General features: G+C 32.9%; 2 protein-coding genes across 2 annotated transcripts in view; one reads left to right on the forward strand and one right to left on the reverse strand.

Moving 5' to 3' along the window:
- The first annotated feature begins 5,216 nt into the window (after positions 1 to 5,216).
- Positions 5,217 to 30,149, forward strand: LOC145613896 (uncharacterized). Its single transcript, XM_081668934.1, has 3 exons — positions 5,217 to 5,264; positions 28,494 to 28,995; positions 29,437 to 30,149. Exons 1-3 carry the CDS (start codon positions 5,217 to 5,219, stop codon positions 30,147 to 30,149), a joined length of 1,263 nt encoding a protein of 420 aa, XP_081525060.1.
- A 41,567-nt stretch (positions 30,150 to 71,716) lies between these two features.
- Positions 71,717 to 72,089, reverse strand: part of LOC145613897 (uncharacterized) — a 1,280-nt gene continuing 907 nt past the window's right edge. The window contains exons 2-3 of the mRNA XM_081668935.1: positions 71,913 to 72,089; positions 71,717 to 71,857 (exon numbers count right to left, since the gene is read on the reverse strand). The exon at positions 71,913 to 72,089 is cut by the window's right edge and continues 293 nt beyond it. Coding sequence (XP_081525061.1) covers positions 71,717 to 71,857; positions 71,913 to 72,089 — 318 coding nt within the window. The remainder of the gene's footprint in view (positions 71,858 to 71,912) is intronic.

Here is a 72,089-nt window from a genome sequence, read left to right on the forward strand (position 1 = left end):
AATCTCAGAAGTAGTATTTTTTCAAATTATCTACGTTCCAAGTTCTAGGCAGGCGCCTGCCATCTGGGGTTTCCAGGCGGTAGGTGCCGTCTCTTAATTCTTCATAAATCCGGTAGGGGCCTTCCCAATTAGGAGTTAGCTTTCCAAGCTCATTGGCCCTACCGGTTGCCTCCATTTTCCGTAACACAAGGTCGTCCACTTTCAAAGGGCGCCTGTGTACTCTCTTATTGTAGGCTCTTGTCATTCTCGGACGGTAAATCTCATGACGCAAGGCGGCATTGCCCCTGCGCTCTGGAAGTGAGTCCAATGCCAGGCGCATTGCCTCCCAGTTTGCCCCTTCATCATATAGCATGACTCTGAGAGTCGGCTCATAGTGTTCGATGGGCAAGACGGCTTCAGCACCGTAAACCATGAGAAATGGGGTTTCACCGGTTGCCCCCTTTGCTGTTGTCCAGATGGCCCATAGGACATTAATTAATTCCTCAGCCCATAAGCCACCGGCTCTTTCAATTTTCTTCTTTATACCGTCTGAGATCAGTTTGTTGAAGGCTTCAACTTGGCCGTTTGCTTGGGGACGGCCGACTGATGCAAAATAACTTGAGATCCCCTGATCTCCCAACCAAGTTTTAAGCTGAGGCGTCTCAAACTGAGGACCATTATCAAACACCATAGACATAGGAACCCCATACCGGGTGATAATATTCTTCCAGATGAAGGAGATGACGTCGGATGTCTTGATGTTCTTTACCGCTTCAGCCTCTACCCACTTGGTAAAGTAATCCACAGCCACCAAAATGTAACGCTTACCACCTGGAGCAGGCGTGTAAGGACCCAAAATGTCCATGCCCCATTTTGCAAACGGGATTGGGCTGTGGATGGCCGTCAGATCAGTAGCCGGACGGTGAATAAGTTTGCCAAATTTCTGGCACTAGTCACATTTTCTCACCAATTCCTTGGCGTCTGCCTCTAGAGTGGGTCAAAAATAATGTCGTCTGGCTCTGACGGCTAGAGATCTGCCGCCTATATGAGAGGCGCAGAATCCTGAGTGCAAGTCTTCGAGAACTTCCTTCCCCTTTTCTGGGGTTACACACTTCAAAAGAGGCTTAAGAAACCCCGCCTTGAAGAGCTCTCCATTTTTCAACTCGAAGCTTGCGGCTCGCTTTTTCAGAACGGCTGCCTCCTGTGGCGAATCAGGAAGTGTCCCGTCTGAGAGATATGCCCGGATGCCATCCATCCAGGTAGAGCTTCGGTCTAGGACTCCAATGGGATCTTCATAGATGCTTCTTTTTTCAATTACTTCCCAAAAGACTGACCGAGGCGTATCATGGCAGGCGGAGGATGCTAGCTTTGACAGTGCATCCGCCTGGTTGTTATCAGACCTGGGTACTTGATTCAAATGAAACTCCTCAAGTGACCCAGCCTCCTCTTTGACCGCCTGAAGATATTTGATCATAGCCGGGTGAGTTGCTTCAAATATTCCCTCATATTGGCTAACGACCAACTGTGAATCAGAGTAGGCGTCAATTTTTGTTGCCCCTGCCGCCTTACACATGCGGATTCCGGCTAGCAGGGCTTCATATTCCGCCTCTTTGTTTGAGGCCTGAAACTTGAACCGTAGTGCATACTCATATCTGTCCCCCTCAGGAGACTCATAAATTACGCTTGCACCACAGCCGTTCTTTATAGAACTCCCGTCTACATACACTTTCCAAACCTGATCGAGATTATCCGGAGCCACCGGACGGGTCATTTCCACAATGAAGTCGGCAAACGTCTGACCTTTCACTGCCTTTCTTAGTTCGTAAGTGATTTCAAGACTTTGCATTTCAATAGCCCATTTTAACATTCTGCAGGATGACTCCAAGGTAGACATTGGCCGCTTGAGTGGCTGGTCGGTGTAAATCACCACCGGATGAGCCAGAAAGTAAGGCTTCAACTTTTTGAATGCCACGTACAAAGCAAGACCAAATTTTTCAACCACGGGGTACCGGAGTTCAGCATTTTTAAGGACATGGCTAATGAAGTAAACTGGGAGTTGAACGCCGTCTCGCTCAGCAAGGAGAACGGCACTGAGAGCATGATCTGAGACGGCTAAATACATATACAACGTCTCCCTAGGTAGAGGGCTGACCAGCCTAGGCAGAGAGTGCAAGTGCTCTTTCAGCTTCTGGAATGCCGTCTCAGCATCGTCTCCCCATTCAAACCTGGTCTTCTTCCTGATTTCTTGGAAGAAGTAAAGGCATTTGTCACCTGACAGGCTGAGGAACCTTCCCAAGGCGGCCAGGCAACCTGTTAATCTTTGAAATTCCTTGACAGAACGGGGTGACTTCATGTCAATTACCGCCTGTATCTTTTCGGGGTTAGCCTCTATTCCCCTTTGATCAATCAGGAATCCAAGAAACTTCCCAGACTCAACACCAAAGACGCATTTCTTGGGGTTTAACATGACCTTATGCCGCCTGAGGGTGGTGAATGTTTCTCGGAGATCAGCAAGGTTATCCGTCTGTTGCTTGGATTTGACTATCATGTCATCTATGTACGCCTCCACATTCCTCCCAATTTGATTAATGAAGATCGTATTAATCATCCGTTGGAAGGTGGCAGGCGCATTCTTCAAGCCAAACGACATCACAGTATAACAGAATAACCCCAAATCAGTGACGAAGGCCGTCTTCTCTTGATCTTTTTTCCAGAGGGGTATCTGATGGAAGCCGGAGTAGGCATCCATAAAGCTCATCAAGGCGTGACCGGCTGTATAGTCGACCAGACTGTCGATCTTTGGAAGCGGGTAACTGTCCTTTGGACACGCCTTGTTGAGGTCTGTGTAGTCAACACACATGCGCCAGGTCCCATTCGGTTTCTTAACAAGGACCACATTGGCCACCCAGTCGGAGAAATTACAAGGCCGGATGAACCTGGCGTCTAGCAGCTTTTTGACTTCGGCAGCTGCCGCCTGACTTCTTTCCTCGCCATGGTTTCTTTTCTTTTGCCGGATGGGCTTCTTTTTGGGATCCACGGCGAGTTTGTGGACAGCGAGATCCGGGCTGACGCCTGGCATCTCTTCCACTTCAAAGGCAAATATGTCTGTGAATTCTTTCAGCAGAAGGTGCAAGCTTGCACCCAGAGTAGCATAAGCAACCGTGCCAACCTTCACCGTTCGCTCTGGACGGCTGTCGTCCAAAACGAGGTCAACATTTTCTCCAGCCGGTTGGGGACGGAGCTCGTCTGACCGCTCCCTAGTCAGTGATTGCTATTTTTTCTCTTTCTTTACCTCCACCAGCAGAGGTGCTTTTCTTTTCTTACCCACGGCTGGTGGGGCAGGGTTGGCATCCTTGACATCGTCAAGGTCTATTGGTTCCTTCTCTTGGCCGTCTAGGGCCACAGTATCTTTCACGGCTGAGAGATAGCACTCCCTAGCCGTCTTCTGATCCCCGTTCAGGGAACCAACAGAGCCGTCATCCCGCTCATACTTGATGAGCATGAGAGACGGGATGATCACCGCCTTGGCTTCGTTGAGGGTTGGCCTACCAAGGATGATATTGTAGGCGGTCAACTCCTCCACGACCAAGAACCTAACGACAATATGTCGTCCCTGGCCTTTTTCTCCCAGCCGGATGGGCAAGTCAATTCTGCCGGCTGGGTAGACCATCCCACCCCCAAAACCAACCAAGGGGTGGGTGACCGGATGCATGCTGCTTACATTGTATTTCAGCTTCTGCAGGCACCGGAGGCTGATAATATCCGATGAGCTGCCGGTGTCAATAAGGATCCGTCCAACCAGCTGATTGGCAACCTTACACTCAATGACGACCGGGTCGTCATACGGACGGCGAACGCTGCCCCTGTCCTTCTCAGTTATGAGGACGTCTGGGAAGGTGGAAGAAGCAGACGCCTGCTCATCATCATCCTTGTCCATCTTTTGAAGATGGCTTTTGGTGCCCCGGATGGTAGGGCCACCACATGAAAAATCGCCTGCTATGCTGTAGACCGGATCCTTGTCGGTTTCCGAACTACTAGTAGGCTGGGGGGCAGCCTTGGAGGACTGACCCTTGCTCTTCTTCTTTGCCCCAGCTGGGGACTTAGAAATGTAGGACTTTAGAAGCCCCTTGTCAGCCAGACGGTCCAACGTCCGCTGTAGACTGAAGCAGTCGTTGGTGTCATGGCCAACCTCCTCATGGAACTGGCAAAATTTATCTTTGTTCCGCGTCTGGACGAAACTCTTCATCGGATTCGGCTTCTCAATAGACAGCCGATCCTTTACCTCCATGAGGATGGAGTTGCAATCTTTGTTAAACTCGTACTTGGGGACGTACGGTTTAAACTCTTTCTTTTTCTTCTGGGACGGCTGGTCAGAATCACTAACCGCCCAGACTTCTTTTCTCTTTTTGCTCTCTTCTTTTTTGTTACCCGGCTGAGCTGACCGGCTTTCTTTTTGTTTGTCAGACTTCTTGGAGTCTGACTGGCTACCAGGCGAGCAGAGGTCGATAGCTTGTATGTAGCTCTCCGCCTCCCTCAGGGCCGCCTGTAGTGTAAATGCCCCTTTTCGAACAAGGTCGAACTTAAAAGCCGACCTGTCCTTCAGACCCTTGAAAAAGTCTGTGAAAGCTACCTCGTCAGACAGTCCCTGGATCTGTATTCTGACCAGGTTGAAGCGCCTGACATATGAGCGTAGCCCTTCTCTCTCTCCCTGCTTAACGGTGCTCAAATCAAGGCTCGTTTTCTTAGCAGGGATGTTCATTGAGAAGTTGGTGGCAAACAAGAAGGCTAGCTTCTTGAAGCAATCAATAGAGCTGGCTGGTAAGTTGCCAAACCACTGCTGGGCTATGCCCTTCAGTGTAGCCGGGAAACATCGACACCAGGTGGCATCGTCCCAACCCTGTAAGCACATGAGGTTGGTATATGCCATCAGGTTGTCTTCTAGGTTGGTGGTACCATCATAGGTGCCCACCAACACATTCTTAACCTTGGTCGGCTGAGCCGCCTCGGTTATATTGGCTGCAAAGGCAGACGGCTGTTCGCCTAGCCTTATTAGCCGGAGCTGCCAGTCTAGAGGCTGGGCAGGGGTATATGCCGCCTGACCTCCAAATGGAGGTGGCTGCATGAATTGGAGGCGATATTGCCCATATTGCGCCTGGGGTGCGTATGGCATAGACCCTATCATCAGCTGAGGTTCGGTGTTGACGGATTTACTGCTTGTCCGACTCTCATGCAAAGACATGGAATTCCTTGCAGAAGCTTCCTTGAAGCTGTCTGGAAAGCTGGAGGTAGAAGCTAACTCAGACTGCTGCTGCCTCCTTCGATTGATGACTTCTCTAGCATCGAAGGTAGACGTCTTCTTGGCCTCCGGCTGGGGTCGCCGAGGCATCAGAATCTTAGACCAGTCAAGTTTTGCGGCTGCCTTCTCCTTTGGATGAGGAGTTGGCTGCCTGTCCTTGACCGGCTTCTTCTTCTTCCCATCATTGTGAGTCTTTTTAGCCGGCTGACTCTTGCTAGAGCCTGCCTTGTTTTGGTTGATCATGGCCTTGATTTCACCTTTGAAAAAGGCCATGAATTTCATGAGCTCATCTCGGGTGACTGGGGCTTGACCTTTGGCCTTCTGGGTTTCCCCTTCTGGCCTTCCAGGTGGGCGCCTGCTTGGGCCCGCCTGGTCTACATTTCGCTCTAGTTGATCCCTGGAACGAATGGACTTAGAGATGAGGGAGTCATCTTTAGATATGTAGGTCTCCACATCATTGTCTTCTTCTTCTTCCTCCTCCTCAGTGAATACCTCTGGCTGAGGCTGAGGTGGAGGCTGAGGGATTTCAAACCCTTCCGGCTGAATAACCGGTTGCAAGTCGTCTGGGTTACCCGTCTGAGTACCCGGACGTAGAGAGGTAGAATTGAGAATTGGTACAGAACTTTGAACCATCTTGAGGTACTTTCCCCACAGACGGCGCCAAATGTTTTGGGTGTTTTTGTCCCTCGGGAGAGTTACAGCTCGAAGACTGGTCCGGAGCGGCCTGTACCTGCAAGACAAACGGAGACACCTGTTGGTTGGTGCTCCGCCTCCGACGATCAAGTTAGTAACTTGAAAGGAGAGAAAAAGGTGCGGAAATTTAGGTGGGGATCTGCTAGGATTTCTAGCTCTGTTGTCTCTATCAAAGGGACAGTTTGCAATAAATGGAAAAACGTGCCCTCCAAAAGAGGGGAACCTCCCTATTTATAGGGTCCTTGGGATTTGTGCCCCTGATTAGGTCACAGAACCCTAATCAATGATGAGCTGCGCCGCATTGCGGCATTCTCGGGATTTAGGCCTGAAGGCCGACATTTTTCCCCCAAATATCTGGGATGACACGTGTCAAGCAGGGATAGGTCCATTTTGGACCATCCCCGGGCTGACACGTGTCTCCCTCTAATTGGGCCACATGGCGGGGTAAAATTACCCTAAACAGGTTGTATTATCGTTGAAGCTCACATGTACAAGTAGAGATAGGCGGCTATATGAGCCTTTAAAAAAGCCTCGCCACTTGTATATATCTCTTTGGGAGTATAATGGTCAGGCGGTATTAATGCCGACCGAATGAGTTCATGTGGAAGCTGCTAGACACTAACAACAAGAGTCTCATGAAGGCATGGCCACATGAGTGTTGTTAAAGTCAATATTTATCATTATTATGATTTTAAAAAAAAAAAGAAAAGAAAAAACTGATCGTTTAGGTGGAAAAGCCGCCTGACTACATGATCATTTTGGAGGAAGAAGAAAAGAGTGCAACACTTAGTATATAATATACATGTGTAGCATATTTGAAGATTACAAGCCACATACGGCACTTCGACAACAAATTTGCTGTCATGTATAGAACTTGTTGTTATATAATGAGAATAAATACAACTCACTCGATAGCTTGCTTGGAGTTTTCTTGAGGCGGACAAACGACATCGAAGCCGGTTGTGCCTAAACGGCATTGATGTCGGGCTACTTTGTGCATCCTCAAGCCCGGTTGTAGTGGCAGCTTGGCTCGTCACATAAGTCGGCTGTATGGGCATCCACGCTCATCAATTTATCCCGCTTGTATGAGCATCTTCCCTCGCCAATTTACCCCGACTGTAGTGGCAGCTTTGCTCATCACAAAAGCCGACTGCAGGGGCTGCTTTGTGCCTCAATTTAAGTCCGGCTCTAGAGGTTGCCTTGTCCTTCAAAAAGCCCGGCTATGGGATGTTTTGTTCTTCGTCAAGCCCGGCTGCGGGGCTGCTTTTAAATCTTCAAAGCCGGCTGCGTGGCTGCCTTGTTCACCAATTAAATCCGGGTGCTTTGTGCATCATTATTATGGAAATATGCGTACGGTATAAAGAGCCGTTTGTATAGTCAGTGATCAAAGCTCGTTTTTCAAGATCAGTTGCTTGACATCCCAAAGCCGACCAACCTTTGAGAACTTGTGAGTTAGCACAGGCGGCAATAAATGTCATTTGTTAGTATTGACAGCAAGCCATCTTGCATACAAACACGCAACTGCCAAGTGGTTTGGTATGAGCTAGCTGACATTATAATTTGCATGAGAGCAAAAAGGTGCCGCATGAATTTAAGCCCACTCAAGCACTCTTTTATTTTGATGATAAGAATAAGCTAAAACCCCACCACGGTTGGCTAACAAGAAAGCTGGTTGCAAGTTCTTAGCAAAGTAGCATCAAGTTAGGCGGCATTATGATTGATACTATCATAAACATTAATAATTCAATTATCTTCCAAACATGTACTCATGTAAGAAGTGCGATACAAGCGGCAAGGGGTGTGTGGCAAAATGCCGTCTGTATATATTGCTACCCCTTGTACTATTCTTGATTGAAGCACACAGCCAGCCCAAGTTGCTCCAATCCAAGCGGCAAAAATGCCGACTCGTATTAAAGCAGCCGGTTACCACTATAAAAGGTGACGGCTGGTGATCACAATCAAGGCGGCTGCAGGGCTGTTTTGTTCCCGATTATGCCGAATGTGGGGCTGCATCCTGCTTCAACTAAAGTCCGGTTGTAGGGCCTGCTCTGTTCTTTTATTAAAGCCGGCCGCGTGGCTAGTATGTGCTTCATATAAGTGGTTGCTTTAATCACCCTCAAAGCCGGCTGTAAGGGCTGCTTCGTGCATTCTCAAGCCGGCTGTATGGATGCTTCGTTCATTAATTCAAGCGGCTGTGGGCTGCTTGGTTCATACTCAAGCCCAACCGCAGGGGCTGCTTTGTTCAAAGCTCAAAGCCGGATGTCATGGCTACTTTGTTCCTCAATCAAGGCCGGCTGTATGTGCTGTAGGGGCTGCTTTGCTTATCTAATCTTCCTGGCTGTGGGGTTGCATTATGGCTCAATAAGGACCGGCTGCAGTGAGTGATTTGTTCATCAATTAAATCCGGTTGAATAATGGAGGTAACAATATGATTTGTTTTGATTCCCTCCAATAGTATTAATGCATTAATATAGTAATGACAATCTTCATTATTATTGTTATTATTATAATTGTTATTATTAATTCATTGATTGAATTTCAATATAATCTGACGGACCGTCCAAACACCAATAATAAACTAAGTTTGAAACTTAGTAGCTAAATTAACGTCCAAGTGACGTGAGGCCAATGGCCAGATAATAAACTAAGTTTGAAACTTAGTAGCTAAATTAACGTCCAAGTGACGCGAGGCCAATGGCCGGATAATAAACTAAGTTTGAAACTTAGTAGCTAAATTAACGTCCAAGTGACATGAGGCCAATGGCCGGATAATAAACTAAGTTTGAAACTTAGTAGCAAATTCAACGTCCAAGTGACATGCGCCCAATGGCCAGATAATTAAGCTAAGCACAAAACCGCTTAGTGGCTATACAGCCGGTCTCAACCTAGACCAGAGGCTAATGGCCGGATGGCTGCTTTTTTCACAAATTCGCCTGCTCCAATGTGAAATATCGCGTCCGGCGACACCCCTCCGGATGCAATCGTCGCAGAGAGAAGCCAACCTGCTTACTCTACGTACCAATGCAGGCGGCCACAATTGGACGGCAGAATCGGCCCATCCATAGCCGTCTGACCAGAACAGTCTAAAAGAACGACCAAGTTTTCGGAACACCGGATGTCCTCAGACATCAGTCGGTGACCGACCGAAGTTCTTACTTAGGCTTTTCATTCCAAATTGCACGGACTCTCCCGATTGGGGCAAAAAGAGTTGTACAATTGCTATATAACTGTCTTGAAAAAGACATGAGGCCAATGGCCGGATGGTTATACATTTTTGTAAATTCGCCTGCTCCAATGTGAAATATGGCGTCCGGCGACACCCCTCCGGGTGCAATCGTCGCAGAAAGCACTCTATCGTTTGCTTTACGTACGCATGCAGGCGGAAAAAATTGAAAGACCTCATTGGTTAACTCATAGCCACCTGAACTGGGTAATCTAAAGAACGACCAAGTCTTCGAGACCCGGATGTCCAAAAGACATCAGCCGGTGACCGACCAAAGTTCTAACCTAGATTACCTTCTGAAATTATACAAGTTCTCCCAATGGGGTAAAAGGACATTGAAAGTATAATTGGACTACAAACACCCCAGGCGGCCATTTGCCTCCTGCCCCCAGGCGGCATTCTCTTCCTACCCTATGAAAAGTCAGGCGGCCATTTGCCTCCTGCCCCCAGGCGGCATTCGCTTCCTACCCTATGTAAAGTCAGGCGGCCATTTGCCTCCTGCCCCTAGGCGGCATTCGCTTCCTACCCTATGAAAAGTCAGGCGGCCACTTGCCTCCTGCCCCTAGTCGGCATTCGCTTCCTACCCTATGAAAAGTTAGGCGGCCATTTATCTCCTGCCCCCAGGCGGCCATTTGCCTCCTGCCCCAGGCGGTCGTTCGCCTCCTGCCTTATGGGATGTCAAACGTCTCAAAAATATTCTAAGTCACCCAAAGGTCATATGACCACCATAGTGGGGCTAAAAGAAATAAAAGTCGTCATCTGTCTAGTTCAGGCGGCAATCATTATTATGATTGATTAACTTAGAAAATATCATACCCTTTAAGGTATCAAATTTTCCAAGTTAATCAAATCTCTCTTTTATTGAACTAGACATTTGCCGCCCATAGAGCTTTTGAACAAGCGGAAAATAAAGCCTCGATTTCGAAAGGAGTAATTCCTCTTAAAAGAGACATTACCCCTTTCGAGGGGCTAATGTTTGGGGTAAAAATACCCCCTATATGTGGACCAATGCCACCGCGACATCTGTCCGCAAACTAAGCGCTCAATGAGCCAATTAGAGCATGACACGTGTCACTCAATGATAGAAGGGTGAAAATGGGCTCTAAGCCCACAACCCTAGAAACCGTAAAATGGTGGGAAGCTAATCTACTTAGGTTAAATAACCTAAGAGGCACATATCCCAATGCTCTATAAATACTGATCTTTACATCAGTTTCAAGGGATCCAATTCTCTCTCCCAGGGCAATGACCCCCACAATTACTCTCCCTTCTCTCTACTTTCTCTCTCTAAAATACATTACTTCGATCACTAACTTGATCGTCGGAGGCGGACCTCTGGCCCTCCCGGGGTCCGTAGTTTTGCAGGTGTCCGGGCCGTTCGAGTGTTGCATTGCGGATCTGTCTCCCAAGGGACGTGCACACCCTCCATTCGGGTACGTACAAAAAACCCCAAAACAACACCTATTCAAGATCAAACCTTTAATCGTAAAATTATACATTTTAACTCATCTTGAAAATCGTTAACTTAAATATTCATACATTTATTCAAACAATCGTTAAAACAAACAATACCAAAACACGCATTAAAAAAAAAAATTATGTAAAGGACCTAGCCACCTATACGTACCTTGATCCTTGCTAGAATGACCACACAAAAAGAATCTCAAGAACCTTGATTGAACACACCCTACAAATAAATATAACCTTTTTTTTTTTTTGAAAACATATAACCTTAATCAATATAAGGTTAACAAATAATCAAAAATAATTAAAACCTCCTAACTATATGTACATGAACCTTTCAAAATATAATTAAAACTACTCATGATAATTATTTATAAATCCCCCATAATAATAATAATAATAATAATAATAATAATAATAATAATAATAATAATAATAATAATAATAATAATAATAATAATAATAATAATAATAATAATTGAATAAGTGAAGAGAATAAGAAAAGATAAGAAACCAAGGAAAAGAGAAGAATTGGATTTGCGTTGGAAAGAATAGGCAGAACTTGCAGAGGCTATAACTCCTTTGATTTAACTCTGAATTGGGTGATTTTTGAGCCTAACCTGAAGCATATTTCGAGAGGAACAATCTTCTGTGAAACGTCAGTACCCCAAAAACTAACTAGAAGTGCCCGAAAATTGGCTTCAAAGATAAACGGGATGATTTGTGTAAAAAGAGGAGAAGAAAAATAGAGAATTAGTGTGAATGAATGGGAAGAATTAAGGGTCTATTTATAGTGTTGAGGGTGTTGAAAGGATAGAGATTAAGGTGTGATATGATTACTAGAAAATGCGATAAGTTTTTGGGGTTGTTAAGGTACTTGAATCAAATTAAGTCTAGATTAATAGTTGGGTTAAAAGATAAGAAAATTTAAATGGATATACATATGGTTGGGAGAAGTAAGATAGGAACAAAATGAGATAATGAAGAAGATAATTAGAGGTTAATTTAAAATATAATAATTAACAAACTAAAGAGATAACAATCATTCTTTAAAACATGATCAAATCACGTTTCACAATTATTTTTATTTATTGATCTCTTGAAATAGTTAGTATAATAAAATACGGATTAACCTAAAATAAAATAATTAAACCTGTATAATTAATTTAGAAATCCGAAAATAATTAATTATTCAAATTATTAAATACTTATATCTGGCGCTAAAATTCAAATATTATTTGGCTCCTATTAACGATTTTACTAAAATACCCTTTTTATAAAATAATTCATAATTAATTAATTAGAAAATAAGTATGAAAATACGGGGTATAACAGTGTTTGACTTTCATTTGACTCAATTATCTTTGTTGAATGCATTTGACTTTCATTTGATTCAAAAAGCTTTGTTTGAATGTGTTTGACTTTCATTTGACTCAATTGTCTTCGTTGAATGTATTTGACTTTAATTTGATTCAAAAAGCGTTGTTGAATGTGTTTGACTTTTATTTGACTCAATTAGCTTTGCTGAAAGCATTTGAGTTTTATTTGATTCAAAAAGCTTTGTATGAATGTGTTTGACTTTCATTTGACCTAATTACCTTTGTTGAATGCATTTGACTTTCATTTGTAGAGATTTTGAAACAAATTGAGGCAACAAATTTTTGAATTGTTCTTATTAGAAATTAGCCGTCTTTACATTCATTTGATTCAAAAAGCTTAGTTTGAATATGTTTGACTTTCATTTGAGTCAATTAGCATTGTTGAATGCATTTGACTTTTATTTGATTCAAAAAGCTTTGTTTGAATGTGATTGACTTTCATTTAAGTCAAAAAGCTTTGTTGAATGCATTTAACTTTCATTTGATTCAAAAAGCTTTGTTTGAATGTGTTTGACTTTCATTTTAGTTAAAAAGCTATGTTGAGTGCATTTGACTTTCATTTGATTCAAAAAGCTTTGTTTGAATGTGTTTGACTTTTATTTGACTCAATCATCTTTGTTGAATGCATTTGACTTTCATTTGATTCAAAAAGCTTTGTTTGAATGTGTTTGACTTTCATTTGACTCAACTGTCTTTGTTAAATGTATTTGACTTTCATTTGATTCAAAAAGCGTTGTTGAATGCGTTTGGCTTTCATTTGACTCAATTAGCTTTGTTGAATGCATTTGAGTTTTATTTGATTCAAAAAGCTTTGTATGAATGTGTTTGACTTTCATCTGACCCAATTACCTTTGTTGAATGCATTTGACTTTCATTTGATTCTATATATCTCTTTATTGTTGCTAGTGAAAACAGGTTGTCTTACTAGTTGTTGCTAGATTACATCAAATTTTGTCTTGTTTCCATATATCAACAAATTATGACAACTAATTTTTTATTTGTAGCGATTTTGAAACAAATTGAGGCAACAAATTTTTGAATTGTTCCTATTAGAAATTAGCCATCTTACTAGTTGTTGCATTAACATTCATTTGATTGAAAAAACTTTGTTTGAATGTTTTTGACTTTTATTTGACTTAATTTGCTTTGTTGAATGCATTTGACATTCATTTGATTCAAAAAGCTTTGTTTGAATGTGTTTGACATTCATTTGAGTCAAAAAGGTTTGTTGAATGTATTTGACTTTCTTTTGATTCAAAAAGCTTTGTTTGAATGTGTTTGACTTTCATTTGAGTCAAAAAGCTATGTTGAATGCATTTGAACTTCATTTGATTCAAAAAGCTTTGTTTGAATGTGTTTGACTTTCATTTGACTCAATTTTCTTTGTTGAATGCATTTGACTTTCATTTAGTTCAAAAGCTTTGTTTGAATGTGTTTGACTTTCATTTGACTTAATTGTCTTTGTTGAATGTATTTGACTTTCATTTGATTTAAAAAGCGTTGTTGAATATGTTTGACTTTCATTTGACTCAATTAGCTTTACTGAAAGCATTTGAGTTTTATTTGATTCAAAAAGCTTTGTCTGAATGTGTTTGACTTTCATTTGAGTTAAAAAGCTATGTTTAGTGCATTTGACTTTCATTTGATTCAAAAAGCTTTGTTGGAATGTGTTAGACTTTCATTTGACTCAATTATCTTTGTTGAATGCATTTGACTTTCATTTGATTCAAAAAGCTTTGTTTGAATGTGTTTGACTTTCATTTGACTCAATTGCCTTGGTTGAATGTATTTGACTTTCATTTGATTCAAAAAGCGTTGTTGAATGTGTTTGACTTTCATTTGACTCAATTAGCTTTGTTGAATGCATTTGAGTTTTATTTGATTGAAAAAGCTTTGTTTGAATGTGTTTTATTTTTATTTGACCCAATTACCTTTGTTGAATGCATTTGACTTTCATTTGATTCAATATATCTCTTTTTTTTTGCTATTGAAAACAAGTTGTCTTACTAGTTGTTGCTAGATTTCATCAAATTTTGTCTTGTTTCCATATATCAACAAATTCTGACAACTAATTTTTTTTTGTGGCGATTTTGAAACAAATTGAGGCAACAAATTTTTGAATTGTTCCTATTAGAAATTAGCCGTCTTACTAGTTGTTGCATTTTACATTCATTTGATTGAAAAAGCTTTGTTTGAATGTGTTTGACTTTCATTGGACTCAATTTGCTTTGTTGAATGCATTTGACTTTCAATTGATTCTAAAAGCTTTGTTTGAATGTGTTTGACTTTCATTTGAGTCAAAAAGCTTTGTTGAATGCATTTGACTTTCATTTTATTCAAAAAGCTTTGTTTGAATATATTTGACTTTCATTTGACTCAATTATATTTGTTGAATGCATTTGACTTTCATTTGATTCAAAAAGCTTTGTTTGAATGTGTTTGACTTTCATTTGACTCAACTGTCTTTGTTAAATGTATTTGACTTTCATTTGATTCAAAAAGCGTTGTTGAATGCGTTTGGCTTTCATTTGACTTAATTACCTTTTTTGAATGCATTTGAGTTTTATTTGATTCAAAAAGCTTTGTATGAATGTGTTTGACTTTCATCTGACCCAATTACTTTTGTTGAATGCATTTGACTTTCATTTGATTCTATATATCTCTTTTTTGTTGCTAGTGAAAACAGGTTGTCTTACTAGTTGTTGCTAGATTTCATCAAATTTTGTCTTGTTTCCATATATCAACAAATTATGACAACTAATTTTTTATTTGTAGCGATTTTGAAACAAATTGAGGCAACAAATTTTTGAATTGTTCCTATTAGAAATTAGCCGTCTTACTAGTTGTTGCATTAACATTCATTTGATTGAAAAAACTTTGTTTGAATGTGTTTGACTTTTATTTGACTTAATTTTCTTTGTTGAATGCATTTGACTTTTATTTAATTCAAAAAGCTTTGTTTGAATGTGTTTGACATTCATTTGAGTCAAAAAGCTTTGTTGAATGTATTTTACTTTCTTTTGATTCAAAAAGCTTTGTTTGAATGTGTTTGACTTTCATTTGAGTCAAAAAGCTATGTTGAATTCATTTGAATTTCATTTGATTCAAAAAGCTATGTTTGAATGTGTTTGACTTTCATTTGACTCAATTATCTTTGTTGAATGCATTTGACTTTCATTTAATTCAAAAGCTTTGTTTGAATGTGTTTGACTTTCATTTGACTCAATTATCTTTGTTGAATGTATTTGACTTTCATTTGATTTAAAAAGTGTTGTTGAATGTGTTTGACTTTCATTTGACTCAATTAGCTTTACTGAAAGCATTTGAGTTTTATTTGATTCAAAAAGCTTTGTTTGAATGTGTTTGACTTTCATTTGAGTTAAAAAGCTATGTTGAGTGCATTTGACTTTCATTTGGTTCAAAAAGCTTTGTTTGAATGTGTTAGACTTTCATTTGACTCAATTATCTTTGTTGAATGCATTTGACTTTCATTTGATTCAAAAAGCTTTGTTTGAATGTATTTGACTTTCATTTGATTCAAAAAGCGTTGTTGAATGTGTTTGACTTTCATTTGACTCAATTAGCTTTGTTGAATGCATTTGAGTTTTATTTGATTCAAAAAGCTTTGTATGAATGTGTTTTATTTTTATTTGACCCAATTGCCTTTGTTGATTGCATTTGACTTTCATTTGATTCAATATATCTCTTTTTTGTTGCTATTGAAAACAAGTTGTCTTACTAGTTGTTGCTAGATTTCATCAAATTTTGTCTTGTTTCCATATATCAACAAATTCTGACAACTAATTTTTTATTTGTGGCGATTTTGAAACAAATTGAGGCAACAAATTTTTGAATTGTTCCTATTAGAAACTAGCCGTCTTACTAGTTGTTGCATTTTACATTCATTTGATTGAAAAAGCTTTGTTTGAATGTGTTTGACTTTCATTTGACTCAATTTGCTTTGTTGAATGCATTTGACTTTCATTTGATTCTAAAAGCTTTGTTTGAATGTGTTGGACTTTCATTTGAGTCAAAAAGCTTTGTTGAATGCATTTGACTTTCATTTGATTCAAAAAGCTTTGTTTGAATGTATTTGACTTTCATTTGAGTCAAAAAGCTATGTTGAATGCATTTGACTTTCATTTGATTGAAAAAGCTTTGTTTGAATATGTTTGACTTTCATTTGACTCAATTGTCTTTGTTTAATGAATTTGACTTTCATTTGATTCAAAAAGCGTTGTTGAATGTGTTTGACTTTCATTTGACTCAATCAGCTTTGTTGAATGCATTTGAGTTTTATTTGATTCAAAAAGCTTTGTATGAATGTGTTTGACTTTAATTTAACCCAATTACCTTTGTATTTGACCCAATTAACTTTGTTGAATGCATTTGACTTTCATTTGATTCAATATATCTCTTTTTTATTGCTATTGAAAACAAGTTATCTTACTAGTTGTTGCTAGATTTCATCAAATATTGTCTTGCTTCTATATATCAACAAATTCTAGCAACTAATTTTTTATTTGTGGCGATTTTGAAACAAATAGAGGCAACAAATTTTTGAATTGTTCCTATTAGAAATTAGCCGTCTTACTAGTTGTTGCATTTTACATTCATTTGATTGAAAAAGCTTTGTTTGAATGTGTTTGAATTTCATTTGACTCAATTTGCTTTGTTGAATGCATTTGACTTTCATTTGATTCAAAAAGCTTTGTTTGAATGTGTTTGACTTTCATTTGAATCAAAAAGCTTTGTTGAATGCATTTGACTTTCATTTGATTCAAAATGCTTTGTTTGAATGTGTTTGACTTTCATTTGAGTCAAAAAGCTATGTTGAATGCATTTGACTTTCATTTGATTCAAAAAGCTTTGTTTAAATGTGTTTGACTTTCATTTGAGTTAATTATCTTTGTTGAATGCATTTGACTTTCATTTTATTCAAAAGCTTTGTTTGAATGTGTTTGACTTTCATTTGACTCAATTATATTTGTTAAATGCATTTGACTTTAACTTGATTCAAAATGCTTTGTTTGAATGTGTTTGACTTTCATTTGACTCAATTGTCTTTGTTGAATGTATTTGATTTTCATTTCATTCAAAAAGCGTTGTTGAATGTGTTTGACTTTCATTTGACTCAATTAACTAGACTGAAAGCATTTGAGTTTTATTTGATTCAAAAAGCTTTATATGAATGTGTTTGACTTTCATTTAACCTAATTACCTTTGTTGAAAGCATTTGACTTTAATATATCTCTTTTTTGTTGCTAGTGAAAACAGGTTGTCTTACTAGTTGTTGCTAGATTTCATCAAATTTTGTCTTGCTTCCATATATCAACAAATTCCGACAACTAATTTTTTATTTGTAGCGATTTTGAAAAAAATCGAGGCAACAAATTTTTGAATTGTTCTTATTAGAAATTAGCCGTCTTTACATTTATTTGATTCAAAAAGCTTAGTTTTAATATGTTTGACTTTCATTTGACTTAATTAGCATTGTTGAATGCATTTGACTTTCATTTGATTCAAAAAGCTTTGTTTGAATGTGTTTGACTTTCATTTAAGTCAAAAAGCTTTGTTAAATGCATTTGACTTTCATCTGATTCAAAAGGCTTTGTTTGAATGTGTTTGACTTTCATTTGAGTCAAAAAGCTATGTTGAATGCATTTGACTTTCATTTGATTCAAAAAGCTTTGTTTGAATGTGTTTGACTTTTATTTGACTCAATTATCTTTGTTGAATGCATTTGACTTTCATTTGATTCAAAAAGCTTTGTTTGAATGTGTTTGACTTTCATTTGACTTAATTGTCTTTGTTGAATGTATTTGACTTTCATTTGATTCAAACAGCTTTGTTTGAATGTGTTTGACTTTCATTTGACTCAATTAGCTTTGTTGAATGCATTTTACTTTCATTTGATTCAAAAAGCTTTGTTAGAGTTTGTTTGACTTTCATTTGACTAAATTAGCTTTGTTGAATGCATTTGAGTTTTATTTGATTCAAAAAGCTTTGTATGAATGTGTTTGACTTTCATTTGACCCAATTACCTTTGTTGAATGCATTTGACTCATATATCTCTTTTTTGTTGCTATTGAAAACAAGTTTTCTTACTAGTTGTTGCTAGATTTCATTAAATTTTGACAACTAATTTTTTATTTGTAGCTATTTAGAAACAAATTGAGGCAACAAATTTTTGAATTGTTCCTATTAGAAATTATCCGTCTCATTATTATTGCTAGATGACAACAGATTTTTTATTTGTTGTCATTTAACAATGCCATTTTACAAAACGTTTGGCAACAAAATTTCTAGTTGTTGCTATTGGAGACACTTGTTTTACTATTTGTTGCTTAAATGACATCAAATTTTAATTTGTTGCCATTAGAAACAAGTTGTGTTATAAATTGTTGCTAATTTATTAAGAGTCATTGAAGTAATTTACATAATATCTTGTAATAAATAAAACGAAAATAAGTCATCTTGTTCCATACAAAAGAAATATTAGAAGGAATTAATAATCGCTCAATCACTTTTAGCAATAAAACGAAGGTGATAAATAAATATATATTATTTTATGAGTTCATTAGAAAGAGCATGTAGAAAATGGGAATGCTTCTTACTATTTTGCCCGAATTTGCTTGATTTTGGTTCGACAAGACCTTAAAAACTTATGAATTTCTTTGTTTTTGTGAATTCTTTTTTGAGGAAGTTATGAATACATATATTTGACATGACTCAAGCCTTTTCAAGTACATTAGAAAGAGCATGTAGAAAATGGGAATGCTTCTTCCCATTTTGGCCGAATTTGCTTGATTTTGGCTCTACATGACCTTAAAACCTTATAAAATGCTTTGTTTTTGTGATTTATTTTCTTAGCATGTTATAAATAGATACATTTGACATTAATCAAATCTTTTCAAGTTCATTAGAAAGATCATGTAGAAAATGGGAACGCTTCTTCTCATTTTTCCCGAATTTGCTTGATTTCGGTTCTACCAGACCATAGAACCTTATAACTTGCTTTATCTTAGTAATTTCTATGCTTAGGCAGTTACAAATGCATATATTTGACTTGATTCAAGCCTTTATAAGTTCATTAGAAAGAGCATGTAGAAAATGGGAGCGCTTTTTACCATTTGGGGTGAATTTGGTTGATTTTGGTTCTACAAGACCTTAAAACCTTATAACATCCTTTGTTTATGTGATTTCTTTTGTTTTGAAGTTATTAATACATATATTTGACATGAATAAAGCCTTTTCAAGTTCATTAGAAAGAGCATGTAAAAAATGGGTGCTTCTTCCTATTTTGCTCGAATTTGCTTGATTTCGGTTCTACCATTCCTTAAAACCTTATAACTTGCTTTGTTTTTGTTATTTCTATGATTAGGAATTTTAAATACATATATTTAACATTATTCAAGTTTTTTTTAGTTCATTAGAAAGAGCATGTAGAAAATGAAAATGCTTCTTACTATTTTGCCCAAATTTGCTTGATTTTGGTTCTACAAGACCTTAAAACCTTATAAATTGGTTTGTTTTTGTGATTTCTTTTGTTAGGAAGTTATAAATACATATATTTGACATGAATCAAGCCTTTTCAAGTTCATTATAAAGAGCATGTAGAAAATGAGAATGCTTCTTCTCATTTTGCCCGAATTTGCTTGATTTCGGTTCTACCAGACCTTAAAACCTTATAACTTGCTTTGTCTTAGTGATTTCTATGCTTAGGAAGTTAGTAATACATATATGTGACATGATTCAAGCCTTTATAAGTTCATTAGAAAGAGCATGTAGAAAACGGGAACGTTTCTTCCTATTTGGGCCGAATTTGGTTGATTTTGGTTGTACAAGACCTTAAAACCTTATAACATCCTTTGTTTTTGTGATTTCTTTTGTTGTAAAGTTATAAATACATATATTTGACATGAATCAAGCCTTTTCAAGTTCATTAGAAAGTGCATGTAGAAAATGAGAACACTTCTTCTCATTTTGCCTGAATTTGCTTTATTTCGGTTCTACCAGACCTTAAAACCTTATAAAATTCTTTCTCTTTGTTATTTATTTGTTTAGGCAGTTACAAATACATATATTTGACATTATTCAAGCCTTTATAAGTTCATTAGAAGGAGCATGTAGAAAATGGGAACGCTTCCTCCCATTTCGGCCGAATTTGCTTGATTTTGGTTCTACAAGACCTTAAAACCTTATAACATGCTTTTTTTTTGTGATTTCTTTTCTTAGGAATTTATAAATACATATATTAAACATGAATCAAGCCTTTTTAAGTTTATTAGAAAGAGCGTGTAGAAAATGGGAACGCTTCTTCTCATATGATGTTAATTGGTAACAATAATTTTCATTTTGATGACCTTAAATAGTTAAATGACCTAAAAGAATGTCATTATTCTAATTGCTTTACTTACTTTGTCTATGCTTTTTGTATCATTTATTTTTTAGTGAAACTGCTACATAATGAGGGAGGATCGAGCATGGATGTTTAAACGGTTAGAAGGAAAATTCCTTAGTCCAACCTTTGCTGAAATGGTCAATGAATTTATTACATTTGTGATGAGTGACATTTATGGCACTCATTTGATCTCTTTTTGGATGAATTTCATTTCATTTTATAACTCTTTTCTTTAGTTTTCCTTAGTTTTACTCTTAATTTCTTCATTTTATGCTTTTCTTAGTTAGTTTCTCTATTTTGTGCATTTTCTAGTTTATTTGTTGTTTTTCCCTTTTATTTGCTTTTTCTCTTTTATTTGTAGGTTATGATCGATTGTCCAAGAATTCCCGAGCTTCCTTTCCATGGTTTTCATCGCTTTTGATGCCTTATGCTAGTGCAAAGAGCTCCAAGTTAAGAGGGACCCAAAGTGCAAGCTTCAAGACCTTGTGTGTGCACCTTTCATGACTTGTGTTCACCAAAAATACCAAGGAAAGTTGCTACCTACTTTGTTCCCCATCACCATGACCTTTGGTGTGTGCACCACATGAGCTAGGACGAAGAAAAGGGAGGAAGTTCACCCAGCAAGGTGCGGGCGCACACGAGGGATGTGCGGCCGCACATCAGGCGCGTGCTGGCGCACCCAGCTGGGTATGATTTCCGTGCCCGCCTTTCTCTCTCCTATGTGCGACCGCACCGACGTGGGTCTATTTTTGGGAGTCATAACCGACCTCTCCTTTGTATATATAGTTATTTCCTTCTATTTGTGGCCAAGGATCCATTTTCAACAATTAGATCTTAGTTTTTGATTAGAATTTTAGAAAGAGAAACTCAAGATTGAAGAGAGAAAAACTCTTGGTTTTTGGTTGATTGTTCAAGAATTCTCCATTGTAATTGATCTTTTGATCAAGTTTGTAAAGATCTTTCATCTTTGATTTCAATATAAGTTTGTTTTTAGTTGATTTCATTTGTTTTTCATATTATTGTTGATTGTTTGATGTTTGATTGAAGTTTGATTGAATTTTGATTGATTTTGGATTTGATCTTTTGATTTCTAATATGTTGATGATGAAATTGATGATTAGTGTAGTTTTGATCTTAATTTCTATGGCTAGTGAGTAGTTTGCTAGCTAGGGTAATGGTGAAGCATGTATGAGTGATGGATTAGAGTAATTTGGGGATAATTAATGGAGTTGATGATGTGATTAAACTTGGTTGATGATTTATGTGCATGTGTGTAATTGATTGAAGCTTGGCCATCTTTGATTGTTCCACTAGATTGCATTGTAAGCTCACTTTGATACGGACCATTGATTAGTGACTTGCAATTTCTCGATTGAGGTATCTTGTGATGTTTCCTAGTTAGTATTTAGCGTAGTTGGCGCTAGTTAGACCTCTAGGAGAATAACTTGGTATGCTCTTTTAGATGCATATAATGTTTGATCATCCCTCATATCACTTGACTTAGTTAGTTTGACCTCCCCAATTACCCTTTGTAGGGAATATTTCAAGCATTATGATCCCAAACTTGAACCCCACTGTGATCATACACTTAAGTACGGTGGCGTTCCAAAGGGAAAGAAAAGAGAGAAAAAGAGTCGCCAACAAGTTTTAGGAACTTGTAAACCCAAAAGACAATCCAAAAGGATCATCAACTCCATAAGGTCTTGAACCAAACAGGGTCCGGGGATGAGGGTACGAACCCAATTTACAAAAGAAAGGGCCTGCCCTATAAAGAGGCCACTACTTTGTTCTGCTCGTATTCATGTGCGCTTTTCGAATAACATACAAACATCATATTGAACCTAACCTGTTTATCTATGTTGGTTGAATATTAATGCACAAATAAGACTATTATTGGCGATCACTTGAGTTAAAATCACATTAGCCTAAACCAAATTAATAATTATCTTATTAAGCGTGATTTCAAGTACAAATTCCCTTTAACAATCATAAAAGGCGTGATCAAGCAATAACAATATATCAAGCAACATAATAATAAGAAACAATAATGATGATAATAGCATGATAGGGCATGATAAAGCTTGATAATAATAGCAAGATCCTAGGCATGATACTAACAAGATTAATAACAAATCCTAGCATGTCACTAAACAATAAAGATCAAAGCTTTAAACCTAACATGGTACTAACATGATAACATGATATTAGAAAAGATTAAAGGCACCCTAACCATGATACTAGAAAGCATAAATAACATCCCTACATGATACTAGGAATTAAACAATAATAAGCATGCTTTCTACATTGTTAATAAAATAGGAAGTAAGCTAATCTACTTACTTTGAAGCCTCGTACCTCTTTCTAATAACAAAATACACAAGTTAGTAAACTTCAATGAAAATAATAAAGAATAATTAAATAATTAAATTGAAATCAAATTAAATAAAGTTTTGACTAGTTTTGGACCAAACCCTCAGAAATTATCAAACCTTGCACGTCTAGGGCGAAGGCAACTTCGAACTTTGCTAAGAGACTCTAAGTCTTGTGAATGCGGAATATTGTATTTTGTAAAAAGGTAGTTTAGAAAGAGAGAGAAAGAATAAGAACTAAGCAATTCTTGATGAGAGTTGATGAAAGTTGATAGAGAGAATTGATAGTAAGAATTGATGAGAAGTTGATGAATAAAAAAGGGGAGATAAGACCTCTATTTATAAGAAAAAAGAGAAGGTCGAAGAATAAGAAAAGAAATCCGAATTCAAATCAAATAAAACTCATAGACAGCAGTTTTTGCGAATTTTGTTTTTATCATATCGTTTGATCCATAAGTACAAATAAGTCATATAATATGTCGTTGGAAAGATCGTGAAGTCTAATTTCTAATGCAATTTGGATCAGATTAAAATCTTTTGTAGATAAAAATATATGGCCGAAATAGTAGGACGGTGTCAGTTTTGGATAGAGTTTCGTATTCTTTTCATATCTTTTTCGTTATAGCTCGGATTTAATATTATAATATATCATTGGAAAGATAATTTCAAGATCTATCCAGCCATATAAAATTTGGATAAAAAATATGAGGCACGAAAATAAAATCTGACTATCTTTGAACATGTTTAAATCCGAATAGAATTAGAAAAGTTTTTAAAGAGGAAAGTTTTATAAAAAGGAAAGTTTATATTCAAATCAAATTCCATGATCTTATCTTTTAAAAAAAGGATAATTAAGATATTTTAAAAACTTATAGAAGATTCTAATCAATCCTAATTATTTTATGAATAGGATTAAACCCTTGGACCCTCCACATGATCATTGAGTCGTAGGTAAAATCCGGTTTGGGCCCAGTTTAGTATTTTGGCCATAACTTCCTCATTATTCATCGGAATTGGGCTTATAATATATCGTTGGAAAGGTATTTTCGAGCCCCATCCAACTACACCAATATTGGACCCTTATCATGGACCAAACTAAACTGGTTTGGACGTTTTCATATCAAAGACATTGGAACACTTGCCCTTTTGTACACTTTTATTTTTTTTTATTTTTATTTTTATTCTTTTGAGATCACTCAAGCTTTTCACATTTGTAAATTTCATAAGTTACACACCATCCCATCCAAAGGTTAAGTAGATGTAGGTTGAAAAAAGAAAGGTCTATCGTTAGATGAGGCTCAAAGTGTTTTATCAAAAAAAGGATTATATATTTAAAGGGTGAAGATGATATGACATGGCTATAAGGGGTGCCTCAAATCATTGGTATACCTTGTGCTTAATTCGGCGATTTTTTTTTTTTTTTTTTTTTTTTTTGGCAATGCAATGCAATGATCATATTCAAGAAAATAAAATGCTCATTTTATTAAAAGGAAAAAAGTAAATGAAAGTCCTACAAAGTAAAAGCTAGGGTAAAATGAAAGGTACCTATGCTAGACTTATGGGCGAAAGGTTTGAAAAAAGAAGAAGAAAGCATGAAATCTTAGTGAGAAGCTTGTCTTGTGTTATGTCTCATCGTTACTCTTTTTGTTTTTTATTATTGTCAATCACATGACTTAAACTCGATTTAACATGCATAGATGGGAAGAGATCATGAAAGAATGAAGGGAATGATATGTGTGGAGAAAGTATGTGGAGAGTGGGAAGATGATGTAGATGGAGAAATATGGAAGAAAGTATGTGGAGAGTAGGAAGAAGATGTAGATGAAGAAATATGGAAGAATTAGGAATAGAATGGACCTTAACTCAAATGACGGAAAAATCGACTCATGCATGAACCTAAGACATGGTCATGATGACATATACAAAGTGTGTGCTAATAATATTGAGTGTAAGTGACATGTTAAGACTTGTGTCATGACCATGTGGCTAGACTATGTGACTAGACTCAAGTAAAGACTAAGTTAAGACTTCACGTATGTGCATTAAACTGGACAGGCTGTGGTATTTTAGTCATAACTTTTAATCTGTGACTCTGATTGGGACGAAACCAGCGCCTAATTAGAGATAAAACTCGGGGCTACAGATCCATAGGTTATACGACTCGTGGTTCTTCCTAGAACTCCGGATATGCCCAAAACAAGTTGACACATGTGCAGTATACGGGAATAAAGATGTGGGTTGACTCAAAGGAACTATGACCCGACTTTAGGCTTGTTCATTAGTTCAAATTAATTAATTAATTAATTAATTAAACAAAGTCCTTTAGTCAATGGTTAGTTTATTTAGATTTGACCACAAGTTAAACAAACGGTTAACACATATATAATATGTACAAGCAAGGATGCACAAGTAGTTCACATAGTCACAATATGATGAGTTTGCAACCTAACCATGGCTCTAGTTCTCTAAAGTTCAAGGATATGGGTTAAGTCAAAAAGGTCCATGGTTATGAATCCATATGCATTGCACACAAGCCTACCGTGAGGGTTGGAGCGAATGGACAGGATTCCGCGAGTTCGTGATGAAATTGAACTCAACTCCATGGGTTGGTGGATTCACAAACTTTGCACGTACCCGAATTTGAACTTTGCACATGATAGTGGGATATTACATTGGGCATGTGAAGCAGGAACCCCCAGAGGGTTATATCCATATGTAGAAGACATATGGGTTCAGAAAAGTGAGAAAAGGACTCAATCAATAAGTAAAATCGAGCCAACAATGCTAGAAATGGTCAAAACAAGAAGGCAGACCCCTGGCTCGGTATTGGAAGAACTTGGCGCCAGACTACAGGGACTGTCGCCGCAAAAAAGCCTCTGTCGCCAAGCGACAGAAACTTTTTACGGGCGACAAGCCCTGTTTTCTAGACGCTAGTTCCTTCATGCCTTGGCAAGTTTCTGTGTTCTTCGAATTTTCCAGATTTCGCATCGTTTTTTCGATTCAAGTCATGAAAGATATTTCTCAAATTTCCTACGTGTAAAATTCCTAGGGATTGACTCATGGGGCTCTCCCATGAGAACCTTTTGATGCATATGACAATAATGTTAATCAAATCACGCACATGAAATACTTAGAATTTTTCCAGTCTCATCCGCTCATTCTAAATAATTGCCAAAATAAATTTCAGGAATATAAATAGATATCCTCCCCAGTGGAGTCGCCAAAAACTGTAGGGAATATTTCAAGCATTATGATCCCAAACTTGAACCCCACTGTGATCATACACTTAAGTACGGTGGCGTTCCAAAGGGAAAGAAAAGAGAGCAAAAGAGTCGCCAACAAGTTTTAGGAACTTGTAAACCCAAAAGACAATCCAAAAGGACCATCAACTCCATAAGATCTTGAACCAAACAGGGTCCGGGGATGAGGGTACGAACTCAATCTACAAAAGAAAGGACCCGCCCTATAAAATAGGCCTCTACTTTGTTCTGCTCGTATTCATGTGCGCTTTTCGAATAACATACAAACATCATATTGAACCTAACCTGTTTATCTATGTTGGTTGAATATCAATGCACAAATAAGACTATTATTGGCGATCACTTGAGTTAAAATCACATTAGCCTAAACCAAATTAATAATTATCTTATTAAGCGTGATTTCAAGTACAAATTCCCTTTAACAATCATAAAAGGCGTGATCAAGCAATAACAATATATCAAGCAACATAATAATAAGAAACAATAATGATGATAATAGCATGATAGGGCATGATAAAGCTTGATAATAATAGCAAGATCCTAGGCATGATACTAACACGATTAATAACAAATCCTAGCATGTCACTAAACAATAAAGATCAAAGCTTTAAACCTAACATGGTACTAACATGATAACATGATATTAGAAACGATTAAAGTCACCCTAAACATGATACTAGAAAGCATAAATAACATCCCTACATGATACTAGGAATTAAACAATAATAAGCATGTTTTCTACATTGTTAATAAAATAGGGAGTAAGCTAATCTACTTACTTTGAAGCCTCGTACCTCTTTCTAATAACAAAATACACAAGTTATTAAACTTCAATGAAAATAATAAAGAATAATTAAATAATTAAATTGAAATCAAATTAAATAAAGTTTTGACTAGTTTTGGACCAAACCCTCAGAAATTATCAAACCTTGCACGTCTAGGGCAAAGGTAACTTCGAACTTGGCTAAGAGACTCTAAGTCTTGTGAATGCGGAATATTGTATTTTGTAAAAAGGTAGTTTAGAAAGAGAGAGAAAGAATAAGAATTAAGCAATTCTTGATGAGAGTTGATGAAAGTTGATAGAGAGAATTGATAGTAAGAATTGATGAGAAGTTGATGAATAAAAAAGGGGAGATAAGACCTCTATTTATAAGAAAAAAGAGAAGGTCGAAGAATAAGAAAAGAAATCCGAATTCAAATCAAATAAAACTCGTAGACAGCAGTTTTTGCGAATTTTGTTTTTATCATATCTTTTGATCCAGAAGTCCGAATAAGTCATATAATATGTCGTTGGAAAGCGCTTCAAGTCTACTTTCTAATGCAATTAGAATCAGATTAAAATCTTTTGTAGATAAAAATATATGGCCGAAATAGTAGGACGGTGTTAGTTTTGGATAGAGTTTCGTATTCTTTTCATATCTTTTTCGTTATAGCTCGGATTTAATTTTATAATATATCATTGGAAAGATATTTTCAAGATCTATCCAGCCATATAAAATTTGGATAAGAAATATGAGGCACGAAAATAAAATCTGACTATCTTTGAACATGTTTAAATCCGAATAGAATTAGGAAAGTTTTTAAAGAGGAAAGTTTTATAAAAAGGAAAGTTTATATTCAAATCAAATTCCATGATCTTATCTTTTAAAAAAAGGATAATTAAGATATTTTAGAAACTTATAGAAGATTCTAATCAATCCTAATTAGTTTATGAATTGGATTAAACCCTTGGACCCTCCACATGATCATTGAGTCGTAGGTAAAATCCGGTTTGGGCCCAGTTTAGTATTTTGGCCATAACTTCCTCATTATTCATCGGAATTGGGCTTATAATATATCGTTGGAAAGGTATTTTTGAGCCCCATCCAACTACACCATTATTGGACCCTTATCATGGACCAAACTAAACTGGTTTGGACGTTTTTATAAAATAGAGTGGGTTTTCGGAAACAGAAAGAAGGATTTTAATAAAAACTAACCGCAACACTTGACTTTTCACACTTTCACCTCATTCGATTATGGTTTGACGTGACAAGTATTCATCACTGGGTTTGGTTTTGGGGAGACACAAATGGGTGTCTACACCCTTCTCTATTGCAATTACATGTGGATCCATTCCCCTAGTGTCTTTACATTTGATTTTATACAAGTTCATTGCATTGATAAGCTTTAGCTTTAGTTCTTACCATAAACCCCGCACTTGACTTCGGAGTAGCTTAACATTAGACAATAGACATTCAATTTCCATTCCTTTGGGTTCAACCTCGACTTATTACTATACTTTTATAGGGGTTTGTTGAGTTTATAAATATTGTTTGATTGGGTGGGGAGGTAGCCCAACGACCTACCGTTTCTTCTCCCATCAATTTGCTACCACACAAGACAATGTCGTGATAGATGGTGTGATGAAATGTCCATGTGCATAGTGTCTAAATATTCCTTATCAAGATCTTGATACCATTAAGGAGCATCTCTATAGGCATGGTTTTTTGCCTAACTATTTCCAATGGGTTTTTCATGGTGAACTGCACTTCCAAAGAGAATCCCAAAGTAGCAGCTCCATATCCACCGAGGATGCATTGAACCCATATGGAAACATGGTATTAGATGCCTTTGGACTAGAAGGTGGTTTAGAAAATATTGAAGAAGAGCCACATGCTAGTTACAAGAAGTTCTTTGACATGTTGAAGGCAGCGGAAGAGCAATTGTATGATGGCTGCAAGTTGTCTGTATTGTCTGCTGCTGCAAGGATGGCAAACATCAAGTGCGAGTATAATATTCCACATAAAGCTATAGATGGTGTTGCTTCCTTAATGAAAGACATGTGCCCAGATGAAAACAAGATGACAAATAGTTTTTACAAGACTAAAAAATTGCTTGAAGGACTAGAACTTCTGCACCAAAAGATTCATGTATGTCCAAATGGATGTATGTTATTTTGGAAGGAACACAAAGATCTAAAAGAATGTCTATATTGCAAAGGAAGTCGTTATAAGACACTTAGAGAAAGTGGCAACAATTCTCCTCATAGTGCTCTTATTTACTTTCCTATAGGCCCGAGATTACAAAGATTATACGCAACAAGATCTACTGCGGAGCAGATGAGGTGGCATAAAGATAATCCTCGAGTTCATGGCCTTATGTCTCATCCAAGTGATGGAGAGGCGTGGAAACACCTAGATAACGAGTACCCTTCTTTTGCTGCGGAGCCTAGAAATGTCCGACTAGGTCTTTGTACCGACGGATTTTCACCATTTGGAAAGACAGGTTGGAAATATTCTTGTTGGCCCGTCATTTTAACTCCTTATATTCTTCCACCTAAATTGTGCATGAAGAAACCTTTTATGTTTCTAAGTTTGATAATTCCAGGTCCAAAGAATCCTAAAGGGAATCTCGATGTGTACTTGCAACCTCTTATTGAAGAGTTAAAGCAATTACGGGAGGTTGCGTTACCGACTTACGACATCTCGCAAAAACAAAATTTTCAATTGAAGGCTGCATTGCTTTGGACTATTAGTGATTTTCCGGCTTATGGCATGCTTTCAGGATGGACCACGTCGGTTAGATTAGCTTGCCCATATTGTATGGAAAACACTAAGGCTTTCACTCTTAAAAATGGTGGAAAACAAAGTTGGTTTGATTGTCACCGTCAGTTTGTACCCCATGATGATAATTTTCGAAAAAATAAGAGTGCTTTTTTTAAAGACAGAGTTGAGAATGATTCCCCACCACCACGAATGAGTGGTGAGGACATTTGGAATCGAGTATCTTTATTTCCAAAAACTGTTGAGCAAATAAGGGGTGATGATTACGAGGCAGAAGGATATGGAAAGTTCCACCATTGGACAAAGCAAAGCGTCTTTTGGGAGCTTCCATATTGGAGCAAGCTTTTGATACGCCACAATCTTGATATTATGCACATTGAAAATAATGTATTTGATAATGTCTTTCACACTGTAATGGATGTTAAGGGTAAAAATAAAGACAATGTGAAAGCAAGAAGAGACTTGGGGGAGTATTGTAAACGACGAAATTGGAGGCGCAAGATGTTGTTAATAGTAAAGGGGAAAAACGGACTTTAAAACCGAATGCTCCTTTTGTGTTACCTAAAGAGAAAAGGAAACTTATTTGTGAATGGGTGAAGAAATTTAAGTTTCCTGATGGATATGCTTCTAATTTAGGTAGATGCGTTGATTTAAAGGAGTGTAAGCTATTCGGTATGAAAAGTCATGATTGTCATGTTTTTATGCAACGATTGCTACCAGCGGTATTTAAAGACTTGTTACCCTTAAATGTGTGGAATGTTATTACTGAGTTGAGCCAATTTTTTAGAGATCTTTGTGCCACCACCTTAAAAATTACTGACATGGTGCGATTGGAAGAAAATATTCCTGAAATTATTTGCAAATTAGAGAGAATATTTCCGCCTGGTTTTTTTAATAGTATGGAGCATCTTCCTATTTATTTGCCATATGAGGCAAAAATTGGTGGGCCGGTTCAATATAGGTGGATGTACCCTTTTGAGAGGTAATTATATAAAATTCATCTTTTACTTTCTTTTTTTAAAAATTAAGTTGAAGATACTTAGCATTTTTTATTATAGGTTTTTATACCATTTAAAGAGGAAAGTGGGTAATAAAGCGCGAGTGGAAGCCTCAATTTGTAATGCCTACCTAATCGAGGAGGTAACAAATTTTTGCTCCCTTTATTTTGAAGAAGAAGTTGACTCTAAGGTTAAGGATTTAGGATTGGGTGCACATGCTAAAAGTGAATTGAACAATAATCCTGACTTACCTGAGATGTTCTTTCAACTTTTGGACATAGTTCGTCAGAAGGTCAATTTTGTTACCTTGTTGAAAAAGATTACAAAGTTGCTCACTGATATGTTCTAATTAATTGTGAAACTCTACAGCAATATGAAAGGTAAATTTCTATAAAAGTACCATAACATGTTGCTCGTAACATATCTATATGCTTACATACTAATATAATTAACAGTTTGTTTGAAGAACAAATGATCAGAGAACATAGATGCCAAAGTTCAGATGAAATTTGGATCAAATATGAAGACATATATCCTGATTGGTTCTAAGATTATGTAAGTCACTTAACTAATATAAAATACTAATTTAATATATGATTAACTAGTGTTTTTAGCATGTTAGTATATGACCGTAATGACATTTTGAACCTTTGATTAATATAGGTATTGGAAAAGGGCATCAAAAATGACATTGTTCGCTCGTTAGCATTTGGACCACTAACAAGAGTTCGAAAATTTAATCACTATCACATCAATGGCTATCATTTTCATACTCTTTCTCATGGAAAAAACAAGTGTAATCCCCCGTATTTATAAATATATTATAAATGAATTTTTATTTCATAAATAATATTTATGTGTGTTTTTCCGGGATTTAAGTTTTAAAGTTCCAAATTATTTTTGGGTTGATACATATTAGACAAAGCTTGTCCATTCTACATTTATGCCATACATATTAGACAAAGCTAGTCCATTTCATTTATCTAATTGGCCCATTAATTTAAGAGGCCCAATCTTAAAACTAACCCTACACCACTCTCTCTTCTATAAATACCCCATACATCCCCAAATTTTTTCCCCACACAAAAGGTTAGTCTTATTTTTCCTCCTCTTTATTTTCTATATTTTATTTTTCCTTTATTTTCTTTTTCCTTTTTTTTTTTATGTTTTTTTCTTCCTTTCTTTTCCTTTTCTTTTTTTTTTTCTTTTCCTCTTCCTTCCTACGTGAGCCATGCTCACTGCTTCCCCCAACTGCCATTGCTGCTGCTCTTGTTCATGGCTGCTGCCACCACCGGCGGGCCTCCCTGCCGCCGCCACCTAGTCGCCGGCGACCACCCAGCCGGCGCCTACCAATGCAGACACCTTTCCCCCCTTCTTCCTCCTTTGTTTTCTTATATTTTGCTTCAAAATTATTACTTTTGTTTTGGGTTTTATTTTTGTAGTATAAAGATTATATTTTTAGTATCAAAATCATGTTTTCGATAGTTTAAATTATTAATTTCAGATTTATAATTGTTATTATAATTTTCAGATTTTATAATTATAAAACCTAGGGTTTTAATTTATTGAAATTGGGATTTTAGGGTTCTAATGACTAATTAATTTGGGGCTTTTGTTCCTAGTCAATTTCTAATGATTAATTAAGCATAAAAACATGTTTTAAAGGAAGTTTTAAGGACTTTAATGTAGATTATATTGCTGGAAATTTTTGTATGTATTAATTTGTGATTATGGGTTATTTTCTAGGAGGTGATTATTCCTTAGGAGACTTTTAAGTGATTAAAAGTGGCGCAAAGGATTGTTTACACGAGGTACGTACATGTCTACTTCGTTGCAAGTAGTGTCATGTTTAGGTACCAAAAAGAACGAACTTAGTTTCTTGATTAGAGAACAATTGGATGGAAATTGTTTGGTTATATATTTAATTAATTCATGTATTTATGTTTAGGAGGCATGTTTTGGTGAATTAAATATGCTTGAATGGAATTATGGATGTAAGTATGTTGAATTATATTGGATTAATTGTTTGTATGGAATGTTGATACAAACATATTTTATTGGATTGGTTTGTTAAACACATTTGGATTATTAAAGGATTGGAATTGAATGGTTTAAGTAGATTGAATTTACTAATTATTCCACAATGTTATATATTTATTTCTTACTCAATCATGACTTGTTAGTACGTTGAGTAAAGGTGGATTATTAAGCCTAAATGGCTAGGTGGGTTGACTATGTTCAATAATTTTGGATAATTTGGAAGTTTAATGGAATTAAAGGTCAACTTGTGATGTGATCACCATTGTCCTAAATAAGATTAAAAGTGAATTGATTTATTATTGTTATGTATGGTATACTTGAATGAGTCGGATATTAATTAAAATTGTAATCACGTAAAGTGAAACATGGATGAGCAACAAAACTCTAGAAAGCGTGCACTTCAAGAGTATTGACAATTATGGGTTGGGGTACACGGTGGTAGCCCGTGGCTTTTCGAGGCTTGTTTGATCATCATGTCCTCTTCTCTTTTGGTATTTACATTTTATTTTATAATGAAAGTTAGATGGGATCCTAGACCAACTTTGTGAGAATGGAGTCGCGCCCATTCTTGCATCGCGCTAACTTTTATTTCAAATGGTCATTTGGGACAAAAATGATTTGGTGGATTGGATAACCTCGTCTATTGCTTACTCCAAACTAAATTAATTAAATTAAATATAGAGTCAAGTGTTTGGAATTGGTTAGTATATGTTGAGTCAATTGAATTGTTTAAGTGTGGAGTCTTGATTAATGAATTTGTGTTATATGTTTATTTACTTTAATTAGTTGAGCATGCTAGGTTTTGTGCGTTGTAACTTGTATGTACTCAGCTTTGCTAATTGCGTGCTTTTGTGTGTGTCTTTCTTTGGTCATGGCCTTCGCCTTTCAATGACCCTATGATGATCCAATTATTACACTTGTATTATTGGGGAGAAATATTGCACAGGTTAGCTTGATGATGTGAAGTCCAGGGATTTGACCAACGCATTGTTAAGGGATTGTGTGATTGAGAGTATTCGATTCTTGTGTTGAACTTATTTTTGCTTTGCTATTTCGTTTATGTCTTGGATTTTGATTATTGGTTTGGTTTTAAATAAGGGCCTTTATGATTCCAACTTGTAAGCCTTGGCTTATTCGTTTTCTGAACTTTGTTATTTTAAAGACTTATGTTTGGTTTTCCGCTACAATACTTTGATAAAGTCTTAACGTTTTAACACGTGGCGGTAACATGTCAATGATTCTCCACTATTTTATTTAAAGTAAGTGGTTTGGAAAAGGGAAAATGATTGGGGTGTTACAACAAGTCAACTATGAATTATGGTATATGTGTGAAAAGTGTCCAAGGACGTGATTATTATGGAATTCTACAAGAAATAATAGAGTTAACTTATGTTGGAGCAAGAAAGAGTTATACAACAGTTTTGTTTAAGTGTGAGTGGTTTGATGTTGGACCTGACATTAGGATACATGATAAGTATAATCTTGTTGAGGTGAACTATTCAAAACGATATCCAAAATATGATCCGTTCGTACTGGCATATCAAGCCGAACAAGTATATTATGCTCCTTGTCCTAGTATTAGTAGTAGTAGTAATGAAAGAAATCAGTGGTGGTTTGTTTTCAACATTAAGGCAAGAGGAGTTATTGATGCGCCCGTTGAGCCTAATGCATTCCAAGTTGCTTCAATTGAAAATCCTCCTTTGTTATCTGAATTTGAAGTAGGTGAGGAAGAAGCCCAAGAGCTTTCTTGTAATGAATATGAGGAAGTGGAAGAGGGAGAGGATGAGGAGGAGGAGGAGGAGGAGGAGGAATTAGAGGAAGATGATGATGAAGAGGAAGATGAAGAAAATAGTTCATTTTAGATTAGACGTTTTACTTTTTACTTTGGTTTATCTTAATTTTCAAATATTTTTAATGCCTTTAACTTCTTGTTATTGTAATTTTGATAATTAAATTTTATATTATATGAAATTTATATCATATAGTTAATATTACTTCTTTAGTATATTTAACTCTTGTAGTGCCTATGTTACCTTGTCTTTTCTCATTTTCTAGTGTGCAGATACACAAAAATGGTTCGAACTAGAGGTGGCTTTAATGGAAGGGGTCCAATCATTAGGCGTCAACCTAATGTTTCATAAAAACTTTCTTCTCAACAAACACCATCACATGGTGAAATGAATGATAATTCTAATATGGAAGAACTATATAGGGATCAAGAGGAGATGGGAATTGATGATGCAGATGGTGCTGGCTATAACGAAAATGAAGAGGAAGTAGAGTTTCCTGATGACACGGGTAATCCTGATGTTATAGGGATCAAGAGGAGATGGGAATTGATGACACGGGTAATCCAGATGCTTCTCAAGTATTGCACAAAACTGAGGGACGGTGAGTAACCTTAGTGAATACTTCCTCCGTTTCTTTTTAGTTGACACGTATTCCTTTTTAGGAAGTTTCTTTTTAGTTGACACGTTACCTTTTTAGGTAAATTTTTTACCTTGCATTTACAATGTAAATTTTTTACCTTGCATTTACAAGCTACCCCACTTGCCTTTTCATTCTCTATCACTCTCTCTCCTCTCCTTAATATATGTACCTAAATTAAACGCGTCAACTAAATAGAAACGGAGGAAGTACAATTGAATTGGTGTATATATATATATATATATTTTGTTTCTAATTTCAGTGTTTATGAAACAGGTTTCATTCTCGTGAAGTTGTGGATGAAGTTGTTGAAACTTCATATAAGACTTATTGGGGCCATGGATTAACTGGGCTAAGGTTCCGAAAGAAGCAAAAGCAATTTGGTGGAAAGCCTTTAAGGTATTTTTCATTATGAAACATGATAATTTTTAAAATTCAAAATCAATTTTTCCTTTAATAAATTATATAACACTAACAAGTGGTGCATCATTGCTCAAAAGGCTAAGTTCTCTTGGGATCCTTCAATGGCAAAAATGGTAAAGAAAGGATGGCAGCAAAAATTTTCTAGACGCCTTTCTAATGTGGTGAGTAAGATGTTCACAAAAAAAGGTTATCGTGCAAAATGGTGTCACCCAAGCATTAGGAAACGACTTGCAGCTATTAGAGCAACTAATACCTTCAAAAAGAAGTCTGCCCAATATTCGTTAAATAGAAAGAGGCTTGGGAAAGAAATGCCAATCCATTGCGAAGGATCTAAATCAACCGAACAAATTAAGATTGAATTGGTATGTCATTTACAGAATGATTTATAACTTGATATTTGATATTTTATTAGTTATTCACATAAGGACTGTGATCCCCAAATTAGTAGTAGTGTAATCTATCAATTGTTGGTATGAATAATCTAATTAGTGGAAAATAATGGATCCGTTTTTTTTTTCCTTATCACAAAGGGCTGCTGCTGTGGCGGTAGTGCTGTTGCCCTGCTTTGGCAGTGCTGCTGCTGCTATGCTGTGGCGGCAGTGCTGCTGCTCTGCTTCGGCACTGCTGCTACTGCTCTGCTTCGGCAGTGTTGCGGCAGTGTTGCTCCTGTTGTGCTGTGGCGGCAGTGCTGCTGCTATTGTACTGCGGCGGCAGTGTTGCTGCTGTGCTGTGGAAGTGCTGCATTTGACTTTCATTTGATTCAAAAACAATTGTTTGAATGTGTTTGACTTTCATTTGACTCAATTAGCTTTGTTGAATGCATTATACTTATATTTGATACAAAAAGCATTGTTTGAATGTGTTTGACTTTCATTATACTCAATTAGCTTTGTTGAATGCATTTGACTTTCATTTGATTCAAAAAGCTTTGTTTGAATGTGTTTGAATTTCATTTGACTCAATTAGCTTTGTTGAATGTATTTGACTTTCTTTGATTCAAAAAGTGTTGTTTGAATGTGTTGAACTTTCATTTGACTCAATTAGCTTTGTTGAATGCATTTGACTTTAGTTTGATTCAAAAAACTTTGTTTGAATGTGTTAAACTTTCATTTGAGGAATAAAGCTTTGCTGAATGCATTTAACTTTCGTTTAATTCAAAAAGCTTTGTTTGAATGTGCTTGACTTTCATTTGACTCAATTAGATTTGTTGAATGCATTTGACTTTCATTTAATTCAAAAAGCTTTGTTTGAATGTGTTTGACTTTCATTTAACTCAATTAACTTTGTTGAATGAATTTAACTTTCATTTGATTTAAAAAGCTTTGTTTTAATGTGTTTGACTTTCATTTGATAAAAAAAGCTTTGTTGAATGAGTTTGAATTTCATTTGAATCAATAAGGTTTATTGAATGCATTGGACTTTCAATTGATTCAAAAGGCTTCGTATGAATGTGTTTCACTTTTTCTTGACTCAATTAGCTTCGTTGAATGCATTTGACTTTCATTTTATTTTAAATGCTTTGTTTGAATGTGTTTGACTTTCATTAGATTCAAAAAGCTTTGTTGAATGGATTTGACTTTCATTTGACTCAATTAGCTTTGTTGAATGCATTTGACTTTTATTTGATTAAAAAAGCATTGTTTGAATGTAATTGACTTTCATTTGACTCAATTTACTTTGTAGAATGCATTTGACTTTCATTTGATTCAAAAAGCTTTGTTTGAATATGTTTGACTTTCATTTGACTCAATTTGCTTTGTAGAATGCGTTTGACTTTCATTTGAATCAATTAACTTTGTATGAATGTGTTTGACTTTCATTTGACTTAATTAGCTATGTTAATTGTATATTACTTTCATTTAATTCAAAAAGATTTGTTTGAATGTGTTTGACTTTCATTTGACTCAATTTGCTTTTTTGAATGCATGTTACTTTCATTGGATTAAAAAATCTTTGTTAAAATGTGTTTAAGTATCATTTGACTCAATTAGCATTGTTGAATGCATTTGACTTTCATTTGATTCAAAAAGCTTTGTTTGAATGTGTTTGAATTTCATTTGATTCAATTATCATTGTTGAATGCGTTTGACTTTCATTTGATTAAAAAAGCTTTGTATGAATATGTTTGACTTTAATTAGACTCAATTATCTTTATTGAATGCATTCATTTGATTCAAAAAACTTTGTTTCAATGTGTTTGTCTTTCATTTGACTTAATTAACTTTGTTGAATGCATTTGACTTTCATTTGATTCAAAAATCTTTGTTTGAATGTGTTTGACTTTCATTTGAGTCAAAAAGCTTTGTTGAATGCATTTGACTTACAAATGATTCAAAAACCTTTGTTTAAATGTGTTTGACTTTCATTTTACTCAATTATCTTTGTTGAATGCATTTGAATTTTAATTGATTCAAAATGCTTTGTTTGAATGTGTTTGACATTCATTTCACTCAATTAGCTTTGTTGAATGCATTTGACTTTAATTTAACTCAAAAAGCTTTGTTTGAATGCGTTTGCCTCATTTGACTCAATTACCTTTGTAGAATGCATTTGACTTTCATTTGACTCAATGAGCTTTTGATGAATGTGTTTGACTTTCATTTGACTCAATTAGCTTTGTGATTTGCATTTCACTTTCATTTAATTTAAAAAGCTTTGTTAAATGTGTTTTACATTCATTTGATTTAAAAAGCTTTGTATGAATGTGTTTGACTTTCATTTGACTTTATTATCTTTGTTGAATGCATTTGACTTTCATTTAATTTAAAAAGCATTGTTTTGAACGTGTTGGACTTTCATTTAATCAATTAGCTTTGTTGAATGCATTTTAGTTTCATTTGATTCAAAAAGCTTTGTTTGAATGTGTTTGACTTTCATTTGACTCAATTTGCTTTGTTAAATGCATTTGACTTTCATTTGATTCAAAAAGCATTGTTTGAATGTGTTTGACTTTCATTTGACTCAATTAGCTTTGTATAATGCATTTGACTTTCATTTTACTCAATTAGCCTTGTATGAATGTGTTTGACTTTTATTTGACTCAATTAGCTTTGTTAATTGCATTTCACTTTCATTTAATTCAAAAAGCTATGTTTGAATGTGTTTGACTTTCATTTGATTCAAAAAGCTTTGTTTGAATGTGTTTGAATTTCATTTGACTCAATTAGCTTTGTTGAATGCATTTGACTTTCTTTTGACTCAAAAAGTATTGTTTGAATGTGTTTGATTTTCATTGGACTCAATTAGCTTTGTTGAATGCATTTGACTTTCTTTTGATTCAAAAAGCTTTGTTTGAATGTGTTTGACTTTCATTTGACCCAATTATCTTTATTGAATGCATTTATGCATTTGACTTTCATTTGATTCAAAAAACTTTGAATGAATGTGTTTGACTTTCATTTGACTCAATTATCTTTCTTGAATGCACTTGACTTTCATTTGATTCAAAAAGCTTTGTTTGAATGTGTTTGACTTCCATTTGAGTTAAAAAGCTGTGTTGAATTCATTTGACTTTCACTTGATTCAAAAAGCTTTGTTTGAATGTGTTTGACTTTCATTTGACTCAATTATCTTTGTTGCATGCATTTGACTTTCATTTGATTCAAAAAGCTTTGTTTGATTGTGTTTGACTTTCATTTGACTCAATTATCTTTGGTGAATGAATTTAACTTTCATTTGGTTCAAAAAGTTTCGTTTGAATGTGTTTGACATTCATTTGATTCGAAGAGCTCTGTATGAATATGTTTGACTTTCATTTGACTCAATCATCTTTGTTGAATGCATTTGAATTTCATTTGATTCAAAAAGCTTTGTTTGAATGTGTTTGACTTTCATTTGACTCAATTATCTTTCTTGAATGCATTTGACTTTCATTTGATTCAAAAAGTTTATTATGAATGTGTGTGACTTTCATTTGACTCAATTATCTTTATTGAATGCATTTGACTTTCATTTGATATAAAAAGCTTTGTTTGAATGTGTTTGACTTTCGTTTGAGTCAAAAAACTTTGTTGAATGAATTTGACTTTCATTTGACTCAAAAAGCTTTGTTTGAATGTGTTTGACTTTCATTTGACTCAATTATCTTTGTTGAATGAATTTAACTTTGATTTGGTTCAAAAAGCTTCGTTTGAATGTGTTTGACATTCATTAGATTAGAAAAGCTTTATATGAATGTGTTCGACTTTCATTTGACTCAATTATCTTTGTTAAATGCATTTGATTTTGATTTGATTCAAAAAGCTTTGTTTGAATGTGTATGACTTTCATTTGACTAAATTATTTTTGTTGAATGCATTTGACTTTCATTTGATTCAAAAAGTTTTGTGTGAATGTGTTTGACTTTCATTTGACTCAATAAGCTTTGTTAATTGCATTTCACTTTCATTTAATTCAAAAAGCTTTGTTTGTATGTGTTTGACTTTCTTTTGACTCAATTAGCTTTGTTGAATGCATTTTACTTTCATTTTGATTCAAGAAGCTTTGTAAGAATGTGTTTGACTTTCATTTTACTCAATTAGCTTTGTTGAATGTATTTGACTTTCATTTAATTTAAAAAGCTTGGTTTGAATGTGTTTAACTTTCATTTGACTCAATTATCTTTGTTGAATGCATTTGACTTTCATTTGATTCAAAAAGCTTTGTATGAATGTGTTTGATTTTCATTTGACTCAATTTGCTTTGTTGAATGCATTTGACTTCATTTGATTTAAAAAGCTTTGTTTAAATGTGTTTGACTTTCAGTTAACTCAATTATCTTTGTTGAATGCATTTGACTTTCATTTGATTCAAAAAGGTTTGTTTGATTGTGTTTGACTTTCATTCGATACAATTAGCTTTGTTGAATGCATTTGACTTTCATTTGATTCAAAAAGTTTTGTATGAATGTGTGTGACTTTCATTTGACTCAATTATCTTTATTGAATGCATTTGACTTTCATTTGATATAAAAAGCTTTGTTTGAATGTGTTTGACTTTCATTTGTGTCAAAATACTTTGTTGAATGAATTTGACTTTTATTTGAATCAAAAACCTTTGTTTGAAAGTGTTTGACTTTCATTTGACTCAATTATCTTTGTTGAATAAATTTAACTTTTATTTGGTTCAAAAAGCTTCGTTTGAATGTGTTTGATATTCATTTGATTCGAAAAGCTTTGTATGAATGTGTTTAATTTCATTTGACTCAATTATCTTTGTTGAATGCATTTGACTTTCATTTAATTCAAAAAGCTTATTTGAATGTGTTTGACTTTTATTTTACTCAATTATCTTTATTGAATGCATTTGACTCTCATTTGATTCAAAAAGCTTTGTTTGAATGTGTTTGACTTTCATTTGAGTCAAAAAGGTTTGTTGAATACATTTGACTTTCATTTGATTCAAAAAGCTTTGTCTGAATATGTATGACTTTCATTTGACTCAATTATTTTTGTTGAATGGATTTGACTTTCATTTGATTCAAAAAGTTTTGTATGAATGTGTTTGACTTTCATTTGACTCAATTAGCTTTGTAAATTGCATTTCACTTTCATTTGATTCAAAAAGCTTTGTTTGAATGTGTTTGACTTTCATTTGACTCAATTAGCTTTGTTGAATGCATTTTACTTTCTTTTGATTCAAGAAGCTTTGTAAGAATGTGTTTGACTTTCATTTGACTCAATTAGCTTTGTTGAATGTATTTGACTTTCATTTAATTCAAAAAGTTTTGTTTGAATGTGGTTGACGTTCATTTGAAACAATAATCTTTGGTGAATGTATTTGACTTTTATTTGATTCAAAAAGCCTTGTTTGAATGTGTTTGACTTTCATTTGACTCTATTAGCTTTGTTGAATGCATTTGACTTTTATTTTATTCAAAAAGCTTTGTATGAATGTGTTTAACTTTCATTTGAATCAATTATATTTATTGAATGCATTTGACTTTCATTTGATTCAAAAAGCTTTGTTTGAATGTGTTTGACTTTCATTTGAGTCAAAAAGCTTTGTTGAATGCATTTGACTTTCATTTGATTCAAAAATTTTTGTATGAATGTGTTTGACTTTTATTTGACTCAATTAGCTTTATTAATTGCATTTCACTTTCATTTGATTCAAAAAGCTTTGTTTGAATGTGTTAGATTTTCATTTGACTCAATTATCTTTGATGAATGCATTTGACTTTCATTTGATTCAAAAAGCTTTTTTTGAAGGTGTATGACTTTCAATTGAAACAATTATCTTTGGTGAATGCATTTGACTTTCATTTGAATCATAAAGCTTTGTTTGAATGTGTTTGACTTTCATTTGACTCAATTATCTTTGTTGAATGCATATGACTTTCATTTGATTCAAAAATCTTTGTCTGAATGTGTTTGACTTTAATTTGACTCAATTATCTTTGTTGATTGCATTTGACTTTCATTTGATTCAAGAAGCTTTGTTTGAATGTGTATGACTTTCATTAGACTCAATTATCTTTGTTGAATGCATTTGACTTTCATTTGATTCAAAAAGTTTTGTATGAATGTGTTTGACTTTCATTTGACTCAATTAGTTTTGTTAATTGCATTTCACTTTAATTTGATTCAAAAAGCTTTGTTAGAACGTGTTTGACATTCATTTGACTTAATTATCTTTGTTGAATGCATTTGACTTTCATCTGATTCAAAAAGCTTTGTTTGATTGTGTTTGACTTTCATTTGATACAATTAGCTTTATTGAATGCGTTTGACATATATTTGATTGAAAAAGTTTTGGATGAATGTGTGTGACTTTCATTTGAGTTAAAATACTTTGTTTAATGAATTTGTATTTTATTTGACTCAAAAAGCTTTGTTTGAATGTGTTTGACTTTCATTTGACTCCATTATCTTTGTTGAATGAATTTAACTTTCATTTGGTTCAAAAAGCTTCGTTTGAATGTGTTTGACATTCATTTGATTTGAAAAGCTTTGTATGAATGTGTTTGACTTTCATTTGAAAAGATTTTTTTAAATGTGTTTGACTTTTACTTAACTCAATTATCTTTATTGAATGCATTTGACTCTCATTTGATTCAAAAAGCTTTTTTTGAATGTGTTTGACTTTCATTTGAGTCAAAAAGGTTTGTTGAATGCATTTGACTTTCATTTGATTCAAAAAGCTTTGTTTGAATATGTATGACTTTCATTTGACTCAATTATCTTTGTTGAATTCATTTGACTCTCATTTGATTCAAAAAGTTTTGTATGAATGTGTTTGACTTTCATTTGACTCAATTAGCTTTGTTAATTGCATTTCACTTTCATTTGATTCAAAAAGCTTTGTTTGAATGTGTTTGACTTTCATTTGACTCAATTAGCTTTGTTGAATGCATTTTACTTTCATTTGATTCAAGAAGCTTTGTAAGAATGTGTTTGACTTTTATTTGACTCAATTAGCTTTGTTGAATGTATTTGAATTTTATTTAATTCAAAAAGCTTTGTTTGAATGTGTTTGACTTTTAATAGAAACAATTATCTTTGGTGAATGCATTTGACTTTCATTTGATTCAAAAAGCCTTGTTTGAATGTGTTTCACTTTCATTTGACTCAATTACCTTTGTTGAATGCATTTAACTTTCATTTTATTCAAAAAGCTTTGTATGAATGTGTTTAAATTCATTTGACTAAATTATTTTTATTTAATGCATTTGACTTTTGTTTGATTCAAAAAGCTTTGTTTGAATGTGTATGACTTTCATATGACTCAATTATCTTTGTTGAATGCATTAAACTTTCATTTGATTCAAAAAGTTTTGTATGAATGTGTTTGACTTTCATTTGACTCAATTAGCTTTGTTAATTGCATTTCACTTTCATTTGATTCAAAAATCTTTGTTTGAATATGTTTGACTTTCATTTGACTCAATTAGTTTTGTTGAATGTGTTTTACTTTCATTTGATTCAAGAAGCTTTGTAAGAATGTGTTTGACTTTCATTTGAGTCAAAAAGGTTTGTTGAATGCATTTGACTTTCATTTGATTCAAAAAGCTTTGTTTGAATATGTATGACTTTCATTTGACTCAATTATCTTTGTTGAATTCATTTGACTTTCATTTGATTCAAAAAGTTTTGTATGAATGTGTTTGACTTTCATTTGACTCAATTAGCTTTGTTAATTGCATTTCACTTTCATTTGATTCAAAAAGCTTGGTTTGAATGTGTTTGACTTTCATTTAACTCAATTAGCTTTGTTGAATGCATTTTACTTTCATTTGATTCAAGAAGCTTTGTAAGAATGTGTTTGACTTTTATTTGACTCAATTAGCTTTGTTGAATGTATTTGAATTTTATTTAATTCAAAAAGCTTTGTTTGAATGTGTTTGACTTTCAATAGAAACAATTATCTTTGGTGAATGCATTTGACTTTCATTTGATTCAAAAAGCCTTGTTTGAATGTGTTTCACTTTCATTTGACTCAATTAGCTTTGTTGAATGCATTTAACTTTCATTTTATTCAAAAAGCTTTGTATGAATGTGTTTAATTTCATTTGACTCAATTATTTTTATTGAATGCATTTGACTTTTGTTTGATTCAAAAAGCTTTGTTTGAATGTGTATGACTTTCATTTGACTCAATTATCTTTGTTGAATGCATTAAACTTTCATTTGATTCAAAAAGTTTTGTATGAATGTGTTTGACTTTCATTTGACTCAATTAGCTTTGTTAATTGCATTTCACTTTCATTTGATTCAAAAATCTTTGTTTGAATATGTTTGACTTTCATTTGACTCAATTAGTTTTGTTGAATGTGTTTTACTTTCATTTGATTCAAGAAGCTTTGTAAGAATATGTTTGACTTTCATTTGAAACAACTATCTTTGGTGAATGCATTTAACTTTCATTTGATTCAAAAAGCCTTGTTTGAATGTGTTTGACTTTCATTTGACTCAATTAGCTTTGTTGAATGCATTTGACTTTCATTTGATTCAAAAAGCTTTGTATGATTGTGTTTGACTTTCATTTGAGTCAAAAAACTTTGTTGAATGCATTTGACTTTCATTCGACTCAAAAACCTTTGTTTTAATGTGTTTGACTTTTATATGACTCAATTATCTTTGTTGAATGCATTTGACTTTCATTTGGTTCAAAAAGCTTTGTTTGAATGTGTTTGACATTCATTTGATTCAAAAAGATTTGTATGAATGTATTTGACTTTCATTTAATTCAAAAAGTTTTGTTTGAATGTGTTTGACGTTCATTTGAAACAATTATCTTTGGTGAATGTATTTGACTTTTATTTGATTCAAAAAGACTTGTTTGAATGTGTTTGACTTTCATTTGACTCAATTAGCTTTTTTGAAAGCATTTAACTTTTATTTTATTCAAAAAGCTTTGTATCAATGTGTTTAACTTTCATTTGAATCAATTATATTTATTGAATGCATTTGACTTTCATTTGATTCAAAAAGTTTTGTATGAATGTGTTTGACTGTCATTTGACTCAATTAGCTTTATTAATTGCATTTCACTTTCATTTGATTTAAAATGCTTTGTTTGAATGTGTTAGACTTTCATTTGACTCAATTATCTTTGGTGAATGCATTTGACTTTCATTTGATTCAAAAAGCCTTGTTTTAATGGGTTTCACTTTCATTTGACTCAATTAGCTTTGTTGAATGCATTAAACTTTCATTTTATTCAAAAAGCTTTGTATGAATGTGTTTGAATTCATTTGACTCAATTATTTATATTGAATGCATTTGAATTTCGTTTGATTCAAAAAGCTTTGTTTGAATGTGTATGACTTTCATTTGACTCAATTATCTTTGTTGAATGCATTTAACTTTCATTTGATTCAAAAAGTTTTGTATGAATGTGTTTGACTTTCATTTGACTCAATTAGCTTTGTTAATTGCATTTCACTTTCATTTGATTCAAAAAGCTTTGGTTGAATGTGTTTGACTTTCATTTGACTCAATTAGCTTTGTTGAATGCATTTTACTTTCATTTGATTCAAGAAGCTTTGTAAGAATGTGTGTGACTTTCATTTGACTCAATTAGCTTTGTTGAATGTATTAGACTTTCATTTGATTCAAAAAGCTTTGTTTGAATGTGTTTGAATTTCATTTGAAACAATTATCTTTGGTGAATGCATTTGACTTTCATTTGATTCAAAAAGCCTTGTTTGAATGTGTTTGACTTTCATTTGACTCAATTACCTTTATTGAATGCATTTGACTTTCATTTGATTCAAAAAGCTTTGTATGATTGTGTTTGACTTTCATTTGAGTCAAAAAACTTTGTTGAATACATTTGACTTTCATTTGACTCTAAAACCTTTGTTTTAATGTGTTTGACTTTTATATGACTCAATTATCTTTGTTGAATGCATTTGACTTTCATTTGGTTCAAAAAGCTTTGTTTGAATGTGTTTGACATTCATTTGATTCAAAAAGATTTGTATGAATGTATTTGACTTTCATTTAATTCAAAAAGTTTAGTTTGAATGTGTTTGACGTTCATTTGAAACAATTATCTTTCGTGAATGTATTGGACTTTTATTTGATTCAAAAAGCCTTGTTTGAATGTGTTTGGCTTTCATTTGACTCAATTAGCTTTTTTGAAAGCATTTGACTTTTATTTTATTCAAAAAGCTTTGTATCAATGTGTTTAACTTTCATTTGAATCAATTATATTTATTGAATGCATTTGACTTTCATTTGATTCAAAAAGTTTTGTATGAATGTGTTTGACTTTCATTTGACTCAATTAGCTTTATTAATTGCATTTCACTTTCATTTGATTTAAAAAGCTTTGTTTGAATGTGTTAGACTTTCATTTGACTCAATTATCTTTGGTGAATGGATTTGACTTTCATTTGATTCAAAAAGCCTTGTTTGAATGTGTTTGACTTTCATTTGACTCAATTAGCTTTGTTGAATGCATTTAACTTTCACTTTATTCAAAAAGCTTTGTATGAATGTGTTTGAATTCATTTGACTCAATTATTTATATTGAATGCATTTGAATTTCTTTTGATTCAAAAAGCTTTGTTTGAATGTGTATGACTTTCATTTGACTCAATTATCTTTGTTGAATGCATTTAACTTTCATTTGATTCAAAAAGTTTTGTGTGAATGTGTTTGACTTTCATTTGACTTAATTAGATATGTTAATTGCATTTCACTTTCATTTGAATCAAAAAGCTTTGTTTGAATGTGTTTGACTTTCATTTGACTCAATTAGCTTTGTTGAATGCATTTTACTTTCATTTGATTCAAGAAGCTTTGTAAGAATGTGTTTGACTTTCATTTGACTCCATTAGCTTTGTTGAATGTATTAGACTTTCATTTGATTCAAAAAGCTTTGTTTGAATGTGTTTGACTTTCATTTGAAACAATTATCTTTGGTGAATGCATTTGACTTTCATTTGATTCAAAAAGCCTTGTTTGAATGTGTTTGACTTTCATTTGACTCAATTAGCTTTATTGAATGCATTTGACTTTCATTTGATTCAAAAAGCTTTGTATGATTGTGTTTGACTTTCATTTGAGTCAAAAAACTTTGTTGAATACATTTGACTTTCATTTTACTCTAAAACCTTTGTTTTAATGTGTTTGACTTTTATATGACTCAATTATCTTTGTTGAATGCATTTGACTTTCATTTGGTTCAAAAAGCTTTGTTTGAATGTGTTTGACATTCATTTGATTCAAAAAGATTTGTATGAATGTATTTGACTTTCATTTAATTCAAAAAGTTTTGTTTGAATGTGTTTGACGTTCATTTGAAACAATTATCTTTGGTGAATGTATTTGACTTTTATTTGATTCAAAAAGCCTTGTTTGAATGTGTTTGGCTTTCATTTGACTCAATTAGCTTTGTTGAAAGCATTTGACTTTTATTTTATTCAAAAAGCTTTGTATCAATGTGTTTAACTTTCATTTGAATAAATTATATTTATTGAATGCATTTGACTTTCATTTGATTCAAAAAGTTTTGTATGAATGTGTTTGACTTTCATTTGACTCAATTAGCTTTATTAATTGCATTTCACTTTCATTTGATTTAAAAAGCTTTGTTTGAATGTGTTAGACTTTCATTTGACTCAATTATCTTTGGTGAATGCATTTGACTTTCATTTGATTCAAAAAGCCTTGTTTGAATGTGTTTGATTTTCATTTGACTCAATTAGCTTTGTTAAATGCATTTAACTTTTATTTTATTCAAAAAGCTTTGTATGAATGTGTTTGAATTCATTTGACTCAATTATTTATATTGAATGCATTTGAATTTCGTTTGATTCAAAAAGCTTTGTTTGAATGTGTATGACTTTCATTTGACTCAATTATCTTTGTTGAATGCATTTAACATTCATTTGATTCAAAAAGTTTTGTATGAATGTGTTTGACGTTCATTTGAAACAATTATCTTTGGTGAATGTATTTGACTTTTATTTGATTCAAAAAGCCTTGTTTGAATGTGTTTGGCTTTCATTTGACTCAATTAGCTTTGTTGAAAGCATTTGACTTTTATTTTATTCAAAAACCTTTGTATCAATGTGTTTAACTTTCATTTGAATCAACTATATTTATTGAATGCATTTGACTTTCATTTGATTCAAAAAGTTTTGTATGAATGTGTTTGACTTTCATTTGACTCAATTAGCTTTATTAATTGCATTTCACTTTCATTTGATTCAAAAAGCTTTGTTTGAATGTGTTAGACTTTCATTTGACTCAATTATCTTTGATGAATGCATTTGACTTTCATTTGATTCAAGAAGCTTTGTTTGAATGTGTTTGACTTTCATTTGACTCAATTATCTTTGTTGAATGCATATGACTTTCATTTGATTCAAAAAGCTTTGTCTGAATGTGTTTGACTTTAATTTGACTCAATTATCTTTGTTGAATGCATTTGACTTTCATTTGATTCAAGAAGCTTTCTTTGAATGTGTATGACTTTCATTTGACTCAATTATCTTTGTTGAATGCATTTGACTTTCATTTGATTCAAAAAGTTTTGTATGAATGTGTTTGACTTTCATTTGACTCAATTAGCTTTGTTAATTGCATTTTCCTTTCATTTGATTCAAAAAGCTTTGTTAGAACGTGTTTGACATTCATTTGACTTAATTATCTTTGTTGAATTCATTTGACTTTCATCTGATTCAAAAAGCTTTGTTTGATTGTGTTTGACTTTCATTTGATACAATTAGCTTTATTGAATGCGTTTGACATATATTTGATTGAAAAAGTTTTGTATGAATGTGTGTGACTTTCATTTGACTCAATTATCTTTATTGAATGCATTTGAATTTCATTTGATACAAAAAGCTTTGTTTGAATGTGTTTGACTTTCATTTGAGTTAAAATACTTTGTTGAATGAATTTGACTTTTATTTGACTCAAAAAGCTTTGTTTGAATGTGTTTGACTTTCATTTGACTCCAATATCTTTGTTGAATGAATTTAACTTTCATTTGGTTCAAAAAGCTTCGTTTGAATGTGTTTGAAATTCATTTGATTTGAAAAGCTTTGTATGATTGTGTTTGACTTTCATTTGACACAATTATCTGTGCTGAATGCATTTGACTTTCATTCGATTCAAAAAGCTTTTTTTTTAAATGTGTTTGACTTTTACTTTACTCAATTATCTTTATTGAATGCATTTGACTCTCATTTGATTCAAAAAGCTTTGTTTGAATGTGTTTGACTTTCATTTGAGTCAAAAAGGTTTGTTGAATGCATTTGACTTTCATTTGATTCAAAAAGCTTTGTTTGAATATGTTTGACTTTCATTTGACTCAATTAACTTTGTTGAATTCATTTGAATTTCATTTGATTCAAAAAGTTTTGTATGAATGTGTTTGACTTTCATTTAACTCAATTAGCTTTGTTAATTGCATTTCACTTTTATTTGATACAAAAAGCTTTGATTGAATGTGTTTGACTTTCATTTGACTCAATTAGCTTTTTTGAATGCATTTTACTTTCATTTGATTCATGAAGCTCTGGAAGAATGTGTTTGACTTTCATTTGACTCAATTAGCTTTGTTGAATGTATTTGAATTTTATTTAATTCAACAAGCTTTGTTTGAATGTGTTTGACTTTTAATTGAAACAATTATCTTTGGTGAATGCATTTGACTTTCATTTGATTCAAAAAGCCTTGTTTGAATGTGTTTGACTTTCATTTGACTCAATTAGCTTTGGTGAATGCATTTAACTTTCATTTTATTTAAAAAGCTTTGTATGAATGTGTTTAAATTCATTTGACTCAATTATTTTTATAGAATGCATTTGACTTTCATTTGATTCAAAAAGCTTTGTTTGAATGTGTTTGACTTTCATTTGAGTCAAAAATCCTTGTTGAATGCATTTTACTTTCATTTGATTCAGAAAGCTTTGTTTGAATGTGTATGACTTTCATTTGACTCAATTATCTTTGTTGAATGCATTTAACTTTCATTTGATTCAAAAAGTTTTGTATGAATGTGTTTGACTTTCATTTGACTCAATTAGCTTTGTAAATTGCATTTCACTTTCATTTGATTCAAAAAGCTTTGTTTGAATGTGTTTGACTTTCATTTGACTCAATTAGCTTTGTTAATTGCATTTCACTTTCATTTGATTCAAAAAGCTTTGTTTGAATTGTTTGACATTCATTTGACTCAATTAGCTTTGTTGAATGCATTTAACTTTCACTTTATTCAAAAAGCTTTGTATGAATGTGTTTGAATTCATTTGACTCAATTATTTATATTGAATGCATTTGAATTTCTTTTGATTCAAAAAGCTTTGTTTGAATGTGTATGACTTTCATTTGACTCAATTATCTTTGTTGAATGCATTTAACTTTCATTTGATTCAAAAAGTTTTGTGTGAATGTGTTTGACTTTCATTTGACTTAATTAGATTTGTTAATTGCATTTCACTTTCATTTGAATCAAAAAGCTTTGTTTGAATGTGTTTGACTTTCATTTGACTCAATTAGCTTTGTTGAATGCATTTTACTTTCATTTGATTCAAGAAGCTTTGTAAGAATGTGTTTGACTTTCATTTGACTCAATTAGCTTTGTTGAATGTATTAGACTTTCATTTGATTCAAAAAGCTTTGTTTGAATGTGTTTGAATTTCATTTGAAACAATTATCTTTGGTGAATGCATTTGACTTTCATTTGATTCAAAAAGCCTTGTTTGAATGTGTTTGACTTTCATTTGACTCAATTACCTTTATTGAATGCATTTGACTTTCATTTGATTCAAAAAGCTTTGTATGATTGTGTTTGACTTTCATTTGAGTCAAAAAACTTTGTTGAATACATTTGACTTTCATTTGACTCTAAAACCTTTGTTTTAATGTGTTTAACTTTTATATGACTCAATTATCTTTGTTGAATGCATTTGACTTTCATTTGGTTCAAAAAGCTTTGTTTGAATGTGTTTGACATTCATTTGATTCAAAAAGATTTGTATGAATGTATTTGACTTTCATTTAATTCAAAAAGTTTTGTTTGAATGTGTTTGACGTTCATTTGAAACAATTATCTTTCGTGAATGTATTGGACTTTTATTTGATTCAAAAAGCCTTGTTTGAATGTGTTTGGCTTTCATTTGACTCAATTAGCTTTTTTGAAAGCATTTGACTTTTATTTTATTCAAAAAGCTTTGTATCAATGTGTTTAACTTTCATTTGAATCAATTATATTTATTGAATGCATTTGACTTTCATTTGATTCAAAAAGTTTTGTATGAATGTGTTTGACTTTCATTTGACTCAATTAGCTTTATTAATTGCATTTCACTTTCATTTGATTTAAAAAGCTTTGTTTGAATGTGTTAGACTTTCATTTGACTCAATTATCTTTGGTGAATGCATTTGACTTTCATTTGATTCAAAAAGCCTTGTTTGAATGTGTTTGACTTTCATTTGACTCAATTAGCTTTGTTGAATGCATTTAACTTTCACTTTATTCAAAAAGCTTTGTATGAATGTGTTTGAATTCATTTGACTCAATTATTTATATTGAATGCATTTGAATTTCTTTTGATTCAAAAAGCTTTGTTTGAATGTGTATGACTTTCATTTGACTCAATTATCTTTGTTGAATGCATTTAACTTTCATTTGATTCAAAAAGTTTTGTGTGAATGTGTTTGACTTTCATTTGACTTAATTAGATTTGTTAATTGCATTTCACTTTCATTTGAATCAAAAAGCTTTGTTTGAATGTGTTTGACTTTCATTTGACTCAATTAGCTTTGTTGAATGCATTTTACTTTCATTTGATTCAAGAAGCTTTGTAAGAATGTGTTTGACTTTCATTTGACTCAATTAGCTTTGTTGAATGTATTAGACTTTCATTTGATTCAAAAAGCTTTGTTTGAATGTGTTTGACTTTCATTTGAAACAATTATCTTTGGTGAATGCATTTGACTTTCATTTGATTCAAAAAGCCTTGTTTGAATGTGTTTGACTTTCATTTGACTCAATTAGCTTTATTGAATGCATTTGACTTTCATTTGATTCAAAAAGCTTTGTATGATTGTGTTTGACTTTCATTTGAGTCAAAAAACTTTGTTGAATACATTTGACTTTCATTTTACTCTAAAACCTTTGTTTTAATGTGTTTGACTTTTATATGACTCAATTATCTTTGTTGAATGCATTTGACTTTCATTTGGTTCAAAAAGCTTTGTTTGAATGTGTTTGACATTCATTTGATTCAAAAAGATTTGTATGAATGTATTTGACTTTCATTTAATTCAAAAAGTTTTGTTTGAATGTGTTTGACGTTCATTTGAAACAATTATCTTTGGTGAATGTATTTGACTTTTATTTGATTCAAAAAGCCTTGTTTGAATGTGTTTGGCTTTCATTTGACTCAATTAGCTTTGTTGAAAGCATTTGACTTTTATTTTATTCAAAAAGCTTTGTATCAATGTGTTTAACTTTCATTTGAATAAATTATATTTATTGAATGCATTTGACTTTCATTTGATTCAAAAAGTTTTGTATGAATGTGTTTGACTTTCATTTGACTCAATTAGCTTTATTAATTGCATTTCACTTTCATTTGATTTAAAAAGCTTTGTTTGAATGTGTTAGACTTTCATTTGACTCAATTATCTTTGGTGAATGCATTTGACTTTCATTTGATTCAAAAAGCCTTGTTTGAATGTGTTTGATTTTCATTTGACTCAATTAGCTTTGTTAAATGCATTTAACTTTTATTTTATTCAAAAAGCTTTGTATGAATGTGTTTGAATTCATTTGACTCAATTATTTATATTGAATGCATTTGAATTTCGTTTGATTCAAAAAGCTTTGTTTGAATGTGTATGACTTTCATTTGACTCAATTATCTTTGTTGAATGCATTTAACATTCATTTGATTCAAAAAGTTTTGTATGAATGTGTTTGACGTTCATTTGAAACAATTATCTTTGGTGAATGTATTTGACTTTTATTTGATTCAAAAAGCCTTGTTTGAATGTGTTTGGCTTTCATTTGACTCAATTAGCTTTGTTGAAAGCATTTGACTTTTATTTTATTCAAAAACCTTTGTATCAATGTGTTTAACTTTCATTTGAATCAACTATATTTATTGAATGCATTTGACTTTCATTTGATTCAAAAAGTTTTGTATGAATGTGTTTGACTTTCATTTGACTCAATTAGCTTTATTAATTGCATTTCACTTTCATTTGATTCAAAAAGCTTTGTTTGAATGTGTTAGACTTTCATTTGACTCAATTATCTTTGATGAATGCATTTGACTTTCATTTGATTCAAGAAGCTTTGTTTGAATGTGTTTGACTTTCATTTGACTCAATTATCTTTGTTGAATGCATATGACTTTCATTTGATTCAAAAAGCTTTGTCTGAATGTGTTTGACTTTAATTTGACTCAATTATCTTTGTTGAATGCATTTGACTTTCATTTGATTCAAGAAGCTTTCTTTGAATGTGTATGACTTTCATTTGACTCAATTATCTTTGTTGAATGCATTTGACTTTCATTTGATTCAAAAAGTTTTGTATGAATGTGTTTGACTTTCATTTGACTCAATTAGCTTTGTTAATTGCATTTTCCTTTCATTTGATTCAAAAAGCTTTGTTAGAACGTGTTTGACATTCATTTGACTTAATTATCTTTGTTGAATTCATTTGACTTTCATCTGATTCAAAAAGCTTTGTTTGATTGTGTTTGACTTTCATTTGATACAATTAGCTTTATTGAATGCGTTTGACATATATTTGATTGAAAAAGTTTTGTATGAATGTGTGTGACTTTCATTTGACTCAATTATCTTTATTGAATGCATTTGAATTTCATTTGATACAAAAAGCTTTGTTTGAATGTGTTTGACTTTCATTTGAGTTAAAATACTTTGTTGAATGAATTTGACTTTTATTTGACTCAAAAAGCTTTGTTTGAATGTGTTTGACTTTCATTTGACTCCAATATCTTTGTTGAATGAATTTAACTTTCATTTGGTTCAAAAAGCTTCGTTTGAATGTGTTTGAAATTCATTTGATTTGAAAAGCTTTGTATGATTGTGTTTGACTTTCATTTGACACAATTATCTGTGCTGAATGCATTTGACTTTCATTCGATTCAAAAAGCTTTTTTTTTAAATGTGTTTGACTTTTACTTTACTCAATTATCTTTATTGAATGCATTTGACTCTCATTTGATTCAAAAAGCTTTGTTTGAATGTGTTTGACTTTCATTTGAGTCAAAAAGGTTTGTTGAATGCATTTGACTTTCATTTGATTCAAAAAGCTTTGTTTGAATATGTTTGACTTTCATTTGACTCAATTAACTTTGTTGAATTCATTTGAATTTCATTTGATTCAAAAAGTTTTGTATGAATGTGTTTGACTTTCATTTAACTCAATTAGCTTTGTTAATTGCATTTCACTTTTATTTGATACAAAAAGCTTTGATTGAATGTGTTTGACTTTCATTTGACTCAATTAGCTTTTTTGAATGCATTTTACTTTCATTTGATTCATGAAGCTCTGGAAGAATGTGTTTGACTTTCATTTGACTCAATTAGCTTTGTTGAATGTATTTGAATTTTATTTAATTCAACAAGCTTTGTTTGAATGTGTTTGACTTTTAATTGAAACAATTATCTTTGGTGAATGCATTTGACTTTCATATGATTCAAAAAGCCTTGTTTGAATGTGTTTGACTTTCATTTGACTCAATTAGCTTTGGTGAATGCATTTAACTTTCATTTTATTTAAAAAGCTTTGTATGAATGTGTTTAAATTCATTTGACTCAATTATTTTTATAGAATGCATTTGACTTTCATTTGATTCAAAAAGCTTTGTTTGAATGTGTTTGACTTTCATTTGAGTCAAAAATCCTTGTTGAATGCATTTTACTTTCATTTGATTCAGAAAGCTTTGTTTGAATGTGTATGACTTTCATTTGACTCAATTATCTTTGTTGAATGCATTTAACTTTCATTTGATTCAAAAAGTTTTGTATGAATGTGTTTGACTTTCATTTGACTCAATTAGCTTTGTAAATTGCATTTCACTTTCATTTGATTCAAAAAGCTTTGTTTGAATGTGTTTGACTTTCATTTGACTCAATTAGCTTTGTTAATTGCATTTCACTTTCATTTGATTCAAAAAGCTTTGTTTGAATTGTTTGACATTCATTTGACTCAATTAGCTTTGTTGAATGCATTTTACTTTCATTTGATTCAAGAAGCTTTGTAAGAATGTGTTTGACTTTTATTTGACTCAATTAGCTTTGTTGAATGTATTAGACTTTCATTTGATTCAAAAAGCTTTGTTTGAATGTATTTGACTTTCATTTGAAACAATTATCTTTGGTGAATGCATTTGACTTTTATTTGATTCAAAAAGCCTTGTTTGAATGTGTTTGACTTTCATTTGACTCAATTAGCTTTGTTGAATGCATTTGACTTTCATTTGATTCAAAAAGCTTTGTATGATTGTGTTTGACTTTCATTTGAGTAAAAAAACTTTGTTGAATGCATTTGACTTTCATTTGACTCAAAAACCTTTGTTTTAATGTGTTTGAATTTTATATGACTCAATTATCTTTGTTGAATGCATTTGACTTTCATTTGGTTCAAAAACCTTCGTTTGAATGTGTTTGACATTCATTTGATTCAAAAAGATTTGTATGAATGTGTTTTACTTTCATTTGACTCAATTATCTTTGTTGAGTGCATTTGACTTTCATTTGATTCAAAAAGCATTGTTTGAATGTGTTTGACTTTCATTTGACTCAATTAGCTTTGTTAATTGCATTTCACGTTCATTTAATTCAAAAAGCTTCATTTGAATGTGTTTGACTTTTATTTGACTCAATTTGCTTTGTTGAATGCATTTGACTTTCATTTGATTCAAAAAGCTTTGTTTGAATGTGTTTGACTTTGATTTGATACAATTAGCTTTGTTGAATCCATTTAACTTTCATTTGATTCAAAAAGCTTGGTATGAATGTGTGTGACTCTCATTTGAATCAATTATCTTTATTGAATACATTACTTTCATTTGATTCAAAAAGCTTTGTTTGGATGTGTTTGACTTTCATTTGAGTCAAAAAACTTTGTTAAATGCATTTGACTTTCATTTGACTCAATTATCTTTGTTGAATGAATTTGACTTTAATTTGGTTCAAAAACATTTGTTTGAATGTATTTGACATTCATTTGATTCGAAAAGCTTTGTATGAATGTGTTTAACTTTCATTTGACTCAATTATTTTTGTTGAATGCTTTTGACTTTCATTTGATTCAAAGTGTTTGACTTTCATTTTACTCAATTATCTTTATTGAATGCATTTGACTCTCATTTGATTAAAAAGGTTTGTTTGAATGTGTTTGACTTTTATTTGAGTCTAAAAGGTTTGTTGAATGCATTTAAATTTCATTTGATTCAAAAAGCTTTGTTTGAATGTGTTTGACTTTCATTTGACTTATTATCTTTGTTGAATGCATTTGACTTCCATTTGATAAAAAAAGCTTTGTAAGAATGTGTTTGACTTTCATTTGACTCAATTAGCTTTGTTCATTGCATTTCACTTTCATTTAATTTAAAAAGCTTTGTTTGAATGTGTTTGACTTTCATTTGACTCAATTAGCTTTGTTGAATGCATTTTACTTTCATTTGATTTAAAAATCTTTGTTTGAATCTGTTTGATTTTCATTTAACTCAATTAGCTTTGTTGAATGCATTTGATTTTCATTTGATTTAAAAAGCTTTGTTTGAATGTGTTTGACTTTTTTTTGGCTAAATTATCTTTGTCGAATGTATTTGACTTTCATTAGATTCAAAAAGCTTTGTATAAATGTGTTTGTCTTTTATTTGACTCAATTATCTTTTTTGAATGCATTTGACTTTCATTTGATTCAAAAAACTTAGTTTGAATGTGTTTGACTTTAATTTGAGTCAAAAAGCTTTTTTGAATGTATTTGACTTTTATTTGATTCAAAAAGTTTTGTCGGAATGTGTTTGACTTTTATTTGACTCAATTATCTTTGTTGAATGCATTTAACTTTCATTTGATTCAAACAGGTTTGTTTGAATGTGTTTGACTTTCATTTGACTCAATTATCTTTGTTGAATGCATTTGACTTTCATTTGATTTAAAAAGCATTGTTTGAATGTGTTTGAATTTCATTTGACTCAATTAGCTTTGTTTACTGCATTTGACTTTCATTTGATTCAAAAAGTTTTGTATGAATGTGTTTGACTTTCATTTGACTCAATTATATTTATTGAATGCTTTTGACTTTCATTTGATTAAAAAAGCTTTGTTTGAATGTGTATGACTTTCATTTGACTCAATTAACTTTGTTGAATGCATTTGACTTTCATTTGATTCAAAAAGCTTTGTTTAAATGTGTTTGACATTCATTTGATTTAAAAAGATTTGTATGAATGTGTTTGACATTCATTTGGCACAATTATCTGTGTTGAATGAATTTATCTTTCATTTGATTCAAAAAGTATTGTTTGAATGTGTTAAACTTTTATTTGACTCAATTAGTTTTGTAGAATGCATTTGACTTTCATATGACCCTATTAGCTTTTTATGAATGTGTTTGACTTTCATTTGACTTAATTATCTTTATTATTGCATTTCACTTTAATTTAATTCAAAAAGCTTTGTTTGAATGTGTTTGACTTTCATTTGACTCAAAAAGCTTTGTTTTAATGTGTTTGACTTTCATTTGACTCAATTATCTTTGTTAAATGCATTTGACATTCATTTGATTCAAAAAGCTCAAAAAGCTATTTTTGAATGTGTTTGACTTTCATTTTACATAATTATCTTTGTTGAATGCATTTGACTTTCATTTGATTCAAAAAGCTTTGTTTGAATGTGTTAGACTTTCATTTGACTGAATTATCTTTGATGAATGCATTTGACTTTCATTTGATTCAAAAAGCTTTGTTTGAATGTGTTTGACTTTCATTTGACTCAATTATCTTTGTTGAATGCATTTGACTTTCATTTGATTCAAAAGCTTTGTTTGAATGTGTTTGACTTTCATTTTACTCAATTATCTTTGTTGAATGTGTTTGACTTTGATTAGATTCAAAAAGCTTTGTATGAATGTGTTTGACTTTCATTTGACTCAATTATCTTTATTGAATGCATTTGACTTACATTTGATTAAAAAAGCTTTGTTTAAATATGTTTGACTTCATTTGAGTCAAAAAGCTTTGTTGAATGCATTTGACTTTAATTTGATTCAAAAAGCTTTGTTTGAATGTGTTAGACTTTCATTTGACTCAATTATCTTTGTTGATTGCATTTCACTTTCATTTAATTTAAAAAGCTTTGTTTGAATGTGTTTGACTTTCTTTTGACTCAATTAGCTTTGTTTTAATGTGTTTGACTTTCATTTGACTCAATTAGCTTTGTTCATTGCATTTCACTTTCATTTAATTTAAAAAGTTTTGTTTAAATGTGTTTGAATTTCATTTTACTCAATTAGCTTTGTTGAATGGATTTTACTTTCATTTGATTCAAAAAGCTTTGTTAGAAGGTGTTTGACTTTCATTTGACTCAATTAGCTTTGTTGAATGCATTTGAATTTCATTTGATTCAAAAAGCTTTGTTTGAATGTGTTTGACTTTCATTTGACTCAATTATCTTTGTTTAATGCATTTGACTTTCATTTGATTCAAACAGCTTTGTTTGAATGTGTTTGAATTTCATTTGAGACAAAAACTTTTGTTGAATGCATTTGATTTTCATTTGACTCTAAAAACTTTGTTATAATGTGTTTTACTTTCATTTGACTTAATTATCTTTATTAAATGCATTTCACTTTCATTTGGTTCAAAAAGCTTTGTTTAAATGTGTTTGACATTCATTAGATTCAAAAAGATTTTTATGAATGTGTTTGACTTTCATTTGACTCAATTATCTTTGTTGAATGCATTAGACTTTCATTTGATTCAAAAAGCATTGTTTGAATGTGTGTGACTTTGATTTGACTCAATTAGCTTTGTAGAATGCATTTGACGTTCATTTGACTCTATTAGCTTTTTATGAATGTGTTTGACTTTCATTTGACTTAATTAGCTTTGTTAATTGCATTTCACTTTCATTTAATTCCAAAAGCTTTGTTTGAATGTATTTGTCTTTCATTTGACTCAATTAGCTTTGTTGAATGCATTTTACTTTCATTTGACTCAAAAAGCATTGTTTGAATGTGTTTGACTTTCATTTGACTCAATTAGCTTTGTTGAATGCATTTGACTTACATTTGAGTCAAAAAGCTTTGTTTAAATGTGTTTGACTTTCATTTGACTCTATTATCTATGTTGAATGCATTTGACTTTCATTTGATTCAAAAAACTTTGTATGAATGTGTTTGACTTTCATTTGACTCAATTATCTTTATTGAATGCATTTGACTTTCATTTGATTCATAAAGCTTTGTTTGAATGTGTTTGTCTTTCATTTGAGTCAAAAAACTTTGTTGAATTCATTTGACTTTCATTTGATTCAAAAAGCTTTGTTTGAATGTGTTTGACTTTCATTTAACTCAATTAGCTTTATTGAATGCATTTGACTTTCATTTGATTCAAAAAGCTTTGTTTGAATGTGTTTGACTTTAATTTGACTCAATTAGCTTTGTAGAATGCATTTGACTTTCATTTGATTCAAAAAGCTTTGTTTGAAGGTGTTTGACTTTCATTTGACTCAATTAGCTTTGTAGAATGCATTGGACTTTCATTTGACTCAATTAGATTTGTATGAATGTGTTTGACTTTCATTTGACTTAATAAGCTTTGTTAATTGCATTTCACTTTCATTTAAGTCAAAAAGCTTTGTTTGAATGTGTTTTACTTTCATTTGACTCAATAAGCTTTGTTGAATGCATTTGACTTTCATTTGATTCAAAAGCTATGTTTGAATGTGTTTGACTATCATTTGACTCAATTATCTTTGTTGAATGCGTTTGACTTTCATTTGATTCAAAAAGCTTTGTTTGAATGTGTTTGACATTCATTTGATTTAAAAAGCTTTGTATGAATGTGTTTGTTTTCATTTGAGTCAATTAGCTTTGTTGAATGCATTTGACTTTCACTTTATTCAAAAAACTTTTTTTGAATGTGTTTGAATTGACTTTCAATTGACTCAATTAGCTTTGTAGAATGCATTTGACTTTCATTTGACTTAATTTGCTTTGTATGAATGTGTTTTACTTTCATTTGACCCAATTAGCTTTGTTGAATGCATTTTACTTTCATTTGATTCAAAAAGCTTTGTATAAATGTGTTTGACTTTCATTTTACTCAATTATCTTCATTGAATGCATTTGACTTTCATTTGATTTCAAAAGCTGTGTTTGAATATGTTTAACTTTCATTTGGTTCAAAAAGCTTTGTTGAATGAGTTTGACATCATTTTACTCAATTAGCTTTGTTGAATGCATTTGACTTTCATTTGATGAAAATGCATTGTTTGAATGTGTTTGACTTTCATTTGACTCAATTAACTATGATGAATGCATTTGACTTTGATTTGACTCAAAGAGCTTTATTTGAATGTGTTTGACTTTCATTTGACTCAATTAGCTTTATTTATTGCATTTGACTTTCATTAGATTCAAAACGCTTTGTTTGAATGTGTTTGACTTTTATTTGAGTCAAAAATCTTTGTTGAATGCATTAGACTTTATATGAGTCTAATGTGTGTCATAAATGACACACATTTGATGAGCATTTAGATCCTTTTTGTCCTCTTTTCATAGCTTTATTTTTCAATAAATGTTCGGTTTTATGTTTTCTCTCTCTTTTCTACCTTTCTATGGTTTTCTAGTATTTTCTCCTTTATTTCTTTTATTTTCGTTATTTTAGTTGTTTTCTCTTTATTTTAGATTTTATAGATTTAGTTTTATTTTATTTTAGTTTTTTTGATTTTATTTTCATTTCATTTCCTTTACTTTATTTTATTTTCATTTTATTATTTTTCCTTCCTTTATTATTTTTATTTTCAATTTATTTCTTTTACTTTTATTTGTCGGTTTTAGTTTTATTTCACTTTATTTTATTTCTCGGTTTTATGTGTGTTTTATAGGTGTTTCTTCAAAGTCCAATTTGGTGCTAGCTACTGCATACTTTGGTCTTCGTCACCATCATGGTGATGATAGTGATGGTGATGAAAGGAGGCAGGAACTTCTCCTTACTTTCCCTGCTCCTCAATGCAACAGCAACATCAACTCCAACAGCAACTTCTCCGTGCAAGCAACCCCTAGCAGCACCACACTACCTCACGCAACAACAACCACCAGCAGCGCGGCCTTGCTTCACTCAGACCACCACCTCAAATTACACACCACCACTAAACCACCAACAACCGCAATTAAACACCAGCAGCAACAATCGCCACCAATCGAACCCCCAAATCAGCCACCATTTCCACCAGCTGCTCACCCCTCAACAGCGCATCAACACCATTACCTCACGCAACACAACCGCAATTAACTCCAGCAACCGCAACAACCACCAGCGCAACACCCACCGCAATTACACCTCCAATTCGCACCACAATTGCCACCACGCAAACCACCTTTCCTCCCTCAATTAACCACAGCCACAGCAAACACCTCCCTCACCTCGCAACCTCCAGCCAGCCACCAATTACAGTAGCTCCGCCGCACCTCCAAACGCAACACCGCAGCCTCCCTGCTTTCTCCCCTGCTCCCGCAACAACACTAATTGCTGTAATCTGCAATTGCGCCACCAGCCACCTCACGCAACTCCCTCGAAGCAACTCCGAGCAGCACCGCACATTACCCCTAGCAACAAATCGCCGCTGCAGCACCGCCTTCAATTCGAACCTCAGCAGGTGCGGCCGCACTCGCAGCCCTTGCGGCCGCACGTAGCTGGGTCTTTTTTGTGCGTGGCTTGGAAGCTTTAATCTTGGGCCGTTGATTGATCTTGATGAACGGCTGTGATCTGATGCGTGAGAGGAGAAGCATGGGATCACTTCCCATTTGGAGGAGCAGCAACTCGTGCTCTCTGTTTTCCTTTTCATTTTCTTTTATTTTAATTTTTCTTTCTAATTTAGTTTTCTTTTATTTTCCTTTTCCTTTTATTTTCTTTTTCTTTTATTTTATTTTATATTTTATTTTCTTTTAATCCTTGTATTTTATAAATACCCATTTTTGGGTAGAGAGAGAAACAAGTAGAAGTAGTATAAGAATTAGATCAATTTTCTAGCTTAGTTGAGAGCTTCTCTCTCTAGTTTTTAGGGTTAATTTTAGGAGTAGATTTTTGAGAGAGAAAGTGAGGAATTTCAATGGTGATTGAGAGATTGAAGATCCAAATGTGACAATTGTATTGGAAATCTACTCTATTATCAAAGACCATTTCTAAACTCTATCTCATTTATTGCTTTGTTTAATATTCATTGTTTGGATTGTTGATTTTGATTGGAATTTTATGATTTGATGATTGATTTTGGATATTCATGTTTGTATTGGTAGAATTGATGATAATGTTTGAGTAGTTGTTTAGTTAGGGATTTGGTGAAGCTTATGATGTAATGAATTGATGTAAATTGGGGATAATTGATGGAGTTGATGATGTGATTAAACTTGGTTGATTGATCATGTGCATGTGTGTGATTAATTAGAGAGTAGCTAACTTTGATTATTGCACTAGATTGCATTGTAAGTTCACATTGATACGGACCATTGATTTGTGGCTTGCATTTACACGATTGAGGTGTCTTGTGATGTTTCCTAGCTAGAGTTTATCGTAGTTGACGCTAGTTAGACCTCTAGGAGAATAGCTTGACATGCTCTTTTGGTTGCATGTTTGATTTTCCCTCACATTGCTTGACTTAGTCGACTTTCCATTCCAATTTGCTATGTTCATTGCTATTATTTGCGGATCCTAATCCCTAGCTCTTTATTTGTTTGGTTTCCTCGTTTTAGTAGTTGTTAGAGTCATCTTTTACCCCTTGTCTTCGACCTAGCTTAGGCATATAATTGGAAGCACTTAGACATTACCGTTCCTTTGGGTTCGACCCTGGACTTACCTCTATACTAGTATTTAGGTTTGTTGAGTGTTTATAAATTTTGTTTGGCTTAGGGAGAATTAGCCCAACGACCTAATTTTCCCCACGTCAAAATGGCGCCGTTGCCGGGGAACGGTGTCTATGTTTGAGTGTTTTTAATTGCTTGAGTCTAGGTTTTTGTGTATACTTTTCTTTTATTTGATTTTTGCTTGTTTTGTATAAAAATGGCATGTCTCTCATTTCCTCAATTTGACAATGAGCCTTTTTGTGAATATTTTAACAGACTAGAGGGATTTCTTGATTGTAATTGTAGTAGCCTTTGGGAGGCTTGTAAGATTTGTTATTTTGGTTTGAATGAGCAAACTAGGGATGAAGTTGAATGCATGCACAATGGTGAATTTAGTGCATTGTTAATTGATGATGCTTGGGATTTTTATGTTTGGTTTGCTAGGGATGCCTATAATAGGGATAATCATGTTCCTAATATTGATGTGCAATGTCTTGATTCTTCTAATGTTAGCATGACTTCCCATGATTTGTCACATGATCCCATTAGTGAACCTAGAACACATGATTTCAACTCTATTTCCCCTTTTGTTCATGATGATGAAGTACATGCTCAAGTTGATGCTAATGGTGTGTTTCAATATTCTTCATTATTTACCATGCCATCTTGTGATGTGCTTCGTTCCCTTGATGATGAATCTCATGTTCTTGATTTTGCCCCCACCCCCCAATGTGATGTACATGCTCATGATTTCAATGTTGATTCTTCCAATCTTGGTTGTACTTCTTCTTCTTTTGTTGAGCCTCAATCTTCTACACCTTTTGAATCTCTTATTGCTACCTTGGAAACTCAAATTAGGCATGTTGAGCTTAGTGATGATCTTGGGCCTAGAAAGGAGTCGACTCTTAATTGTTTGAGAAGTCAATTGGAGATGATGAAAAAGAGTGAGGTGCGTCTTGAGGAGGGAAGAAGGAGAAATGAAGAGCTAGAAAGCCAATTGTCATCTTTGATGCTTGTGTGTGAAATTAACAAATCCAATGTGTGTGTTGAGGATGATGATGGTGATTTTGAGCAACCAAGAGTGTGTGAGGATACCTTTGGTGAGCATATGAGTGATGGTGAAGGAGTTGAGAGAGAAGAGAGTGTTGAATTTGAAAACCCCGACCCTCCCACCCATTGTAATGAATCTCAAGTGTATGAATGTGACTCTTCTATCCATGAGTATTTGGACTCGTTTGAGGTTATGTCAAATGTGTTTATTGAGTGCATAAGGAATAGCCATAGCCTTTTAAGCAAGTTGATTGAGAAAGCTTCATGGGAGACAGATGATTTTGAGTTATATTTGCCTCCATTCATGCATGGTTTTGAGATTGTAGGCTTTAAGGAAGTTGAGGGAGCTATTGTTCATGAAGGTAGTGGAGGAGATGATGTGGTTACTCTTGGGAGTTGGATGTTTGAGGGAGATGGTGATCATGAGTGTTCTTCTTATGAGGATTCTACGATTGATTTTCATGCCCTCATTGGCGATGTGAGACCTTGTGTTGAGGGAGTCGCGAACCCTTTACCTATTTCTCATACCCCTTTCTCTCAAAAGTTTGACCACATCCCCTATTTCCCTATTTCTCTCCCTTCCTTTGTTGGTAAGCCCATTGGGGACCCTTTTGTCTATGAGGATTTGCATGTGGCTCATTTGTCTCAAATTGAGGAAGAGGGTGATGTTGCCACCCAAAAATATTTTAGTGAGGAGGATTTGCCTTTTTCTTTTTCTTTTCACCCTTCTTCTTCTTATTTTCTTGTTTTTCCTTTTGATCCTTCTTCTTCTTTCTTTTGGCACCTCCCTTCTCACTTACGTGCAATGATCTTGTTGCACGTTTTTCTTCCGTCATTTTCCTACATTCTCTCTTACGAAATGTGTAGTAGTGCATTTGACAAGCTCTTGCGATCGTTGAATTATTATTTTACTAGAGCGGTCAAGCTTGGACCTTAAGCAAGCCTTTCTCGGGAAGTAACCCGTGTTTTAGATTAGATTTTCCTTTTCTTTTTAGAATAGATTTTTCTCTCATGGAAATTATTGTGTGCCTTTTGCTAGGTACATGACTTGATATACTTTGGTGCTTTGATTTGGATCAAGAATCAAGGAAGGTTGACCTCTATTTTTGCGAGCATATGGAAACAAGGTTCAATTCTTGAGAAATTAGCTTTGAAAGGTTTAAATTGGGTCATTTGCGGGTATTTACACCCACCTAATATCCGGTAATATCTTTCCTTTCTCTTTCTCTAGTGGATGATGACTTGTTGGACATATGTTGGTTTGTTGGATTAATCTCCTTGTTTTCCCCTCCCATGGATTATATGATTTATGTTTGAGTGTATTGTCTCATTCAAGCGTGGGGGAGGGTATTCTATCATGTTTGGTGGAATATTGATTCTTATGTGTTATGCACCTTTGTATATGCTTTTCCATGTTTCTTATATTTTGAAAAAACTCCAAAAAGATTTTTGTTTCTATCAAGGCAAATTTGCAATGTGTTTTGTTTTGTTCTTGCTTTGGACATAATAACATTTGGACTTGTATAATTGAATGCTTTTCTTCTTAAATGGTAATGGTGTACACGGTTTGAGAGTACGTTTGGTTGATTCTAGGATAAAGCATGCTAAGGTAGTTGGTTAGAACTAGTGGGAACATGAAGCCGGATTCTACTTGTTTGTGGCATGTTTGGTAGTTGCTTCCTACAGTCGATTTGACACCAATAGTGAGTTTTTTCTACAACCATGTGAGTTCTATGTTTTTCAAGCCTTCTACCTATATTTGTATGAGCGGCATGGATCCTTGACTTCTTGCAAACCTAATCTTGAAACTTGACTCATAGATCTTGAATCCGAGACCGAACCATTTAGGGAGGACAAAGGCATATTTTCGGGGTGGTATTTTTCATTTTTAGGATAGTGTGTTTCATTCTTTATTTTTGGGTTTACATTTGCCTTCTTGCAACCATTTGAGCCTTATACCTTCTTTTCAAGCCACATCTTTAGATCTTTGGCCTTTTGTTTCATTTTCTTTCTTTTCTTGGTTTTTGTGAAAATGATTTGACTTTCATTTGACTCAATAACTTTGTTGAATGCATTTGACTTTCATTTGGTTCAAGAAGCGTTGTTGATTGTGTTTGACTTTCATTTGTCTCAATTAGCTTTGTTGAATGCATTTGAGTTTTATTTGATTCAAAAAGCTTTGTATGAATGTGTTTGACTTTCATTTGACCCAATTACCTTTGTTGAATGCATTTGACTTTCATTTGATTCAATATATCTTTTTTTTGTTGCTATTGAACACAAGTTGTTACTAGTTGTTGCTAGATTTCATCAAATTTTGTCTTGTTTCCATATATCAACAAATTCTAACAACTAATTTTTTATTTGTAGCGATTTAGAAACAAATTGAGGCAACAAATTTTTGAATTGTTCCTATTAGAAATTAGCCGTCTCATTATTGTTGCTAGATGATAACAGATTTTTTATTTGTTGTCATTTAGCAATGCCATTTTACAAATCTTTTGGCAACAAAATTTCTAGTTGTTGCTATTGGGGACACTTGTTTTACTATTTGTTGCTAAAATGACATCACATTTTAATTTGTTGCCATTAGAAACAAGTTGTGTTATAAATTGTTGCTAATTTATTAAGAGTCATTGAAGTAATTTACATAATATGTTGTAATAAATAAAACGAAAACAAGTCATCTTGTTCTATACAAAAGAAATATTAGAAGGAATTAATAATCGTTCAATCACTATTATCAATAAAACGAAGGCGATAAAATAATATATGTTATTTTATAAGTTCATTAGAAATAGCATGTAGAAAATGGAAAAGTTTCTTACTATTTTGCCCGAATTTGCTTGATTTTGGTTCTACAAGACCTTAAAACCTTAGGAATTGCTTTGTCTTAGTGATTTCTATGCTTAGGCAGTTACAAATACATATATTTGACATGACTCAAGCCTTTTCAAGTTCATTAGAAAGAGCATGTAGAAAATGGGAATACTTCTTCCCATTTTGGCCGAATTTGCTTGATTTTGGCTCTACAAGACCTTAAAACCTTATAACATGCTTTATTTTTGTGAATTATTTTCTTAGGAAATTATAAATACATATATTTGACATGAATCAAGCCTTTTCAAGTTCATTAGAAAGAGCATGTAGAAAATGGGAACGCTTCTTCTCATTTTGCCCGAATTTGCTTGATTTCGGTTCTACCAGACCTTAAAACCTTATAACTTGCTTTGTCTTAGTGATTTCTATGCTTAGGCCGTTACAAATACAAATATTTGACATGATTCAAGCCTTTATAATTTCATTAGAAAGAGCATGTAGAAAATGGGAACGCTTCTTCCCATTTGGGCCGAATTTGCTTGATTTTGGTTCTACAAGACCTTAAATCCTTATAACATGCTTTGTTTTTGTGATATATTTTCTTAGGAAGTTATAAATACATATATTTGACATGAATCAAGCCTTTTCAAGTTCATTAGAAAGAGCATGTAGAAAATGGGAACGCTTCTTCCCATTTTGCCCGAATTTGCTTAATTTCGGTTCTACTAGACCTAAAAACCTTATAAATTTTGCTTTTTCTTAGTGACTTCTATGCTTAAGCAGTTACCAATACATATATTTGACATGATTCAAGCCTTTATAAGTTCATTAGAAAGAGCATGTAGGAGATGGGAACGTTTTTTACCATTTGGGCCGAATTTTGTTGATTTTGGTTCTATAAGACCTTAAAACCCTATAACATCCTTTTTTTTGTGATTTCTTTGTTAGGAAGTTATAAAAACATATATTTGACATGAATCAAGCCTTTTCATGTTCATTAGAAAGAGCATGTAAAAAATGGGTGCTTCTTCCTATTTTGCTCGAATTTGCTTGATTTCGGTTCTACCAGTCCTTAAAATCTTATAACTTGTTTTGTTTTTGTTATTTCTATGATTAGGAATTATAAATACATATATTTAACATTATTCAAGTTTTTTGTAGTTCATTAGAAAGAGCATGTGTTTGACTTTCATTTGACTCAATTAGCTTTGTTGAACGTATTTTACGTTCATTTGATTCAAAAAGCTTTGTTTGAACACAAATATTTAAAAAAACCCGGTGTACAGTATTTTACTGAATTTCGGCGGAAAGAAAAAGAACGTTTTACTCACCCACCCAAGTTAAACATATTTCTCACTCCTTCATTCTCATTTCCCACTTTCAGATACTAGGACTTCTCTCTCCTCCTTTTTTTTCTCTCTCCTCTTCATTTACTCAGACTTTCTCTTCCATTCTTTTAGGGTGATTCAAGTTTTTTCTGCCTTCCATTTATTATATCCCTTCGATTTTCAAGTTTATTGTCTTAATTACTATGGTGTGTTTTTTTTTTCTCAGCTTCTAATTATAATGGTAAGTGTTTTATTTTATTTTATTTTTTGAGAAGATATTTGTTCCTTGTACTTTTCAAACAAAGGAATAGATGGTATACGAAGTACCAGTATAATTTCTAAAGTTGTGATGTAATTTTTTTTTTATTTTATCTTTTGTGTTAATTTTTTATTTTTATCTTTTTTTGTTTATTTTGTTGATTTTTCAATGTTTTTTGTCAACTTTTGTTAGATTATGGGTAACTTCTGTAAATATAAGAGTAATGTTTTATGAGTGAAGATATAATGGGTAACTATTTTTGATTTTAAAAGGGTAACTTTTGTGTATATAAGGGTAACCTTTATTAGAATAAAGGGTAACTTTTGTGGATTATATATGCTTTATGTGTTCATTTTGTACAAGTCATGGCAGTTTTGATGTACAACTATTTCTGGGTAATACACGTAGTTGATTTCATTAAATATTTGGTATTTTACATGAAATTGTTAATTAAATAGTTTGCCATCTGCAAATTTGTGAAATCATTTGAAATGTGGCAAAGTAATGTGATTATATTCATTTTGATGGAGCTAGTTTTGTACTGCAATTACTATGTTGCTAGTGTAAATCCAATGACGGGATGCAACCCGCCACTAATGGATATGGCAGGGACGTTGGCAGATATTAGTGCGTTTTTGTAAAATATGGGTTACTTTTGTAGAAAAAAAAAAGGTCACTTTTGTGAGAAAAAGGGTCACTTTGTGAAATATGGGTTGTTTTTGTAAAAAACAAAAGGGTCACTTTTATAAGAAAAAAAGGTCACTTTTCACAAAATATTCGATGTACAATAAAATTATTGTAAACCGGGGGCATGCAAAAGTTTTTGTTGTTTGAATGTGTTTGACTTTCATTTGACTCAATTATCTTTATTAAATGCATTTGACTTTCATTTGATTCAAAAAGCTTTGTTTGAATGTGTTTGACTTTCATTTAACTCAATTAACTTTGTTGAATGCATTTGACTTTCAATTGATTCAAAAAGTTTTGTTTGAATGTTTTTGACTTTCATTTGAGTCAAAAAGCTTTGTTGAATGCATTTGACTTTCAATTAATTCAAAAAGCTTTGTTTGAATGTGTTTGACTTTCATTTGACTTTATTATCTTAGTTGAATTCATTTGACTTTCAATTGATTTAAAATGCTTTGTTTGAATGTGTTTGACTTTCATTTGACTCAATTAGCATTGTTGAATTCATTTGACTTTCATTTTACTCAAAAATCTTTATTTGAATGTGTTTGACTTTCATTTGACTCAATTAGCTTTGTAGAATGCATTTGACTTTCATTTGACTCAATTAGCTTTTTATGAATGTGTTTGACTTTCATTTGATTCAATTAGCTTTGTGAATTACATTTCACTTTCATTTAATTAAAAAAGCTTTGTTGAATGTATTTGACATTAATTTGATTCAAAAAGCTTTGTATGAATGTGTTTGACCTTCATTTGACTAAAATATCTTTGTTGAATGCATTTGACTTTCATTTGATTCAAAAAGCATTGTTTAAATGTGTTTGACTTTCATTTGACTCAATTAGCTTTGTTGAATGCATTTTACTTTCATTTAATTCAAAACGCTTTGTTTGAATGTGTTTGACTTTCATTTGACTCAATTCGCTTTGTTGAATGCATTTGACTTACATTTGATTCAAAAAGCATTGTTGGAATGTGTTTGACTTACATTTGACTCAATTAGCTTTATAGAATGCAATTGACTTTCATTTGACTCGATTAGCTCTGTATGAATGTGTTTGAATTTCAGTTGACTCAATTAGCTTTGTAAATTGCATTTTCATTTAATTCAAAAAGCTTTGTTTGAATGTGATTGATTTTCATTTGATTCAAAAAGCTTTGTTTGAATGTGTTTGACTTTCATTTTACTCAATTAGCATTGTTGAATGCATTTGACTTTCATTTGATTCAAAAAGTATTGTTTGAATGTGTTTGACTTTCATTTGACTCAATTAACTTTGTTGAATGCATTTGACATTCAATTGATTCAAAAAGCTTTGTTTGAATGTGTTTGACTTTCATTTGACTCAATTAGCTTTGTTGAATGCATTTGACTTACATTTGATTCAAAAAGCATTGTTGGAATGTGTTTGACTTTCATTTGACTCGATTAGCTTTATAGAATGCAATTGACTTTCATTTGACTCGATTAGCTCTGTATGAATGTGTTTGAATTTCAGTTGACTCAATTAGCTTTGTAAATTGCATTTCACTTTCATTTAATTCAAAAAGCTTTGTTTGAATGTGATTGATTTTCATTTGATTCAAAAAGCTTTTTTTGAATGTGTTTGACTTTCATTTTACTCAATTAGCATTGTTGAATGCATTTGACTTTCATTTGATTCAAAAAGTATTGTTTGAATGTGTTTGACTTTCATTTGACTCAATTAACTTTGTTGAATGCATTTGACATTCAATTGATTCAAAAAGCTTTGTTTGAATGTGTTTAACTTTCATTTGAGTCATAAAGCATTGTTGAATGCACTTGACTTTCGTTTAATTTAAAAAGCTTTGTTTGAATGTGTTTGACTTTCATTTCACTCAATTAGCTTAGTTGAATGCATTTGACTTTCATTTTATTCAAAAAGCTTTTTTTGAACGTGTTTGACTTTCATTTGACTCAATTATCTTTGTTGAACGCATTTGACTTTCATTTGATTCAAAAAGCTTTGTCTGAATGTGTTTGACTTTCATTTGACTCAATTATCTTTATTGAGTGCATTTGACTTTTATTTGATTCAAAAAGCTTTGTTTGAATGTATTTGACTTACATTTGAGTCAAAAATCTTTGTTGAATGCATATGACTTTCATTTGATTCAAAAAGATTTGTTTGAATGTGTATGACTTTCATTTGACTCAATTAGCTTTGTTGAATGCATTTGACTTTCATTTGATTCAAAAAGGTGTGTTTGAATGTGTTTGATTTTCATTTTAGTCTTTGTTTTTTTTTTTTTGGTAAGTAAGTAATGTTAATAATAACGAGAAACTGTACAAAAGTACAAAACACAACAGCCTAAACAAGGCTCCCCAAAACACCACAAGAGCAAAAAGCCCAAACAAAACCCTTAGGAACCCGAAACTGTCCAACCACCTTCCAGGAAGGGTGCTGGACAGAAACAGGGCCCACAACTAGGAGAAAACCTGATCTTGGTACCTTCCAGGAAGGGCACAAGACAGTCTAAAACCCAGGCTAACAAAACTAAACAAACAACAGCTAAAACAGAAAAATAAACACAAACAAGCAACTAGACTTAAATGGCTTTAAGTTGAAAAAGCCATTTACAATCTTCAATCTTCCATCTTGAATCAATCAGCTGCTGAGCTCGTCCCCAAAATTCTGTTTTTATGACTCGAGCAATTGCAGAACAGCATGTTGCCAGAAAGAATGATTCCTGGCCAGCCAAATGTGATAGATAACAGCAGCTAAAACAGCTTGGAAAAATTTACTCTGATCTTGTTCTTCCCCAATTTTTTCCAGGTTTGCCAAGCCCTATCAATGTTGTCAGTCTGTATATTAATACCCAACCAGTTGCACACACAAACTAGACATCTTTTGCTATAAGCACACTCAAAAAACAAATGAGTAATGGATTCTGCCATATCACCACATAACAAGCAAAGATC

This window comes from Chenopodium album, chromosome 25 (assembly GCF_948465745.1).
Source record: "Chenopodium album chromosome 25, dcCheAlbu1.1, whole genome shotgun sequence".
Classification (NCBI taxonomy): domain Eukaryota; kingdom Viridiplantae; phylum Streptophyta; class Magnoliopsida; order Caryophyllales; family Amaranthaceae; genus Chenopodium; species Chenopodium album.

Bases quoted from the DNA above. Each gene is read 5' to 3' on its own strand.
- LOC145613896 (XM_081668934.1), top strand. From the start codon at position 5,217: ATGGAATTCCTTGCAGAAGCTTCCTTGAAGCTGTCTGGAAAGCTGGAG. The intron at 5,265-28,493 runs GTAGAAGCTAAC...CCATGTGCATAG, and splicing joins AGCTGTCTGGAAAGCTGGAG to TGTCTAAATATTCCTTATCA. The intron at 28,996-29,436 runs GTATGTTATTTT...TGATAATTCCAG, and splicing joins TCATGTATGTCCAAATGGAT to GTCCAAAGAATCCTAAAGGG.